The sequence below is a fragment of the Mustela putorius genome, unplaced genomic scaffold (genome assembly GCF_011764305.1).
Source record: "Mustela putorius furo isolate JIRA1106 unplaced genomic scaffold, ASM1176430v1.1 tig00000129_pilon_pilon_pilon, whole genome shotgun sequence".
NCBI classification, from domain to species: Eukaryota; Metazoa; Chordata; class Mammalia; order Carnivora; family Mustelidae; genus Mustela; species Mustela putorius.
The window spans coordinates 22,936,188-23,008,276 of NW_025421290.1; the positions used below are offsets into that span (position 1 = coordinate 22,936,188).

Below are 72,089 nucleotides of genomic sequence, written 5' to 3' on the forward strand. Positions count from 1 at the left end.
TTTTGTCAATGACTGTTAATGATTGACTTGTATTTGAAAACATAATTCAGCCCTCTCCCCTACTCTCTTCTCCTTGCAAGAAGAAAAAGAAAATGAAGAGTATGGAAAATGTTTGGAAATGGAACCTAGTATCTGGAGAACTATTTTAGACACAGTGATACTTTCTCATGATACAGGTGGTTACAGTACCAAAGGGATCAGGTAAGCACATCAAGTGCTTTACAGTATGTGCGTGTATAAATATCATCAGGCACAAGAGTCTATGGCAGTCAAGAACCTGATTCCAATCAGAACAGAATTCCTTAAAATACTGTTTTCTTTGTGATCACAACTGCCCTTTTGGATGTGAGTGCTGGTCTCAAAAAGATTGCTTATAGATCAAAGACAAACAGCAAAAGGGGCCTATTCCGGGATAGTAACCAACTCTAAACCTATTATAGGTAAGAGATTGACAGCTTCATAATTTAATCTTCTACTTCTAGAGGATATTAGCAAACTACTATAAGATCAACAAGACTCCCCCATGTTCAGAGAATGCACTGTTTCAGCTTAGAGTGACTAGATCTTTGCATCACTGTATTGTCAGCATCAAGGATGCAGTAGGCACTCATATGCTAAAAGAAAGAAAGACTCATCTGTCCAAAAATAAAGTCTGACTAAAATGGGCTAGGATAAAATCTTTATTGGCTCCACATGAAATTACACAAATGACACTCCCCACCCCTTGCCCATACTTGACAGCCTAATGTTTTTTGTTCCATTTTTTAAAATATAGTTTAAATTGCTATTTACACAATAAAAACAATGTCCAACATCAAAAAACCCACACTTCTCTAGTTTAGAACTACTGGAACAAGTCACAGAAGAACTCATGTGATTGAATTTTATATTAGGGCTTTCGCAGATTCCATGGTATCTACCAGTTCTGCATTATGGCTTACAGTCCCCAGTCTCTATTCAGGCCCAAAGAGAGATGACAAAAGTGGATTGAGATAAAAAGGATAGTTTCATCTATCTTCATGTAGTGCATACATTCCAGACATAAATATGATACAGAAAGAGCACTTCTGCAACAGACTAAGTCTTTGAACTGAGTTAAGTCTGTCTACCTCTTTGAGCTTTGATTTTTCTCATCTCTAAGACAGATTCATCCTAGAATCTTTCTTGCTCCCTTTTAGCTCCAATGTTCTTTGATTGGGTTCTAATTTATTTAATAGATGCACATACTGAAACACTAACACATTTTGCTGGTCAGTCCTAAACAAATAGGCCCTAGAACGCTCCATTTTTTCTTACACATCTATACTTCGGCAGAAGGGCATGGAGAGCTGGGCTCTAAAAAGACCCAAGTGAAATTCTCATTTTATACTGGAGCAAATGCCTGTGTGTGATCTGATCATTTATGTAAGTTTTTATTTAATAATTTAAATGCCACAGAGCACTGTTTACTGACACTGCACAGTGGAATCCACCTAATGAACTTTATTTTACTGCTGCCTAAGTCCCACTTTCCAGAAAGTGATTTTACTTAATTGGTCTAGGTGCAGCTTGAGAACCAGAATTTTATAAGCTCTGCAGATGATTCTAACCTGAGAAAAAGGGGACAACTATTGGCAGAGAGCAGTGATTCTCAAACCTTACTGTGCATCAGTCACCTGGACGGATTGTTACTAGTGCTGTACGCAGTTTGACTGAGTAGGTCTGGGGTGAAGCCCTAGAATTTACTTTTCTAACAAGTTCCCCAATGATGCTGATGCTTTTATTCAGAGACCACACTTTGAGAGCCATGGCCAGTGAGAAATATCATTGACAGTAGCACCTGAAGTCTTAAGTTATATCCTGAGTCTATCATTACCACCTACGTAATCATAGGAAACGTAATTTATTCTCTTTCCCTTAGTGTCTTTTTAACAATACTTAGATCTCAGAGTTGTGAGTCATGAACAGTGTACCCACCCGGACTTAGTACACCACCTGGCACAAAATGCAGTAACAAGTATTAGTTTCCTTTTCCATTACACATGGCTAGACAGTATGAATAAGTGAAATCAATAGCACAGATTAAAACTTGGCAGGAAAAGAGAGACAACTGAAGCAAACAATGTCTTATTAAAATTATGTGTAATATCAGATGATAAATACAGAGAAGTGTTTTAAGTATACGGTCTTAAAATGCTTTCATTCAATTTTCGAAACTTTAAACACAGTAATTTAGGTAGCAGGAATATTAGATACAATCTATAAAGTGAAAGAAATATTAGATTCGATCTACAAAGATCATGAATTTTTTTTTAGTGACTTACAAAAGACTCCAATACCTCATCTAGGGCAATTTAGTTTTCTAGAGAATCAGAAATAAAAACTGAATAGTATACTTGCCTGAAATTTTCATCATGGATCTTTAAGTGCTCTTTAATTCCAGAGAAAACCTAAATTATTAAAGTGCGTAAGAATCCCTATTATTAAACAAAGCAAATCTTCTACCAACCTGGGGGTAAGTGTCCTTTTTCACATCTACCAACAAAGAAAAAAACAAGACGGATTTCCCTCCTGCTTGCCAATTGCTTCATTCTGAATGTCTCAAGGTCCTCTCAGGAGCTGATACCCAAACTGTGAGCTGAATCCTGGGAGGGAAGCCAGCCCACTGAGGAAGCTGCTGCACAAGCCTCCAGATGCAGGGAGGGTGGCGGGGCTTGTGCCCGCACAGTGGGGCTGGTTGAGGTGAGAACCGGAATACTGTCAGTGTGTCTGTGTGGACCTACAAGTGCAGCCGTCTAAGTGAGGCTCAAAGGTACTGAACACTCCAGGCCTAAAGACCTAAGTCCTACCAGGATTGTTTAAAGCAAGTTTCACCCTATACCAACAATTGGCCCAAAGTAAGGCCTTAGGTGGGTTATTTTTAAAAGCCTTTTCCTTCCCACTCTGGCCTGATGCCATTATGTGACAGCTTTCTTTTTTGGAGTCCCTGGGGAAAAAAAAAAGTGATGGCTGCCTGCACATCTCTGTTGCTACGCTGTGCTCTGAATTTCTTTTCCCATTTCTTATTACTTTCAACTGTCACGTAACCTGATGATGTACTTTTAACTTCTCATTTATTTATGAATTCTCTTAACTAGACTGTGAGCTCCTCAAGAGTCATTTGTCCCCTTCCTCCATGGAACTTTCTCAAGTGTCTTCTCAGTAACTGTTCCCTTTTGCTATCTGCAATATAAATCTGACATTCTTTGTAAAAGCATCTTAACAAAACTGGTGTCCAATCAACACCTGTAAAATGCTTACCGAATTATGCATGCTAAAAACTGGACATGACTGGTTTTCTCAGGGTCAGTCTTCATACTCATGCTCTCAAGATTATATAAGACCTGTAGTCTAGACAATGTATTTAGAGGATGGAAATGATTTTTTTTTAAAGCCAGAGAATTAGCCTTGGTTCAGCTCTCCTTAGTGTTTCAAAATCAACATTTGATATCACATGAAGAGAATGGTTCCCACCTCATTATTAATGACTTTGGTATTCCTGAGCATGCTTTCACCCATATCCTGCTCTCAAGGTTTCCCCAGGAAACAGCCACCAAACTTCCCTATCCACTAAAACAGAACAAAACAAAACAAAAACCCAAAAACCTTTTCTTCCCCTTCCCTGCAAAATGGTTTATTAGAAGCCACAGCCAGTGTTTAGAGCCTTTCAAAATAACCCACAATCCAAACCCTCTCAACAGAATCAGAAGCAGAGCTCATTTCATGCCTGTCCTGCCAGAGAGCAGTCCCTTCTCTCACAATTTGCCTATCACTAGTAACAAAGAATATGTTAGGTGGCCCGAGAAGGTTCCGGTGCCACCCTGGAGGCATTACCCTTCTGTCTTCTAGAGTTTTTTCACTGGATTGTCTGGCCCCATCACCAAAGCTCTGACCACAGTCATTCCAGCTGATCCTTTAACAGGACTGGGAGGTTCCAGAAAAGTCACTGGGGCAGCCCAGAGAACAAGTAAGGTTTATCTTTACATCTCAAAGTGTGGGGAACAAACTGACTTGCACAAAGCTGGATTATGGCACTTTACCTCCACTTCAGCACAGCTATTATGAGAAGAAATATTGCTCTAAGATTTTTAATTAGTTGCTTCGGTTTTCCTTTTTTTCTTTTTTTTTTTAAATGACCCAGATTGGGCATCCTCTTTCAAGGCTCACTCTCTCACTCCTGCTATAAATCAAATTCTCCCATTAAGAACCTCCCTTATATCAGAAGCTTGAAACCAAATAGCAGCTTTCCACTTCTTTAATTCTCCATAAGGCATCGCTATTATACTATCATGCATGGACGTGTGTGCGTGCGTGTGTGTGCATGCGCATGCAAGCGCACACATGCACGTGTTTTATAAAAGTAAAAATGCTCTCATTATCCTGTGTTTGATATAGGCACCCAAGTATGTAGATAGAAATTAAATAAAGGCCACAAAAACTTCCCAAGGAAGATCAATAAGAGAAATCCTCTCTTCTCCTGCGTCGCACAGCTGGCCTTTGAGGCACGCCAGTTAAGAAAAAGGTATTACCCGTGCTGATGTGAAGACTGGACCTTTCCCTCTTTGGGTTGTAGCTGAACTTCTATTGGTGATCCTAGCATAATACGTAATTTCCCATCTGTTCTAAGCAGGTCTTTTTCTTCGGCCTTCTTTCAAACAATACCTTCACTCTCCCATTAGATATGAGGATGTGGAGATCTGGACAGTGAGGTCCTGCTTGGGTAGCAGTCTCTTTCAATGACATGTTGACTACGCAGAGAGAGGGAAGGATATGGGAGAATGGCAGGGGTTGAGGGTGAGAGGGAAAGAAAACTGGTCTTCTAACGGGAGCACTGGAAGAGAGCAAACTTTTCATAGTTGCTTCCGGTATCTCATGAAGGCCCAGACTGCTACCATGGTGAGGGCAAACACTGGCACCAGCACCAGAGCTATAGGGATCCCACTCGGCTCCCCTTCACTTCGATGTCCTACAGGCCCATTCTGCACCTGTAACTGGAAGGGAGAGAAGAATGTTAACACTGGTGAGCAGTGTGTGTGCACCCCAACTCCCGTGTCCATGCTGACACATGACCTGGGTCTAGACCACCCAAAGCTGTGACCTCCGAGCACTATCTGGCAGAAGGAGTCCTCTTTGTTTATTCTAAATTGATGCATCAGAGCCATCAACTCTGTGGAGAGAAGTCTGATGGGGAGGCATTTAAGCTGGCTGTGCTACTGACCTAAAGGGGCCCGGGGGTGAGTGGATAACCATTCTGTTTCTCTGCTGCCTCCACCAAGCTCTACATGTATCATGCTAGGAAACCGAAGATAGGAGATGAAACCTACTGATCCTGTAGGGAACCTCAAAATTACTGGGCAGGAGCAGAGGGTGCCCACCTTCCTAGAAATGTTTACTCAGAAAGACTGCCACTTGTCAGAAAGCAGTAAGGGCCGGGTACAGAGCCATTTTTGGAACCACTTTCCAGTTTCCAAAAGGCACCAATTCCCTCCTGATACAGTGTCATGGCCTTCATCTCTATTTTGTAACACTAGACACAGATAAAAAGGAAACCCTTATATGGAACAGAGATAAAATACTCAGAGGTAAACAAGTAAAAAAAAAAAAATCATATCCTAGTGGTGATAATTTTCCACTGTCTAATAAGCATTCCCATTTGAGGCTGGGTGGCACTTCTTCATATTAACTGTTTTTTTAAGCAAGCAAGTGAACGGGGGCTGGGGGACGAAAGGAGTGTGGGATGGGGGTGGGGGAAGGGGCAGAGGGAGACAATCCTAAGCAGGGTCCATGCCCAGCACGGGGCTCGATCCAACGACCCTGAGATCATGACCTGAGCCAAAACCAAAAGTCGGATGCTTAACTGACTGAGCCACCCAGGTGCCCCTCTTCATACTAACTTTTAACAGCTAACTTGCAACAGTTATGATGCCATTTTGTCTCAGTTCGATTTAACCTCCTCGTTACAACCCGTGAAAAGTCTGACCCTTCCATCTGAAAGGCAGCACTGCACGAACTACCTCTTCTACCCTCTAGCCCACCTCTACATCTTTCACTCATTTCCTGTTCAGATGTCCTGAGAGGGCCTGCCCAACAATAAGATAATGGTTTTTAGGGCTAGGCCAATTCTCTGACCAGTGTTTTATTAGGGGTTACTGTTTTACTAGGAGTTATTTATAGATGTTTCCCAAAACGTGAACTTTGGAAATCGTTTCCCACATGCCTTTAAAAGAACTCGAACCATACCTGAAGTGTATACCTACATTCATTATTTGCCTTTACTATTGCATGAAGTCCTCCATACTTTAGAAACATAAAGAGCCAAGGCAGAAGCAGCCAATTACCAATATTCTCACCTACTGACCTGTTTTCTAATCCATCACACAGACTCTGCTTGCAACTCTGCTATCTTTCATGCTGCGCTCCTTCTGCTTTGTACCACCTCCTGTCAAGCTCTTCCTTCAGCCTCTGAAGCCTCACTCAAGAGCTGAGTGAGACAATGACAGCACCATTTAAGAGGGCACACTGGAGGCATCTGGTGGCTCATTTGTTTAGTGTCTGCCTTTGGCTTGGGTCATGATCCCAGGGTCCTAGGATCAAGCCCCGCACTGGGCTCTCTGCTCGGCAGGAAGCCTGCTTCTCTCTTTCCCACTCCCCCTCTTTGTGTTCTCTCTCTCACTGTGTCTCTGTCAAATGAATAAATAAAAAATCTTTATTAAAAAAAAAAAAAAAAAAGAGGGCACACTGAACCTGGGTTGTAAATGCACCTCAAAGTCCTTGGGGTAGAATTCCTCCAAAGGGAGGAATTAGGTTTACCAGGCTTCTCAACCCATCATCCAAATTATAAAACACTAGAAACTAAGAAGTGAATGCAGGGAGAGGTGCTGCTTTGATTAAATTCTTTTCTTTAAAAATTTATTTATTTGAGAGAGATACAGTGAGAGACAGAGAGAGAGAGAGAGAGAGAGCGCATGTGTGGGTGGGAGAGGCAGAGGGAAAAGCAGACTCCCTGCTGACCAGCGAGGCCAATAGTGGGCTCAATCCTAAGACCCCACAATCATGACCTGAGCTGAAGGCAGACGCGTAACCCAACAAGCCACCCAGGCGACCTTTGACTAAATTCTGAAATCCATTTCCTTTTTCCTGGAAACCCCCTTTGAGGATTACAGCTTTGGTCAAGAGGGTCAACAAGTTGATAAGAAAAGGGTTGTGTCGTGATTGGGAAAAGCGCACAGGGGGTATCAGGAACGCCACCCCCTCTACACTTCAAGTTTCATTAATAAGTATGTTCAAGGGCAGACACAGCTTTCCTTCCCTACTAAAAAATAAAATTGATTCTTGCTAAATTTTCTCCCCATTGATTTGAATTTGGTTGTCAAGCTTTCCAGTTAAGATACATCTCCTGGAAGCTAGGACCTAGGCTGCAAGCAGAATGAATTTCCTTTTGTGATAAGAAGTCCCTGAAGACCCCTGCCTGTGCTAGAGAAGCTCTTCCAAAGAGTAAGAAAGAAAAAATAAAAGCCAAATGCACTACTAAAGATTGTGCAATATCGGATGCCTGGGTGGCTCAGTTGGTTAAGCAGCTGCCTTCGGCTCAGGTCATGATCCCAGCGTCCTGGGATCGAGTCCCACATCGGGCTCCTTGCTCGGCAGGGAGCCTGCTTCTTCCTCTGCCTCTGCCTGCCATTCTGTCTGCCTGTGCTCTCTCTCTCTCTCTCTAATAAGTAAATAAATCTTTAAAAAAAAGATTGTGCAATATGTCGTATTCCCAAGAACGAGACAAAAGCTTGGTGCCAGCTTCTGGCTGCAGGTAATACCTACCCTGTGTTGTACTCGTAGGGACACGGCATAACCTGCATTACGGAAAAGGTCTACAGCATCCTGGTGCAGCAAGTTCCTTAGGTCTTGGCCATTTACCTGTCAAAAACAGCAAGAGAAATAGTAAAAGAGGTAGAATGACAAGTCAAAGATTGATATTCATGTGATTAAACATTTAAAAACTACACAGCAAATTTCAAGGACTAGGAGAATGGGTCAAGTAAAGTAGAACTAAGTCACTTTTTCACGTTCAAAGCTACATTTTCCTAGAACTGAGGTTCCGTGGGCCATATGAAGAGCACCAAGGTTTTTTATTTAAAAAAAAAAAAAAAGAAGTCTCTCCTTCACCTTGGCTCCTGTTGCCTGTCTCACAGTTGGGTTTCTGCTATGTACCTGTGTGTCTTCCCTAAGCATCAGCCTGCTTCCCTACAGCTAACATGATCTTCTGGGTTACCATCCTATCCTTCACATTGCTAATCCCTGGTACTATAGCTTCAACTCTAGAAAAACTCTACGAAACAATTTATTTTGATGTGGTGCAAACCTACCAGCCCATTCTATTGGTCTTGTTCAATTGTGAACAATTTCCCTTGGTTCCATGGATACTCCCATCCTCCATCAATTTACTAATTTTACAGTATTTCTTTGATGATACAAACTTCCAAAAAATGCTTCAGTGTAGCATCTAGAGGTGAGAGATGACCAGTGGGATTAATACTTCTTAGTGTTAGGAGTGACACTGTCTGCAAGTATTATTTACCCTATGGTATACTCAGTGCCACAGCCTAGCCCACTTTATGCAAGATCTACACATCTTTTGTACACATCAATGTCATTAACAGCAACAGCAGCAGGAACACCTCATGTATTTATTTGGTAGGTTCTGTGCTGTATGCTTTACATGTGTTGTCTAACATTGTTCTCACGATAATCCTATGAGGTGGACACCATTTTTATCTTGTTTTCACAGATGAAGAAACTGGGGCTTAGCAAGGTAGAGAATTCACCCAAAGTCATAGTAAGTGTAGGAGCCAGGGCTAGTATTTTTAACTATCTGAAGTAGAGTTACAGTGCCCTTGCAATTTACTCTTCCTTCTGCACTATTATTCTTCCACTTGGACTCACAAACTATTTTTAGCTGAAGCTCAAGCCACTGATTTATTCAAGCCTCTCATCTACCTTGTTACTGTCTTCCTTCTCCAAGAGGTTCACATCACTCCTCCATACAATCTCCTGCTAGGTGAATTAATCTAATAGCACTTTGGTGTTATAAACTGTCTACCTTACTCTTAGAAAACGGACCACAATTTCTACTCCCTTCACACTTCCTATTCCTCTACTGAATCCGCTCATTATCCTCACCAAGACCTTTAATAACCTTTTTTAGATTTTACTTGCATTCTAACCCATCTAGGAGTTCTTGCTGTTATTTCAACAAAGCACTTCGTAAACTATTAGAATCCCTTGTCCCCATGATCTTCTGCCATCTTTCCAGTCCCGCAAAACACAAGGCATTTAGTTTCCTCGTCATCACTGAGTTTAATGTTCCTGGGGAAAATACACACTCCTACTTCCCAGCACAGATCCATGCTGGCTGACACCTGCTGTATCCTTATGACCACTCTACTCACCTGGCGAACTCCCCAATGAATGCCCAGAAGCAGCTGTTCCAGACCTTTCCTATCATCAAACTCCAACGCTGATCCTATCTCCTCTCTCCAGATTCCTTTGCCTTATCTTCTTTGAGAATACAGGTAACTTCCCACACACTCTCCGTGTTCTTTCCTGCTGTTTCAAAGTTTCCTGATGGCCTCTCACCACTTCTTTGCCCTGGTTTCTGATTTAGATCCATTTCCCTCTACCAAGGCTAAACCACCCACGGGTGCTATTGGTCACATTTCTTCCAGCCTTCTTAGAGAACTTAAGTGATCACTTGCTCCTCTTGATGCCCCCTCTGCTCCTTCTCAACTAAAATCATCCTCATCTGTAAAGAACACAATATAAACATCTCTTGGAACCATCACCCTCTTCCCATCTTCTGTCCTCCACCTTTCACTGCAAAACTTGTTTAAAGAGCTGTTGGAAAGCACTGCCTCCACTTCCTCCGCAGCCATGCACTCTAACCCCTGATACAGGCATAGTGTATGAGGAGGCAGGAAAGAATATTCTGTCCTGCAGGTCAGGAGGGACTTCTAATCCTCAAATCCTACAGCCCTTTCCCAGTTGTCAGACTTCCTCCCTTTTGTAGTTCTCTCTAGTCTCAGCTTCTGAAGCTCCCTTAGTTCTTGAAGGATTCCTTTCCCAATTCCTCTTCTTCTCCTTCCTTCTTAAGGGAAGTAAGCATTCCTCAATGTCTGTAGTCCTCTGTCCCCTCATCTTCTCTCCCATGGTGATCTTTCACAATTTCAACTGTACTCTGCAAGACAACTCCCAAACCCGTATCCTTATTTCTACTTCTGGCCTTGCCAGTTTCCTGCTGGATGCCTGGACAGGAATATTTTGCTACACCCCAATTCAACAAATCCAAAGCCTCCTTTCCACTTCCCACAAAACCAGACTATCCCACCTTCCCTCTTGTTGCCACTACCATTCCTTCAGACTAGAATTCTGGTATTTTTAAGCTCCACTCCCTGTCGATCTTCACATACAATACCTTGCCAAATCCTATAGGCTAACATAATAATACTATTCCTCACACCCTATTTTCCTTCAAGTGCCTATTTAGGTGGTGGACACTTCCAGGTGAACTATTGTGATCACCCTCTCACTGACTCACTTCCCTCTAGCACGGCCCCCCATTCTATCCTATTCAAACACTGTCTCCAGATCAAGCCTCCTAAAGGACCATTCTGTTTCTACAAAACTGGGAGCAGGAGAGAAGAGACCGCATGCCTGATTTCTCATTCTGGTGTACAAAGTCCTCCAGGAAGTGGGGCCAACCCACTCTCTCAATTTAATTTCACATTATTCCCTTTCATAAATCCTGTGCTCTAAATCACAAAATTCACTGTCCCTAGGATGTAAAACATATATCCTTACTTTCATGCCTGTGCTCCAGCTATTTCGACCATCTGAATACACTTCCTTTTTAAAAAATTCCACGTAGGGGCACCTGGGTGGCTCAGTGGGTTAAGCCGCTGCCTTCGGCTCAGGTCATGATCTCGGGGTCCCGGGATCGAGTCCCGTATCGGGCTCTCTACTCAGCAGGGAGCCTGCTTCCTCCTCTCTCTCTCTGCCTGCCTCTCTGCCTACTCGTGATCTCTCTCTCTGTCAAATAAATAAATAAATAAAATCTTAAAAAAAAAAAAATTCCACGTATCTTCCGAGATTAATCTTAAATAGGATCAGTCCTGCTACCTACAGTGTAGAAGCAAATATAGTTTTCTAGTTGATAGACTTCGATTTCATGCCACCAAGCCACCTTCTGATTATGCCTTTTGTTTGTTCTGGTGAACATGCCACAGGAAAAGAACTTCAGGAGTCCTAGAACCACCACAGTGAATTCTCAACATCTCAACTTTCTAGTTAATTCCTGAGGTAGAGAATCAGTGTGAGACTGCGGACTGTAGTGGGAAGGCTCATGTAACTAATCTAGCCCATGTGATAACTGTACTTCTCATTTTAAGGAAATGGCTATTTTCTTTTAGAGACAAATTAGGTTAATGATGCAGTTATGTCAATATATCCCAAAGATTTCAGAGTTCAGCATCACAGCCAAGTTTCATAGTGATAAGAATGCAAGTGGGAGAACTCAAGTCACTAAATGACATTCAATGGCAGGAGTACCAAATTCAAGATCATCTTTGCAATCACAGCCCAAAATAACTGCCAAAAACACTGAATATTTATTATCATGTCTGGAGCTGTCTCTTCATCTTACTAAGTACTAACTTATTTAGTCCTTGCAACAAATCCTATGACTTATGAACTCCCATTTAATAGATGATAAAACTTGGAAGACTATGAAACTTGTCCATGGGCATATAGAATGGAAGCAGCAAAGCCAGAATTCAAATGGCCTGGCTGTAAACGCTTCACTTTAAAACTCTAACCCAAAGAAATTCACATTGTAAGCAAGGATTTTATTTCAGCAACTTACTACTATCCATCTCATTAATAGTGTAAATTAAATTTTTACTGGTTTTGTAGTTTCATTTTTTCTAAAAAGTTATACACTTCCAAATTTTAGAGTTTTGTAGAATATAAGGTGTTTCTACATTAATATTTTTATTCATGTGCATATATTGAAGCAGCATTAAAATTTGGGAAGATAAAATTTAGTTAAGGGCCAAGTCGATGACCTTTCTAGAAAACTCTGCTAGATGTGACTGATTTATTCCTTTGAATCTCTGTATTATGTAATGATCTTAAAGCTCAAAGTGAACTCTACCCTATTTTTATATCACTTAACATTCTACTGTAAATAACTTCGAAAGGCTGTATCACAAAACTCATCATTATAACACCTGTAATATCTGAAGAGTACTTTGAAGAACACGAATATAATAAATGTCACATGATTTCCTGAAGTTTGCTTGCCAACTGCAGCCTGAAAAAGCCTGACAACATATTGTCAATATTATACAAAGCTGAAAGGCCTGGACTCTGACAGCAGCTTTGCCTGCCAGTGACTCAGTGTGTAACCTTGGTCCTCACCTGAGCTTCCTTCCGCTCACGGGGAAGGACATTAGTGGTATCAGGCCAAAAAAGGTACCACACAGGGCATAAACCAATTATAGCAATCATGTCTTTCAACCCTTTTGTTAGGCCTAAAGGTATTCTAATATAAAAGGACTATTTATTACTCTAATTACTTAAAAAAAAAAAAAAAAAGACTCCAGACAAGAGGCCTTTGAGACATTCAAGGGCAATTTCTTTTTTAAAGAACCATTTCTTATCCTTTGCCCAAGTTTAAAAACAGCCCCATAAAACAAATTATGATTCTGTCTCTTGTCCAGGTTATCTCTAATTCAAAGCCAGACTGGCTTTCCAATATCTGCCTCCTCTATGCATTTTCAGATTCTACCTCATATTGACTATACACCAAGGTCCATAAATTTTATTCCTAAATATATGTGGAATTTGCTCTCTTTGTCACCTTCCATACTAATATAGACCAGGGGTTCTCAAAGTGTGACCCCAGAACCAGCCACATTAGCATTCACCAGGGAACTTAAAAGCTAAAAGCAATCCATGCTTTCACATGCCCTCCAAGTGATTCCAAATGAGTTAATTCTCACCTAACCTGCCTGAATCAATCTTTAACTAGTCTCTACACCCAGCCTGCTTACCCTATTTAATACAAATTCTGTGCATACACAGACTTCATCAGTGATTTTGTTTACCAAAGTAGTGATTTTACAAATATGAGTCTCTGGACCCACCACAGAACACAGTGAAGTTAAATCCAGTGGGTCAAGATAAGTATTTAATTTTAAAACAGTGAAAGCAAGAAGAAATCACAACACACAGTGTATCATATATAGAAGTGATAAATACTATTTTCTTAACCTTTGCTTCAGTTACATGTGTGTTTGCATGTATGTGTATTACCTGTTATAGGTCATAATTTAAAACATGTGATAACACTTGTCTAGAGCAGTGCCTCTCACAATTTATTCACACCCAGGGATCTTACTATAATGCAGGTTTTGATTCCAGTAGGTCTGAGAGGGCTCCTGAAATTCTGCATTTCTAATAAGCTCCCAAGTAATGGCCAGATGGTCCCTGGACCTCACTTTTAGTCCCAAAAGCTACTCAACGGAGAAATCTTAGAACGCTACTAACTTGCTACTTCAGTTTCCTTAACTCATCAATAGTTTCACTGAACCTGAGATATGGCAGATGTTGCAGCATGCTAGAAAATTCTACTGACTGAATGTTCAGAGAATTGAAATGCTGGTGTTCTGCTTAACAGATGGGGAAACACAGAATTTTTTTTGGCTTTAACTATGGTTGTGAGCAATCTTGAAAAATAAGTCTCCTATTTTCTGCCTTAGGAAATGAGTAAACAGAGTTAAAATCCGTTCCCTCCATCTTTTTTTTTTAAGTTTAACTTTTCACCTGTGTGACTTTTATGTATTCCTTTATTTATTTACTTTAGAGAGGCAGAGAGAGACAGAAATAGGTAGAGGGCAAGGGGAAACCCTCAAGCAGGCTACATGGCCAGTGCAGAGCCCGACACAGGGCTCGATCTCACAATTCTGAGACCATGACCTAAGCCGAAATCAAGTGTCGGATGCTTAACTGAGAGGGCCACCCAGATACCCCCAAATTAATTACCTTTGATGATTAATAATTTTGAATTGCCTCAAGAGCTCTACCTAAAGAATAGCATTAATATAAATGTAGATGATGTATGGAAGGAATGGACTCAATTTAATAAGCACTGACCCAGATTATACTCTGGATATTTTAACTTTTTTTACCAAGATCCTGAAATGAATCACAGTGGTGGCGGGGGCCTTTGTCAGAATTGAAGAAGGAAGAAAAAAACAGATTATCTAGTTCTAATTAATCAGACCAACCCAAAAAAGTCCATTATGCTATGATGCATTCACAGAGCAGCTACCTTACTGCATGCCTACTCTGTGCCAGCTACAAGCCTACAAGCAGGGGGTGGGGGGTGGTGGGGGGGTGCCTAGAGGCATCCTTTGTCTAAAGGATTTTGCATATCTCAATGTCTTGGCTGCTGCCTGAGATGAAGGTTTTCTGGTGGATCTTTCCCACTAATTTCTAAGCTACGGGCGAAGACAAATCTTTCATTTTCAAATCATTCCATAGCACCTGGCATGGTGGTCTGTCTGCAGGCTGTCAAGTAGAGTAGTTGTGAATGTTGAGAACTACTCAGCACTTTCATTCACCAAGTTAAGAATTCAATTGACAAGAACATGAAATGCAGCTGACTAGTGGCCTGATGGTGCCATTTTGTTATATAAGGGGTTTGGTCAAAAGGGAATATTCACCTATTCAGTGTAGGGGTCAGTTCACATCACCCTGAGCATCATAAAAATGTACATTTCACTGAGGATGGACTGTTCCTGACTATCTACCTGCCTTCATTTAGGCAGACACACAAGGGAAATGACAAACCTAGATAGTTTTTTTATTTTTTATTTTTATCCCACAAAAATAAAATTTCTCCAGGTTCCCTGGTAACCTATACAAATATTAAATTGGCCTCACCAACACACACACAAAATAAACTTCGGGTGAGGAATCTCCAACTCCAGCCCTCATCTCAACTTCAGTTTCATTCTATTCATAATATCTGTTTTTGTTTCAAGGTTGTCAGATGGAATAGGGCCTTAAAAATTTTGCATTAGTTAAAAAACTTTTTCTTCTCCCCCCCCTTTTTTTAAGTTTAAACATTCCACAGAGATCACAGAAAATTTAACTTCAGATAAGAGGAAACTGCATAAGTCATGCTACTATTTAATTTTACCTGAAATTAAGACAAAATTATGGGCATTATTTCAAGAGAAATGGAAAGATTAAATTGTCAATAATAACTCAGGAAATCTGGATCACTTAATGAAACTTTTATTAATTATCCAAAATGGATGTGCTAAGGAAGTGACATTCTTAGTCTGATTATCTAACAAAAGTTAAAAGAAAAAGAGTTGGGGCACATTTTGCAACATGGAAAAATAACCTATGCGAAGAGAGTAGAAAAACCCATCAAGAATCAATGAGAATATAGACCAATAAAAAGTTCAGCATCATCATTTTACAGAGACTCCAAAGCCAGTAACAGAGCGCTTAAGAACATCAGAGGGAGAGACTGAGCTACAAAGGAGACATAAACATTTAACGGTTAATGCCCAGCAAATTTGCTTAAGGAGAGAAAGCGGAGAAGACGGTGAGTGAGGCAACAGAGGCAGTATTTCTTAGGAACGGGGTCTAGAAAGAATTTTGGAGCAAACTCTTGGAAAGGAAACTGGAATGAAATAAGATAGCCCTAGAAAAAAATGAAGAGCATATGCTGGCCTCTTCCTCTTATATATGCTCCATCTTCTCTTTCTCAGTCTTATTCCTCTCCCTATCTGTCTTATACTTTTGCCTTTTCTTCACCAGGCATTTCTTCCCTCTTCTTTCCCATGTCTTAACTGGCCAAAACATAAGCTTGAAACATAAAGTAAAATCCTCCCTGCTACAAATTTTAAAGTGAAGGGAGCTGAGTTTTTTGTTTTGTTTTGTTTGTTGACATTTACTTTTCTCGGCATGGACATCTATCTCCTACCATACCCTTTAAAAAAAAAAATTGAGCGGCCTTCCAGTAATTTCTTTTCTCCATGAGGCAACGGTCCACATAAGAAAGGCTGCTCATCTTCATTTATGTCCAATAAATTCTCTCACACTGAGCTCTATGAACCTTTTTTCCTAATTCTATCCCTTACAGAAAGACTGCTGTCAGTTTTTATATAAAACCACACAGAAAAGCTATGCATTCACCATGAAACTTTCTGTTTAGGATACCTAGTCCTAGCTCCTCATTTACCTCTTAGGAGGCAGTACATCATACTGATTAAGAGTAGAGGCTCCAAATTCAGGCAGCCCAGTTTTAGTCCTCTGCCACCTACTAGTTGTGTGACCTTGGGCAAGATGCTTGACCTCACCAAGACTCAACTTCCTCAGCTGCAAAACAGATAATAAATGTATTCACCTCATAGGGTTATTGTAATTTTTAAATAAATGTAAGGTTCTCAGCATATTGCTAGTATACAGTGCTCAAAAACTAACCAGTCTCATTTTTCAACAATCTACATTTTACCAAACCTTTTTGAAAAATATGGGTGTCCTCTTAACCCCTACACTTTTCAAATGTAACCCAGGCCCCAGTGTTCTGGACAGAATGTGGTATGTCACTTTAAACTGCATAGTTTCAGGCAACCCCTTCGGGTCCCCTCTCTCCTTGAGAGCTTTGTACTATCCTTTGTTATCACTCAATAAACATTACTTTGCTGCCCCTCCAAATAAGTAAATAAATGAATAAATAAACTTGCGGTTTCTACGTACATGCTATACCTTCAACAACCTACTCAAAATTTTCCGTAATGTACCACTCAAGCTGATTTCATGTTTTTTGGATGTCTTTCTCCAGGGGTCTATAGGAAATAATCTACATTATCAACTTCTCAGTATTGTTTTGAGATAAAAGGTATTTATTACTCTCTGAATCTCTCAAATTAAAAAACAGGATCTAGGAGAAGCTTAACGGCCTGAAAAGAGGCAAAATAGTTGGTGAGAAGGACAGAAGTAGGATATTACCATCCATGACATTGTATTTATATTCTGAATCAGCCAACCTTTCTAGGCTTGCCTGAAATTTCTCAACCTGTTCATCTGTTAAATACATAATGAACCTTGTGCAAGGATACAAAAGGTTAAAAAGGATCCAGTCCCTTTCCTTGAAGAACTTCTGGAAAAGAATCAAATTAAAGCTCACCATATAGTGTCTTATTACAAACAGCAAAATGAAATGGGACTTCATTAGACAAAAACCCCAAATGAGAATACATTCCAATTTTTCATCTTGATGACAGCTGAGAAGGGCTCTGAGTCTAAAAAGGACACTCGGGGCACCTGGCTGGCTCATGGGGTTAAAACCTCTGCCTTCGGATCAGGTCATGATCCCAGGGTCCTGGGATCAAGCCCTGCATTAGAGAGCCTGCTTCCCTTCCTCTCTCTCTGCCTGCCTTCTGCCTACTTGTGATCTGTCAAATAAATAAATAAAATCTTTTAAAAAAAGAAAAAAAAGACACTCAATTCCTACCTTCCTTTTGTGTCTCTTTGTAGTAAAGGAAGACACACATTAGTCTTTCAATTAACAAAAGGGAGGTAATAAAGTATAACTGAAGGACAATTGTGGGTTTTAAGTCCTTTTTCCCCACATTAGTCCCTCATCCCTACCTGTTTCCTGTCTTTTGAACTTGGCTAAGTAGCTTCATTCTGGACTGAATATGCCTTGTCTATCAAATGAGGAATTCTATCCTCTTTGCTCTCTGTTCATGTTGGAAAAGGTGATTGATCAAGGTCCCTCCTCCCACCACATTCTATAATCAGGTATTTCCAGATCCAAAGAGGCAGGCAGAAATCTTCCCAAGGAAGGGGCCAAGGGTAAGAACTGGGGTCTAGGGAGCAAAGAACAGTGAAAGAGGCCGAAGCCAGTTCTCACCGAGAGGATCTTATCACCCTCCTGGAGCCGCCCATCCAGGGCCGCAGCCCCATTCTCTTTGATGCGGCTGACGTAGATGCCACTGTCGTTGGAGACATACTGCTGATCTGTGCCACCGACGATGTTGAAGCCCAGCCCTGAGAAAATCATGGAGGAGTTGTAAAGGAGATAGTGATGAAGAAGAAAGGGAATAAAGGAGAAGAGAGGAAGAGGAAAGTTCTAGTTGGGAGGGGAGACTGATGAGTCAACTGTGATATAATGGGTCAACTGACACGGGCAAGGTCAGTGAAGAGTATCATCAACAGAGGTCAAGAGTACCCACAGTTGCCCACTTAAACCAGGCAAGACTAAAAATATAAATGTAGTTATTTTGTTTGTACTAGTCATACTAGTTTGCTGAGTATAAAAAGATCTATACTAAACTCAGTGAAATAATGGTGATTCTTACGCACTTCTGTTGACATTTGATTTTGCTTCTGCTGGCGACATTTAGAGGACCCAGTTTTTTACTTTCCTGCTATTAATGTAACAATGTGAGCTGTGTTCATGAGAAGTCATGCTTTTAACTATTTAGCAAATGAACTATCCTTAATTCAGTGGAGGAGAGATTCTTAACCAAAGCTTCCCCTTCATACTTCCCTTCTCCCAGTGTTCAGGACAGTTTGTGTATGGAGGTATTTTGGAAGAAATGGTCTTAGGAGTGTCATTTATTTTTCTATTTTAGTGTAGGTGTTGGCAGGAATCCTGGGAACCAAAAAGATAACTGAAGCTTCTCAATAGGACTAAGTCACCAAATTCACTGTTTCCTTTTCTACCTCCAGTGCAAACAACCATGAATTTGGGTAGTTTGCCAAGTTTTATTCACTGTAGGAAACGGACTACCCACTGATTAACAACTGTCCATTCTCCCCCTTGCCCTAATCCCTGGCAAACACCCTTCTATTCTTTGCTTCCCTAAATGACTAATTTAAATGGGTATAAAAAATTCAGTTATGCAAGATGCAAGATAAGTTCTTGAGAGATGATGTACAACTTGGTGCTTATAGATAACAAGTGTTACTGTACACTTAAAAATGTATTAAGAGAGTAGGTCTCATTTAAGTGTTCTTACCATAATAAAATAAAATAAAATTTTAAAAAGAAAGAAGACTAGTAAAGTGTCATTTCCATGGATAAACCACTAAGTTGTGGAAAGAATTTCACTATACAAAAAGAAATTGTTATAAAGAGTTTTTAATCCATGCATTAAAAAGGGGGGGAACTCCCTGGGGTTTTCTTTCTGTCAGATACTGTAGAATTCATAGTCATAGTGCCAAGAGAAAGGAAATAGTATGAAAGCAATTAAAAAACAAAAATCTGGTGGCACAATTAGAAGGACTAGCCATGATCACAAGCTTACTATTGGTTTCAGTAGAAAACAAATAAAGGAGACATATGTGGGCTTTCTAAAAAATTCTCCCCACTGGTGTGAAGCTCACAGTATTAACTTAAGTACTAGCAAATCAATCTTTGATTTAAGAAAACACATGGCCAAAGGGAGAGAAGCAGCAGGAAATATCTCATCTAGACAGCATACCTTATGGACCAACTATCTCAGCTAGAGAATGAAAAGGGTTCAAGATACAGGATAGCAAGAGCTCCTTCTAAAGACGCCTATTTCAACTTCCTTGAAAAGTAGGCTATGAAAATTTAAGTTACTAAATGGTTTCTCTTAGAACACTTTATTTGTATCATAGTGGGTAGGAGGTACTGGAAGGGGATGGTGGGTAGTGATAAGAAAGAAAGGTAGGTGAAGCCTGATTAATGAAGGCTTTGAAATTATTTTCAAACTGACAGCTTTGAGCATGGTGGCTGAGGACAACCAGCCTTTCACAATACTAGCACAAACAATTGAGAGAAAATCTTTCCAATCTAACATCTTCACCAAATGCTACAAATGACTCTGGGGACTTGGGGTACAGGGAAGATGTGTTAAGTAGCTAAACACAATCCAGTAGTTAGAAAGAGTGGGGACTTTGCTACTGGTTACTGAAAGCTACAGAACAGTGCCTAAAGAAGGAGAGTGGAAGAAATCTTACTGAAATTTTCTATAAACATGCAAGTGCTTACTCTCACCCAAAAATCACGTTATATAAGCATGTTAGTAAGGAACTGCTCCATTAGTTGTAAATGAACCACACCACTTCACAGGAAAACTCTGAGACCCACATGAAGTCTCTCTGTTCCGCAGGAACATTTCTAAAACAGAACTTACCTATAATATGAAGCATTGATGAAATAAACAGGAGTCACCAAAGTGCTGAGCAGCAGTACTACCAACTCAAACCTGATCATTTACTATGTGTCAGGTACTATGTTATGTTCTGAGGAAGACATAAAGCTAAATGGGACAGTCGCTGCTTTAACCAGAAACAGAAATTTATTCTTTTCCCTGTCCCTTTTAGATTTTGCAGAAACAAATTAAAGTCAGAAGACCTGGTCACAAATTCAACTCCATAATTTACGAGATGTGGACTAAAATAAGTCAGTGTACCTCTCTGATACTCTGTTTTCCTTTCTGTAACACAAGGATTACAAATCCTGCCCTCCCTACTTCAAAAGCTAATTGGTAGGGTCTAATAACATAAAATCTGAAAAAAAGTCCTTTATGATCTACAAAGTAGATACCACAAGAGTAGCTGTCAACAAACGGGTACCTGCTACTGCCCCAAATTGGGTAGTCTGACGGAGAAAAGATTAACAAATACACAGTACCAATGTGGAAAGCCCAAAATATAAGGCAGATAAAAAGTCCATTAATAGGACAAGATTGGTTTGGAACCCAAACCTAACTGAAATTAAGTATGTCTGTAACTCATGACCCAGAGAGCCCCATCATGAAGTTTCTAGCAAGGGTGGTATTTAAAATATGCAACAGTCAGTCCAGCACACGCACCATCCAACTGCAACAGATGTCAGCTGGAAATAAGCAGGAGAAGGGCTATCCCAGTATATATATGCTGATTTTCAACTGTGTCCTAGGAAAATCTTCCATAGAGTAGATCATATATTCTGGTTTGTCTGGGAGTCTTGATATATACCTGTTGTCCCAGTATTATTAAAATAGTTCCCTTCAATTTAAAAAGCATCTCATTGTGGACTAATATGACGATCCTAACTATAAAGGGTAATGTAAGAAAAAAAAGGTGATGTGAAAATGTGAATTGCAGCATGCTTTGTGGTAGGATGGAACTGATGGTAATTCAGCTTATCTATCCTTTGGGGAACAGATAACTAGAATTTGGTTAAGAGTCAGAAGATCTGGGGCACCTGGGTGGCTCAGTCACTGGGTGTCTATCTTCAGCTCAGGTCATGATCCCAGAGTCCTGGAATTGAGCCCCACCATCAGGCTCCCTGCTCAATGGGAAGCCTGCTTCTCCCTCTCATACTCCATCTGCTTGTGTTCCCTCTCTCACTGTGTTTCTGTCAAGTAAATAAATAAAATCTTTTTTTTTATTTTATTTTTTTAAGATTTTATTTATTTATTTATTTGACAGAGAGAGAGAGAGAGATCACAAGTAGGCACAGAGGCAGGCAGAGAGAGAGAGAGAGGAGGAAGCAGGCTCCCTGCTGAGCAGAGAGCCCAATGCAGGACTCGATCCCAGGACCCTGAGATCATGACCTAAGCCAAAGGCAGCGGCTTAACCCACTGAGCCACCCAGGTGCCCAATAAATAAAATCTTTAAAAAAGAGAGAAGTTCTGAATAATCATATGTAAGGTAAGAGTTTTAAAATGTAATGTTGACACTAATAGCACAATACCTTCTTATAAATTAGAAACCCAGCACACAAAACAGTATTACTTACTTACAAAAGTACATGTATATTCAAAGACATGTAGAAACACATTAGAATGGGTGCCTCTGGGGGAAGGATACAGGATGAAGTTTAGGGATGAAGGGCAAAAATAAAAAAGCAAAAACAAACAAAATACAGAGAGGGACCTTGCATGTACTGATGATGACAATGTGTGACAGAACTACAGGATATAATTAATTCAGCTCTCAGCATCTACAACCCAGAAGGGGTTGAGTGCAGAGGGAAAAATAAATAGACTGGCACTCAAAAGACTTTTCAAAAAGTGAGGGAATAAAGAAGTATTGCATAGTGAACTCTGGTTATAATGTGCCAATAAATTTTTTAAATGTGGTAAGATTAAAATGGGTGCTTGGTCTGCAATTTGGAAGAGAAGTCTAAATGCAAAAAAGTAAAAAGACAGCTGAAGAATGATGCCACCATAGGCGTGGGAGAGAAAGGAAGTACGTTTTTGTATAAGAGTTTTGTACAGTTAAACAATGCCTTCTTGTGGACAGCCCCTTCCCATCTCCAGGTCTGGACCCTGAGCTTGTTTATGCGTAAGAGCAGTAATAGCAGAAGCAATGGTTAATGTTTATTGAGCATTTAATACGTACCAGGTACTATGCTACCCACTTTTCATACATCATCTCATTTAATCTCAACAGAGAGTGATTATTACTTACATTTTAGAGATGAATTTCAAGAAGATGAATTTAAAGATTAAGTAATTTTACAAAAGGTCACACAGCTCTTCACAAAGCAAAGACAGATTACACAGTGTGAGTTTTAAACCATTTTGCCATACCGTATCTTTGTAATAAACAGAAAAAACCACTTTAGGGAAAAAAGTCTGCTAATAAGTAAGGCTGCCAAAAAGTTAAAAATTAAAAAAAGTAAGGCTGCCTATCTTGGGAGTCAATCTGCCAGTGTTGGAATAATGTTTGTATAACAGTTAACGAAAGTAATATATTACAGAGGAGGAACTGGTCCTTCTGGGGTTCTGTCGTCACCTTAGTCAGGGTCCCTATTGTTTACTTTCCGCAAGAGAAGGAAAAACCCTTTGTTTATTTTAGATTCTTATCTATAGAATCTAGAAGTTATAAAGTAAAAGTAAAAAACAATATTTAACCATATTACATATTATTCTAGAACTAATAATTCTGGACATAATTAAAATGAAATAATCCATTAACACCAACGATGGTAGCCACTTGCTGAATTATGAAAACCAGACTGACAAACACCCTATTTGCCCCCATCAACCTGCAGGTTTTTTCCAGCCCAAGATAATCTCACAAATTTTCCCTAGATGTCAAGCAAACTCACTGTTTGTTTGTTTAGCGGTAAAATATATGTAACATAAAATTTATCTTTTTATCCATTTTTTTAAAGATTTTATTTATTGGGATGCCTGGGTGGCTCAGTTGGTTAAGCTGCTGCCTTCGGCTCAGGTCATGATCCCAGGGTCCTGGGATCAAGTCTCACATCCGGCTCCTTGCTCAGGAGGGAGCCTGCTTCTCTCTCTGCTTCTGCCTGCTTGTGTTCTCCCTCTCTCTCTCTCTAACAAATAAATAAAATCGTTTTTAAAATTTTATTTATTTATTTATTTATTTGACAGAGATCACAAGTAGGCAGAGAGGCAGGCAGAGAGAGAGGAGGAAGCAGGCTCCCTGCTGAGCAGAGAGTCCGATGCGGGGCTTGATCCCAGGACCCTGCGACCGTGACCTGAGCCAAAGGCAGAGGCTTTAACCTACTGAGCCACCCAGGTGCCCCTATCTTTTTAGCCATTTTTAAATGTATAATTCAATGACATTAAGCACACGCACCATGTTGTACAACCATCACCACTATACACATCTTCACCTTTCTCATCATCCCAAACATATCTGTACCCATTAAACAGTAACTCCTCCCTCTACTTCACCCCAGTAACCTCTATCATACTTTATATCTCTAGGAGTCTGCCTATTCTATACACCTTATCTAAGTGGAATCATACAATATTCATTCTTTTGTGACACGCTTTTTTTCACGCAGCACAGTATCTTCCAGGTTCACCCATGTTGTAACATGTATCAGAATTTCACTCCTTTTACAAACTGAAAAATATTCCATCGTTCGTCCACACCACATACTGTGTATCCAGTCACCTGTCAGTGGACATTTGGTTGTTTCCACATTTTGGCTATTGTGAATAGTGCTAAGAACACTGGTATACAAGTGCCTGTTCCTGCTTTCCATTCTTTTGGGCAATTATCTGGGAACTGAACTGCTGGATCACATGGCAATTTTTCTGACAACTTGAGGAACTTCTCAACTGTTTCCCACAATAGCTGCATCATTTTACATTCCAACAAGCAACGCCCAAGGTTCCAATTTCTCCTTATCCTTGCCAATACTACTTATTTTCACTTGTTTTTTGGAGAATAGTCATTCTAGTGGATATGAAGTGGAAGGGGATGTAATATGTGACTGTAGTTTTCATTTGTACTTTCCTAAGACTGGAGATATTGAGTATCTTTTCTTGAGTTCATAGGCCATTTGCATATCTTCTCTGGAGAAATGTCCCTCAAGTCCTTTGCATATTCTGAAATGGTTTTTGTTGTTGTTTTTGTTGCTGAGTTTTAAGGGTTCTTCATACATTCTGGATATTAATCCATTATCAGATACATGACTTGTGAATATCTTCTCTTATTCTGTGTTATCTTTAATTCTCTTTAGTGTCTTTTGATGCACAAAATTTTTGATTTTTAATTAAAATTAATTTTAAAATTAATTTTTAATTTAAATTTGGTAAAAACCAATTTGTTTCTTTTGTTGCCTGTGCATTTGATGTCATATCCAAAAAATCATCAAGCCCCAAAATGTAAATATTTCCCCTATCTTTACTTCTAAGAGTTTTATAGTGTTAGATCTTTGGGGGGGAGCAGATATCTTGTTTATTAATTTTAAGTTTTTAATTAAATTAGTTAACATACAGTGTAATATTAGTTTCAGGAGTGGAACTTAATTATTCAACACTTCTATACAACACCCAATGCTCATAACAAGTGCACTTCTTAATCCCCACCAATTTAATCCATCCCCTTACCCTCTCCCCTCTGGTAACTATCAGTTTGTCTCTGAGGTTAAGAGCCTGTTTCTTGGTTTGGGCCTCACTCTTTTTTTTTTCCCCTTGGTTCATTTGTTTTATTTCTTAAATTCCACATACGAGTGAAATCATAATGTACCATTCTTATTTCACTTAGCATAATACTCTCTAGCTCCATTCATGTCCTTGCAAATGGCAAGATTTCATTCTTTTTTTACAGCTGAATAATATTCCATTGTATATATTTATACTGTATTTTCTTTATCCATTCATCAATCAATGGACATATAGTGTTAGCTCTTACATTAAGGTGTTTGATGCATTTTTAGTTAACTTTTATATGTGATTTATCGGGCAAGAATCCAACTTCTGTGTTTTGCATTTGGAGATTCAGTTTTCCCAACATCATTTGTTGAAACTGTCTTTCCATGAAACAAATGGTCTTGGAACCCTTTCAAAAATCACTTGACCATAAAGGAGAGGCCTTATTTTTGGGCCCTTTTTTCTATTCCATTGCTCCATACATCTGTCCTTATACTTCTGTCCTCTATACATCTATCCTACCACACTATTTGGAACACTGTAGCTTTGTAGCAAGCTTTGAAATCAGGAAGCTGTGAGTCCCCCAACTTTGTTCTTTCTTTTCAAGATTGCACTGGCTATTTGGGAGGTCCACTGAGATTTCATATGAATTGCAGAATGTGGTTTTCTTTCTGCAAAAAGGCCAATTAGATTTTGACAAATATTGCACTGAGTCTGCAGAATGCTCTGGACAGTACTGTCTGTCATCTTAACAATACTAAATCTTTCAATCCATGAATGTGGAATATATTTCCACTTACTCATGTATTTAATTTGTCAAATTTTGTAGTTTTCAATATACAAGTTATTGCCTCCTTAAACTTACTGACAAGTATTTTATTGCTTTTGAAGCTACCATAAATGGAATTAATTATTTACTTTCCTTTGCAGATTGTTCATTGTTAACGGGGAGAAACTAAACTCATCTTGTGTGTTGAGTTTGTATCCTGTAACTTCACTGACTTTGTTATAAATTCTAACAGGTTTTGGTGGGTTTTTTTGTAGAACCTTTAGAGTTTACTACAAGTAAAATCATGCATCTGTGAATAGAGACAATTTTACTTCTTCCTCTTCAATTTGTATACCTTTTCTTTCTATTCCTTGCCTAATCAGTGTTTCTGGCTAGAACTTTATTTTATTTATTTTTTTAAAGATTTTATTTGAGAGAGAGGGAGAGACAGCACATGGGGGGAGGGGCAGAGGCAAAGGGAGAAGAAGACTCCCCACAGAGCAGGGAGCCCAATGTGGGACTCATTCCCAGGACCCTGGGATCATGACCTGAACTGAGATCAGATGTTTAACCAACTGAGCCACCCAGGTGCCCTGGTTAGAACTTTTAATACCATGTTGAATACAAGTGTGAATGTTAGCTGTGGATTCTTTGTATATGGCCTTTATCATGTTGAGGAAATTTCCTCTTATTCCTTTGTTTTTAACATGGAAAGGTGTTGAATATTCCTAAATGCTTTTTCTGTATCTGCTGAGATGATCACATTGTTGTTGTTGTTTTTAAAGATTTTATTTATTTATTTGACAGAGAGAGATCATAAGTAGGCAGAGAGGCAGGCAAAGAGAGAGGAAGGGGAGCAGGCCCCCCGCTGAGCAGAGAGTCGGATGTGGGACTCGATCCCAGGACCCTGAGATCATGACCTGAGCCAAAGGCAGCGGCTTAACCCACTGAGCCACCCAGGCGCCCCTCACTTTGGTTTTTTCCTTCATTCTATTATCAAGTCGTATTACTTTGAACAATTTTCTTTCACTGAATCTTCTTTGTATTCATAAAACATACCTCATTTTGTCGTGGCATATATTCCTCTTAATATATGTTATACTGAATTAAAACGGTGTAGCTCAATGAGCACCCTAATATTCCATCTGGAGGCAATTTCTGATCAAAACCACATGGAGCTGGACCCAAGCAGAAACTACCAGCTTGATGAAATGGGGATTAGAGTTTGGAGAGGGTGAGGTTGCTGGAAGTTGCAGGGCAACATTCTAGAAAGGAGGAACTCAGGCAGGAAAAAAAAAGAGAGAGAGAGAGAGAGATTCAGGCATCTGCATGAGTCTTTACCAAGCACTGGCCCATGCATATGTAGAGTCAAATTCCACAAAGTCGGAAAAACAAACACTAGGAAGTTGTACGCTGAATTGTTATCAGATTTCACAAAATGCAAGGAGACTTTCAAATTCTGACCAGCCAGAATGGAAATCCTCAGTGATTCATTTGAAAATTCTGTGAACACTCACTTAGAGCATCTCTCATTTGTAGAGCTGAACTATATGTGAAGTAAATGCTACTTTAGAACCTAGAAAAGGTTACAAACAGGCCTTCCGGAGGTCAAACCCATCTATAAGTTACTTAGTTACTTAACTGCCTGCTAAAACAAAGGTAAACATTGTAATATTAACAATGTCAATGTAATAAAACAAAATGCAGACATGCAACAATGTAATATTTGCAACATCCAGAATCCAATTAAAAATTAACATGTTATAAAAAACAAGAAAAATGACCAATAATCAAGAGAAAAATCAGTCATTAGAAACAGCCAGAAATAATAAATGATGAAATGGGCAGACAAGATGCTTAAAAGACTATTATAACTATGTGGACATAAAGTCAAATCTAATGACAAAACAGAACATTTTTTTTCAAGCCTTTAATCCATTTTGAGTTGATTTTTGTATATGGTGTAAGATAGTGGTTCAGTTTCATTCTTCTTCACGTTTGCTGGTCTTTTGCATTCTATCCAGTTCTCCTAATACCATTTTTAAAGAGACTAACCTCTCCCTGTTGTATATTCTTAGCCCCCTCATCATTAATTAATTGACTATACATGCATGGGTTTATTTCTGGACTCTCTATTTTGTTCCATTGATGTACATATGAATATGGAATATTTTTTTTAAAAAATGAGACTTACAGGTTTGAAAATTACAATGTTTGAAAGTAAAAATATACCAGGTGTGATTAATATCAGATCTGATACCACAGGAGAAAAGATAAATGAACATGAAGACTCAGAAGAGAAACCACAATAACATGGAGGATAACAGCAATATGTAACTGGAGTTCCAGAAGAAGAGGAAAAAGGGAAACAAAAAATATTCAAAGAAACAACTGGCTTGGGGTACTTAGGTGCCTCAGTTGGTTAAGTGTCTGCCTTCAGCTCAGGTTATGATTCTAGGTCCTGGGATTGAGCCCTACATCATGCACCCTGCTCAGCGGGGAGCCTGCTTCTCCCTCTCCCTCTCCCTCTGCCTCTCCCACAACTTGTGTTCTCTCTTGCTAGCTCTGCTCTGCTCTAATAAATTTTTAAAAATTAAAAAAGAAAAAGAAACAATTGGCTCAAATTTGTGAAAAATCTACATAAACAGATCTAAGCTCAACAAACTCCAATCAGAATAAACACAAAAGAAAAAAAAACAGCAAAGTACATCATAACCACATTCCTCAAAGACAGATAAAAAGAGTATCTTATAAGCAGTCACAGGAAAAAGGACACTTAAGTACTAAGACACAAAGATGAGAATGACAATAGTCTTTTCCTCAGAAACTATACATGCCTTAAGTCAATGAAACATCATCTTTAACATACTAAAAGAAAAATAAAAGTCAACTTAGAATTTTATATACAGTGAATATAGCATTCAAAAAGAATGGGAAAATAACTATCTTTTCAGAAAAACAAAAGTTGTGAGAAGTTGTCACATGCAGATCTAAACTATGATCAATGTTAAAGGAAATCCTTCAGGCAAAAGAAAAATAACATTGAACAGAAACTGGATCTATATAAAGGAATAAAAGCACCAAATATCATAAATACATGGGAAAACACAAGTTAAAATGAAAAAGATGGACAAAGATACACTGAACAACTGGATTGGCCCTTTTAATATCATAAAAAAGTAGACTTCAGAACAAGGAATATTACAGAGGATAAAAAAGCACACTTCCTAATGAAAAAGGAGTCAATTCACCAAGATGACATTAAATTACCAAATATGAACATACCCAAGAGCAGAACTTAAATATATATGCAGCAAAAACTGAAATGAAAAAAGGCAAATAAAATATGACAGCTGTAGATTTTAACACTTTCCTTGCAGTATCTGATAGAACAAGTAAACAGAAAAATCAGTAAAAATACAGAATACTTGAGCAACACTAAGAACCAACTTGACCTAATTTATCTTTACAGAACAACACACTCAACAACTATGGAATAACATTCCTTTCTAATGCACAGGTAATGTTCACAAAGATTGACCACAGGCTACTTCATAAGTCTGTGTTGCTAAATTTCAAAAGACATTAAAATTAGAAATCAGCAAAAATAACTGTTTTAGTTTTCTTGGGCTGCCATAACAAAATACCACAGACTACAAAGTTCTAAAATTTCTGTTTTGGAGGCCTGGGAAGTCCAAAATAAAAGTACCAGCAAGGAAGATTTCATACTGAGGCCTCCTCTTGACTTATAGGTAGCTACCATCTCACTATGTGCTGCTGCTGCTGCTACTGCTGCAGCTTCTTCTTCTTCTTCTTCTTTTTTTAAAAGATTTTATTTATATATTTAACAGAGAGAGAGAGATCACAAGTAGGCAGGTGGGAGTGGGGGGGAAGCAGGCTCCCCTCTAAGCAGAGCCCAATGTGGGGCTCTATCCCAGCACCCCATGACCTAGGCCAAAAGCAGAGGCCCAACCCACCGAGCCATTCAGGTGCCCTTAACTGTATGCATGTGCAGAGAGAGAGAGACATAGAGAGAGACAAAGAGTTCTCTGGGTCTTGACAAGGACACTAATTCTATAGGATCAGAGCCCCACCCTTTAGTTCATTTAACTTTAATTACTTCTATAAAGATCTTATCTCCAAATCTCCAAATACTGTTCACACTGAGGGTTAAGGCTTCAACATATTGAGGGGGGTGGGGGGTACCACAAACATTCAGTTCCAGTCTGTAAAAAAAGATACTGAAAAAAATTTCCTCAATGTTTGGAAAACAAATAACCAATGAGTAAAGATGAAACTGTAAAGGAAACCAGAAAACACTATAGTTGAATGATAATGAAATCACAATATATTACAAATTGTGGGATGCAGCCAAAGCAACATTTAGAGGGAAATTTATAGTTTTACATGTTCACAGAAGAAATAAATAGGTATAAAATCAATGATTTCAATTTCTATTCTAAAAAACTAGAAAAAGAAGACTAAATTAAACCTAAAGGAAATAAAAGAAGAAAAGTGAAAAAAATTTAACAAAGCCAAAAAGATGGCTCTTTGAAAGAATTAATAAGGTTGATGAACTGCTAACAAGGCTAATCCAGAAAATGTACTTTATAGATTATCAATTTCAGGGATACAAATGGATTATCACTATATATCCTAAAGATATTAAAAGGATAAGGGAATATTATGAATAATTATGGTGGCTGTCAGTAAAACAGGAAATTTCTTTCAAAAAAAAAAAAAAAAACCCCACAACTTATAAAAACTGACTCAAGAAGAAAGAGAATGTCTGAATATCCCCATATCTATTCAAAATATTTCCAAGTGTAGGGGTGCCTGGGTGGCTTAGGGGGTTAAGCCTCTGACTTGGCTCAGGTCATGGTCTCAGGGTTCTGGGATCAAGCCCTGTATCCCACTCTTGGCTCAGCAGGGAGCCTGCTTCTCCCTCTCCCTCTGCCTGCCTCTCTGCCTACTTATGATCTCTCTCTCTCTCTCAAATAAATAAAATCTTTAAAAAGAAATCTCCAAGTGTATTAAAGATACTGAATTCATAATAAAAAAAAATTTTCCCACAACTTCAGGCCTAGACTATTACCCTGATGTATTGTAGCAAACATTTAAGGAAGAAATAATTTCCGTATGCAAAAAAAAATCCACAGTATGTTCATAATTTCACAAAATGTTTCTTAACCCATTTATTATGAAAAAGATCATCTTGGTACCAAAACATGAAATATACATTGGAACAAAACTACAGAAAAACATTCCTCCTGTACATAGACTCAAAAATCCCCAAGAAAATATTAACCAACTGAACCCAGCAACATATAAAAAGGATGAATATAGGGTTTATCTAAGGAATGTAAGGTGGTTTTAACACTGGTCAATCAAATGAACAAATTCAGCAGTTAGTAAAGGAAAAATCATATGATTATCTCAGTAAATGCAGAAACAGCAGGTGGCAAAAGTCAACACTTCTTCATGATAAGTATTCTCAGCAAACTAAAAATATAAGGAAATGTTAAATCTGATTAAAAACAGCGACGGGATGCCTGGGTGGCTCAGTTGGTTGGACGACTGCCTTCGGCTCAGGTCATGATCCTGGAGTCCCGGATCGAGTCCCGCATCGGACTCCAAGCTCCATGGAGAGTCTGCTTCTCTCTCTGACCTTCTCCTCTCTCACCTTCTCACTCTCTCTCTCAAGTAAATAATAAATAAATAAATAAATAAAAACAGCTACAAACTAACATCCCTAAAACTCGGTGCAAGGAAAGGATGTCCACTCTTTCCACTAGTATTTTACCATTGTACTGGAGGTCCTAGTCAGTATGGTAAGAAATAAAAGACAAAGATTAGGAAGAAATAAAACTGTCACTATTGATGGATATGTATATGTGGGAATGGGGGCATATAGGTAATCTCTATACCTTCCTCAATTTTGCTGTGAAACCAAGTGCTCTAAAGAAATAAAGTCTTGATTTTAAAAATTAATATTTGCCTGTTGGTGGGAATACAAAGTGGTGCAGCCACTGTGGAAAACAGTACGTAGTTTCCTCAAAAAGTTAAAAATAGGGGCGCCTGAGTGGCTCAGTTAGTTGAACATCTGACTCTATCTCAGTTTGGCTCAGGTCTTTATCTCAGGATCATGAGCAGAAGCCCTGAGATGGGTATCACACTAGGTGTGGAGACTACTTTAAAAAAAAAAAAAAAAAGTTAAAAATAGAACTACCCTATAATTCAGTAAGCACACTCCTGGATATTTACCCCAAAACACAAAAACACTAATTCGAAGAGGTATCTGCTTCCCTAGTTTAGAGCAGCATTATTTACAATAGCCAAACTAAAGAAACAGCCTAAGTATCTACAGGCTGATGAATGGATAAAGAAGTGGCATATACATACAATGGAATACTACTCAGCCACAAGAAAAGGTAACATCTTGACCTCTGCAACAACATGGATATAACTAGAGAGTATCATATGATGTGAAATAAGTCAAAGACAAATACCAAATGATTTCACTCAGATGTGCAATTTAAGAAGCAAAACAAATAACCAATGAGGAAAAAAAGAGAGAGGCAAACCAAGAAACATACTCTTTAGAGAACAAACTGATGGTTACCAGAGGGGAGGTAGGGAGGTGTGAAATATGTGATGGGGATTAAGGAGTACATTTGCCCTGATGAGCACTGGGTGCTGTATGGAATTGCTGAATCGCTATACTGTACACCTGAAACTAATATTACACTGTATTTTAACTGTACTAGAATTAAATTTTTAAAAAAAAAATTTTTAATAACTACTACTACTCTGTTTATCAGCCTTCTACACACAACATCTGTTCCTTATCTCCATGACTTTGTCCTCTTCCCTTTGCCTAGAAACATACTTTACAGTAATTACTTGTTTAATTATCTCTTTACCCTATTGCAGAAATTAGTTTCAATTACGAATAAGCTGCTATAAACACCCGTGCACAGGTAACCAGCTTTTGTGCATTTTTCTATCTCCTGTGCCCACACAGTACCTTGTCAATATACAGACATCAGTTGGTGTGAAGTGACCGTTAATGCCGTTGGAAAGAACACTCAGGTCAGAAACAACTAACATTTCCGGCTCTAAGGAAATCTAGCAAGGTTTAAAAAATTCTCTGTGAGACTCTAGCAAGCTTTTTCATAACCCAAAAAAGGGCAGCACAAAAGAAAAAGAAAAATATTGCAGGGAAAGGCCAATGACCTTAAAATTCCTATGACACAGGGGACCCTGCCTTTCCGGGATGACTACCTCTTCTCCCGCTGGAGTCTATACGCCACACAGCAGCGGTAATGGCAGGCACCACTTTAGTACTTGGGAGTGAATGGAATTATCTTTTGGTAAAATGCTTAGAACAGTGCCTGGCACAGAGTCTACAATATAAAAATATTTGTAAAACAAACAAATTCATTTAAGTCTCACAAGTCTATGAGTAAGTTTGATTAATACTCTAAGGAATCATCTAAGGAAGATGAGGCATTTAGAAGTGTGGGAACTCGCCCAAGGTCTCACGGCTAGGAACTTAGCATTTTGGCTCTTCACCACTATGCTCTGCTGCTCACTGCAATTATGTTAAAATTCAATTCTCTTCTGTAGCCATAGTATCTAGCAAAAAAAAAATATATATATGTGAATCGAAAGGATGAATGAATGATTCAAACAAGTGACTAAAGAGATGAAATGACTAGGCATCTTGTCATTCAAAACCAGCCTGGTGGTGAGTACTAAGAAAAGCATGTATTGCATGGAGCACTGGGTGCTGTAAACAATGAATCTTGGAACACTGACATCAAAATCTAATGATGTATTTTATGGTGACTAATGTAACACAATTAAAAAAACAAAACAAAACTGTGCTCTGCAGAAATCCTCTGGTGCAAAGATATAATACATCACTTGTTTTTTGCTACGTCTTCGAAAAGACATTAACAAGTAAATATGCATTGACAAACAGAGAAAGAGGGAAAATCTTTAACACTGCAGGAACACAAAGATGGTGCCACAATCCAAAAATGTGTTAGCCCCATGGCCAGTCCCTTCCTATCACAGTGCTCCATCAACAGGGGCAACAAAGAATATGGCCTCCCAAAGATGGTTCAGGCAATACTGAGGAGGTATACCTGGGCCTCTATTTATTGCTCTGTAAAAGAAGTTTCAAAATGAAGGAAGGATTGCTAACTAAGAGTCACTCAAAATAGAGTGCAAAGGACTTTGAGGAAGTAGGCCTTATGTACCTCTCCTATTTCAATTCTCAGAACATCATTACTTTTTTTGACTTTTGCCAACTGGGCACATCCTTCTACTCTGGACAGAAGAGAGCTAATGTAACACCTGTTAATTAAATAGCCAATCCTGCATCAGATAATCAGCTTAAACTCTGCCAGCACCATTATAATTCTTTCAAAACAAGTTATGTGACCTTGTGGCACTTACCTTTATAAGCTGTTCTCCCGGCTCACAATTCACGGCACACTTTCAATTTCAGTTAACCCTGTCTCCCAGTGAAACCCTGAAAACATTCTGACTGCTTTACAGCCTCCTCTTCTTGACTGACAGCTCCTCAACTTCTTCTGAAATATCTATGTAGGTATCTTTAATCTCTCATTTCAGGATAAGTCTTTGTTCAAACACTGAACATACATGCCAGGTCTCTACTGGATCATGTCTCCATTTGTTGCCTTTCTTTCAAAAGTTTCGATCTCTTCATTTTCACCTCATATTATAATCTGAACCCTCCCCCACAGCCATCTTTTCAACTTTCTCTTACTCTACTGCTTCTTACCCAAAATATGGTAATCTGCACATTGTAGTAGGCATGGATACACCATAGTTTTATACAAGGGGAGGATATTATCTATAATATCCTAAACATATCCTAAACATCTATAATATCCTAAACATTTCCTAAAGACATTTAATATGGTCTTGAGTCTCTTGTCTGACCTACAAGGAACCAAACCAACCTTACAAAGGTCCATAGTTATTATGGCTATTCTACCTCTTGAGGTACCTGCCATATGCCTATCATAATTAATAATTATTCTCCTACTGAACTTCAAAATTCTTAAAAATAAGGATCTTTTATTCTTTATTCCAGTATCTATGATTCCTAATCATAGTGTAGGCACATAGTAAACATCAAATGAATGTTTTTAAGAACAGCTTCCCTTTATTTCTGACTCTCCTGAAACCAACAGTTTGTTCCTAAATAAGAAAAGATCATCTTAGATCTTTTTCCTCAATAACTCTGTACTTATTCAAATAGTCATTGATGATTTTTCTGCCTAGTCATATGGCTTTAAAAAATGTTGCTATAGCTCAGCATCTATCAGCTTGCCTTTCTACTTCTTCAGAGTAATTCCTAGATGTTTTACTTCACAGTTATTTTTGATTGTCTTGAAAATATATTAACAAAAATGATCCTTGAAACAATCTTAAAGACTTGTATAATACACTCTTTTTACTCTATGGGATTTTCTAGCTACTCTAGCTCCTTGTTTCTTGAATCTTAGTTTTTTATGCATTATAACACATTATGTTCAAATTCATTCTTTCTTATGCATAACACATTATGTTTAAATTCATTCTTTCTTTAAGTTAGTTGAGAACCCTGTTCGACTTTCTGAAAGTTAAATTAGACCACGTTACTGGTTCTTTTATCAATATTTCTATTCTATTTTTCCCAACATCTATGTCTTCCTAATCATTTCATGAACACTTACCCACCACTTTGTGTCATACCCAGCAAGACATTAGGAAAACAAAAGACGAAGGATATATATCTTTTGAATCAGAAGAGCTCATAGAGGGAGGAGACACAAATAAGGAAGCAAATACAGAAATAAACACTAAGACAGAGATATGTACAGGGTCCAGTTGGAGCCTAAAGAGAACAAAAACTTTCTATGATGGTTCACAGCCTGGGTTTTTAAGTCACACGGACTTGAATCTGATTCTTAACACTACCTCTTAAAAAAATGTGTGACATAATTTTCTCACTTGTACAATGGTCTAATAACCATTTCAACTGTTCCTTGTCGGGAGTACAAGAGACAAAGTGCTTAGTTTAGCAATACATGACAAGCATTCAATAAATGGTGTATGGTATTCGTAACAAGGAGGCAGCTAGCCTATATAAGGCTTCCTGGAGAAGGTTTTTGAATTCAGTCTTAATCAATGAACAGGAAGGGAAAGGAATCAAAATGGAACCTTAGAGAAAGGTTAAGTTTCCACACTAGCATTAAGAACTTGTCTAACAACCTCAGCAACCTCATCTCCCTTAACTCTTCTAAATGAACCCTCCCTTCTACCCAGGCTGGTGTACTCACTGACCTCAGAATATGCTTTACTAATTTTCTCTTTTCTATTACTACACAGGCCATACCCTTCCCTGTGCCTGGCACTCACCTATAGACTGTCTGTAAGTCCAACATAAATTCTACCTTCTTGAAATTGATGGGTTTGGCCCTTATCAATGGCTCTATTCTTTGAACTTGTCCTGTACAAGGTGAAATTAACACACTCCCCACCACATTTCCCTTGCCCTATGACAACATACAGGCTCATCATAGTCCTTAATCCTTTTCACTGAGCTTTCACTTTTGAGGTGTAAATGTAATGTCTCCATTGGAATGTAAATTCCTAAGGGTAAGACTTCATGCCAGCAAGAGAAAATAGGGCAAAGACATAGCACCTTAGTCTCAGATCTATTGGGTACATGAATGAACAGTTCAGAAAACTTAACAACAGTCTCAAGGTCAAATGCAAAGTGCATGACCAATCTGTAGACTTAAATACTTGGACTTAATGAGATTTCCTGTTTTTAGGTTCTCCCTTGAAATGCCCTCAGCTCTACCAACAACAAACTATAAAAACTTTCCACTGTGGACTGTGCAAGTTGTCTAAGATGCTTCAAATCCTTAAGGCATGATATAATCAAATAAAGGCTAGGAGAAAGGCTGGGAATCAACTCCTTAGACATGGCTACTATATTGGAAGGCAACATATGGAATAGTAGAATCAACAGATCTAGGTTGAACTCACTGGCTTTAGAACTTGGACAAATCCCTAACCTCTCTGAGAGATATTTCCTCAAATAATAAAGTGGATGAATCAGTTAGCACTCATGGTTGCTGTGAAGATTAAATGAGTTAATATATAAAATAACTAGCATAGTATCAGAAATATAATACCCCACTAATTATTCATTATTAAAACACCATACAAAGGCAGTATCCTCTGCAAAAAAAAGTAAAAATAGAGATTCTCTTCCTTCTTTAAAGATAATATATCAGGAGAAACCTGCTGAAACCCACTGAGACCTCAGCCCTGAACAAGCAATCCTAATGTTAACACCCAGTGGGTCACAAGGCTGTCTTTATGGCCAATCTCTATCTGTTACAGTGGGGCTGGGGGTAGGGGGTAGAGGGGGTGAGCTAGATTAGATTCTTGTGATACTTCTTAGAGTAACTGGGTCTTTTCAAAATTAAGAACTCTTAATATAATAAAGGACAATGTGGGAGGCTTAGAGACTATAAGCAAGCTGAGCTCCCACAGGAAAAAAAAAAAATCAACAGTATTCCATAAAGAATAAAAGGTGAACTCCTCAAGTGTTTGAAGCCATTTAAAATTCTGACCACTGCCTCTGACAACCCTTCAGATCACTCACTGTCAGTCCAAAATGGCAGGAATCATAAGGTAACATGTGGAATGTCCCCCCTCCCGCAAAATCATCAACTCTTGGAAGTAAGTGGAAGACACCGCCAAAGTCATCCAGCCTAAGTGTCACCTTAATACAGTTGAGGAAGAAGGAACAGGTGAGGGGCGCCTGGGTGGCTCAGTGGGTTAAGCCTCTGTCTTCGGCTCAGTTCATGATCTCAGGGTCCTGGATCCAGCCCCGCACTGGGCTCTCTGCACAGCGGGAAGCCTGCTTGCTCCTCTCTCTCTGTCTGCCTCTCTGCCTGCTTGTGATCTCTCTATGTCGAATGAATAAATAAAATCTTAAAAAAAAAAAAAAAATTCCTGAAAAAAGAAGGAACAGGTGAGATGCCAAGCTACATGCCGAGCTTCTTTCTGCCTCCTCAGATACTCACTTCATCATAACTTCCCCAAGATTTCATTTGTTCCCTTGCAATAAGCATGATCAGACAGAGTAAGTTCACTTATCTTGCAAAATGGGCCCAAACACTGAAAATATCCCAACACTCTTGCCCTTGACAGAACACTGGCACAAGTGCAAGAGAATATACAATTTTTGCTGTTAGCTGATTAAACTTTCAGGTCTTTGCACAAGAAGTTGTACAAAAAGAGTGACAATGTTGCCTACAAACAGAAATGCATATTTAGAACTAGAGGCTTTTCATATTTCTTCTGCAGAGCAAAAAATCTCTATGAGCCTATCAAAGTTACTGGGATAAATGACTTCTTCCCTGTGTGTCTTCATAATGACACAGCGAAGAAAAGCTGAATCAGAATGTGAGACTTCTTAGATGGACAACATACCAGGTAACTAGTTCTGAGAGGCGAAAAACAGAAACTTGAAACATTCTCTTGTTAACTGAAACAACCAAACGTCAAATGACTGTTTTTATCCCACTTCAATCTTAAATTTGGGGCTCTACTTTCCTAAACTCTTAAGTTTATCAATTTATATGCGTAAGACATGAACATACTTCGGAAAATTAATGGAGTCACCTGATGAATAAATATTCATTGTGAATAAATGCATATATACTATAGAAACTAAAGTACTTTTGGGGAAAATATATTAGCTAGATATAATTATTCTTCTTAATTAGTACCTTGAAGTTTGTCCTAACTCCAATGATTCAGAAAAATGTCAACACCAGGAACTTTCAGTCTGCAAGATCAACAGGATCAGAAAATTTGAGCAAATGGTGAGCTGAACATTTGTCAACCCTGCTATGCAAACACCAAAAAATGTGATATTACATTGAACTTTAAAAAAAATATTCAGTGACTTAAACACACAAAATAGTATCAGAGTTCTCCTCTGCTATAGCCAGGAGATCCTGGAAATACTGCGGATGCCACAGTGAAAGAACCACGTCAAACTATGTTAAATTCTTAACAGGCAAGAATCAAAATTCCAAATCACATCAAGGCAGCTAATATAATAATGAGGGATGCCTATGCTATAGACGAAAGAGACAAAATGGGAGCAGGACAACTTTAAATACTTGCAGGACAATCAGAAAAGGAGCTAGCATTGTTTTAACTGACCCTAGGAACAAGTACCAATGGATGAGAAGTACAGAAAAGCAGATTTTTGGGTTAACAATACTTTTTCATACTGGCCTCAAAAGTCAATAAATACTAAGAGTGAGAGAAGGAGAGATTTACATAAAGTAGGAAAAATGAATCTAAAAGAACTGGGCATACTGAATGAGCATTCAAAAAACGTTTAGGAGCTCCTATGAAGTATGACACTAAATCATGCAGGTTAGAATGAGTTACTTTTCTATAAGTAAAACTGACTTCCAGTCTGATATAACTAGAAAAAAAAAAAAAAACACAAAGTACAGATGACTCTGAAAGCTGTATTTTATGAAGAATAGTCTGTAAGTGGTGGTCAAGATATTGCAAAATTCCACATGAGAAAAGATGATGGGCTGTCTTAGGTAGTGGAGATCCCAGTGGGGTCGAGGAAAGGAGCGGGAGATTTACAGAAACATTTCAGAACTAGAGCTCTGAGTTCTTGATGACTTACTGAAGACTCTTGGAAAAACAGTTATTTAGTAGGATTTACTGTGCTCATCAATCTATTCCTCTACCAAGAATAACAACAATAGTAGCAAACACACAATGCTTTCCAGGTGTCAGGCAATGTTCTGAACGTTTTGAAGTACAGTCTATCATGCACAGTTTACAGATGAGAAACTAAGGCTTAGTTTCTATCAATAAAGTGGTCAGACAATCAGTGTCAAAGTTCTAGTAAGAGGTTAGATACCAGATGGATCTACGTAATCCCAACGCTAAAGCTCTTAATCCATACACCAGACAGCTGTAAAGGGGAAGCAACAAAAACCAAGGCAGGCTGACCTTGAACAGCGTTAAGAGCCCACTCGAGAGAAAGCGCTGGCGGAAACGGGGGGGGGGGTGGGGGTGGGGGGCGGAGGGGTTCTAAGGGGAAAGATGACTGAAGGTTAAGTGAGGATTTAGCGGTGTCGGAATCACAGGATGTGCTTGTTTAAAAACAAATAAAAACAAAAACAAAAATTTGCACTGAATCCAAATTCCTAGAGATGGGACCTAGAAATGATCTTAAAAAAAAAAAAAATTTTTATTTGGAATTAACTTTTTTTTTTAAGAAAAACCGAGAAACCCTGGGTCATTTTGAGGCACAACCAGGTCTGAAAAGTGCTGTAGCCAATCTCTAAGGTTTCTTTCCGTTTTAGCATTCCAGGTGATCCCCAAAACGGAAAGAAGGCGGGAGGGATGATTCCAGCACCAAGAAAACGGCTCTGCATTTACAGTCAACACCGTTTACGGAACTGTCTCACAGGAACAGGGATTAGGCAGGCAACGGGAAAGAGGGGTGTGGTGTTTAAAAAGCAGGCTCTGGGGCAGAACTTTCTAGCACTCTCAGCACGCGAAAGAAAACCTTCCTGACTAGAATACAGGTGATAAGCTGACGGACAAATGAGGTGGGCTCCTCAGACCCGGGTCGGGCTCACGATGGATGCCCGCATAGTCTTCTACGTGCTCCGAGCGTTGTGGGGGAACCTCTAGGCTGGGGCCCGCCGGCTCCAAGGCCGAAGGAATCGGGCTCAGCAGGAGAGTTTTCTGCTCTGCCATCACCTCGAGCACCCTGCGCCCGGAGACGACCTGTGCCACACGTACCCGAGGGTCCTCTGGTAAGACTGATTTCCTCCTCAGTGACCGAATAATCCACGCTCCCGTTCATGTCTCACCGCTCTTCTGGCTTCCCACCTGGGTCGGCCCGGGCTCGCGCAGGTGAAGGTGAACCAACCTCCGCGCGGCGCCCAAAGCCCAGCACTTTCGGTTTCAGGAGCCCGGCGACCGGAAGAGGAAGTCGGGAGCGCCGGGAGCGCAAGGCATCCTGGGAGTCGTGGTTCTCCCGGCTTCCCTTGCCCCGCCCGCGCCACGAACTACCGGCTGAGACGAGTCGGTTACCATCCTCCTACTTTACGGTTGGGAGTGGAGGTTGTCAAGGTCCGAGACACAAATAAATTGATACTGGCGAGGAGAAATTCAACAAAAGCTCCTGACATCTCGTGGGGGAGGGGGGAATAAATTCTGTTATTCGGATTAGAAGGGGCGTCGGAGGCAATCCGCTAATGCGACTGCAGAGAAGGAAATCTCACCCTTTTACAGAGCTGGGCAGATCCAATCCATCCCATGCATGTTCTCGTGGGAGAGAACTTAACACCGTTTGCTGTGTACATTCTTCGGTATCTCACCCCTGTAATGGCCAACCGTGTTAGGTAATTGCCACGATCCGAAGGAAAAATAAAACTGTGACAAGCAGGACACTTAAAGCTTGGAGCAAGGAGCCTAGGCTAACTCCTACAGTGAGGGGAAATGGGACCACTATTCTCTTTCAAATCGAGTTGTAGCTGACAAAAAGCTTTTTGGCTTTTGAAGAAAATTTATGTACAAATAAAAGATACAGAGGAGGGGTGCCTGGATGGCTCAGTGGGTTAAGCCTCTGACCTGATGTCGGGGCAGGTCGTGATATTAGGGTCCTGGGATGAACCCTGCCTCACGGGGGGCGGGGAGGTGGGGGTTGGGGGAATGGGGGGGCTGCTTGTTTCTCTCACCATGCACCACGCGCCCCACCCCATCCCCGCCTGCCCTTTTGCTCCCTCGCTCTCTCAAATAAGTAAATACATTTTTTAAAAAAAGATAGTATTTATTTGACAAGGAGAGACAGCTAAAGAGCGAACACAAGTAGGGCCAGTGGGAGAAGGAGAAGCAGGCAGGGAGCCAGATGTGGGGCTCCATCCCCTGACCTGAGCGGAAGGCAGAGGCTTAAGGACTGAGCCCACACCCTGCCACCCCATCCCCCCACCCCCACACCACAGTAAATACATTTTTTTTTTAAATTTAAAAAACAGGCAAAGGAAGGATTTATAATTACAAATTTGCTCAAGAGAATTCGCTAAGAAAAACTAGAGGGGTAAAGTTTTCTTCCTTTGGAAAATCCAAGGTTTTTATTTATTTCTTACAGTAAGACTAGTGGATGCACTAGCTGTGACTTCATCAGCCTTCCTGACTTTGGAAGTAGAATTCCAAAAACAGAGCTCTAAGGAATGATTTCGGATCAAAAACTCAAAGCCTTAAAGTGCAGGAAGAGGACTTAAATGTGGGAAACAACCTGGAATTACACCAGAGTGATTGGTGGGGCACCTTGGAGGGTTGAAAAGTGCAGTTCTGATTAAAGCATTCAAATTCAGATTAAAAGCAGGAAAAAATATACAGTGGGAAAAAGTCTCTATAATAAATGGTGCTGGGAAAATTGGACAGCTATGTGTAGAAGAATGAAATTCGACCATTCTCTTACACCATACACAAAGATAAACTTGAAATGGATAAAAGATCTCAATGTGAGGCAAGAATCCATCAGAATCCTGGGGCGCCTGGGTGGCTCAGTGGGTTAAGCCGCTGCCTTCGGCTCAGGTCATGATCTCAGGGTCCTGGGATGGAGTCCCACACATCGGCTCTCTGCTCAGCAGGGAGCCTGCTTCCCTTCCTCTCTCTGCCTGCCTCTCTGCCTACTTGTGATCTCTCTCTCTGTCAAATAAATAAATAAATAAAATCTTTAAAAAAAAAAAAAAAAGAATCCATCAGAATCCTGGAGCATGACGTAGGCAGTAACCTCTTTGACATCAGCCACAGCAACTTCTTTCGAAATATGTCTCCAAAGGCAAAGGAAACAAAAGCGAAAATGAACTTTTGGGACTTCATCAAGATCAAAAGCTTCTCCACAGCGAAGGAAACAGTCAAAAAGAAAGAGGCAACCCATGGAATGGAAGAAGATACTTGCAAAAGACAGTACAGATGAAGGGCTGATATCCAAGATCTGTAAAGAAACCCTCAAACTCAACACACACAAAACAGATAATCATGTCAAAAAATGGGCAGAAGACATGAACAGACACTTCTCCAAAGAAGACATACAAATAGCTAACAAACACATGAAAAAATGTTCATCATCTTTAGCCATCAGGGAGATTCAAATCAAAGCCATACTGAGATACCACCTTACACCAGTTAGAATGGCCAAAGTTAACAAGACAGTAAACAACATGTGTTGGAGAGGATATGGAGAAAGGGGAACCTTCTTACACTGTTGGTGGGAATACAAGTTGGTGCAGCCACTTTGGAAAACAGTGTGTAGATGTAATGAAAAGAAGGGCCATCTGTACCCCCAATGTTCATAGCAGCAATGGCCACAGTCACCAAACTGTGGAAAGAACCAAGATGTGTTTCAATGGACAAATGGATAAAGAAGATATGGTCCATATATACAATGGAGTATTGTGCCTCCATCAGAAAGGATGAATACCCAACTTTTGCATCAACATTGACAGGAATGGAAGAGATTATGCTGAGTGAAATAAATCAAGCAGAGAGAGGCAATTATCATATGGTTTCACTTACTTGTGGAGCATAAGGAATAACATGGAGAACATGGGAAGATAGAGAAAAGAAGGGAGTTGGGGGAAATTGGAGGGGAAGACAGACTTCTTCCCCAGTCTCCCCCAGAGACTGTGGACTCTGAGAAACTAATTGAGGATTTTGGAGGGGAGGGAGGTGGGAGGCTGGGTGAGCCTGGTGGTGGGTATTATGGAGGGCATGTATTTCATGGAGCACTGGGTATGGTGCATAAACAATGAATTCTGGAGCACAGAAAATAAATTTTTAAAAAATTAATAAAAATTAAAAAACAATTTCGGATTAAATAATCAAACCAGAACCTACCATGTTTAAAGAGAGAGAGCAAGAGAGAAAGAAAGACAGATTCAGCAGAAAGACCTCTTACTTGCTAATCCTGCAAGAATTTAATAAGGAATAATGACAAGAACACTGGAGATGATGTCAGAAGACCTGGTCTCAAGTTTTGGTCCCATCTTCTTAGTTGTCTGGCTTCGAGCGGATAACCTAACATTTCCTAACTGTGATTTCCCATCTGAAAAAGGGCATGATAATAGATCTTTAAAATGTTGAAAGGATTAAATGAGATGACAGTTTAAAAATTACTTCTCACTTCAGGGTCTCATGGGTTGCTCAGTCAGTTGGGCATCTGACTCTTGGTTTTGGCTCAGTCATGATCTCATGGGTCCTGGGATTGAGCCCTGGGCCAGGCTCTGTGCTCATCAGGGAGTCTGTTTGAGATTCTGCTTGAAATTCTTTCTCCCTCTGACCTGCCTCATGTGCTCTGGCATACATGCTCTCTCACTCTCTCTCAAATAAAAAAAAAAAAAAAATTCTCATCTTCAGATTCATACAACCCTCACTTCCAAGCCTCCTCAACATGTTGATTGAATGAGTGGATAACATGATCATAATAAAAAGCAGAATATGGTAAGTGAAAAAATAAAGTATAAGTGAGATTGGAATATCAAGAGAGAAGAGAGGAAATAGAAGTGGGAAAAGCAAATCATCAATGAGGGAATATGTAACAAATCAATGAAAAAAAACCAAGAGAATTGCATGGAGCACTGGGTGTTATATGTAAACAAGAAATCTTGGAGCTCTACATCAAAAACTGATGAGGTATTATATGGTGACTAACATAACACAATAAAACTTTTTTAAAAAGACTCAAAGGGGAAAAAACTGTTGATTAACAGAGTGGGAGGGAGTGGGGGTGGGCAAAATAGATGAAGGGAATAAAGAGGTTCAAAATTCCAGTTATAAAATAAGTGATGGGGATGTAATGTACAGCATAGGGAATATAGCCAATAATATTGTAGTAACAAACCCTGGTGAGGTGCACGTGAGCACCAAGTCAAGGGAGAGGGAGAATGGAGTGAGGCCAAGGGAAGGTAGGAAGAGGGCTCCAAAGACCCCCTAGGGATCACCCTCACAGTGATACCTCCACTTTTCCAGTGACAGTGAAGACACTGCTAGTGAAGACTATTTTTGACCCTCACCCCAACCCTGGCCAGGGTTTTGAATGCCAACCCCAAATGGTTCTACCCTCCCTTGCTCCATCCTCATTTGCTCAGGCTTCCACTCTTCCACACTCTTCTCTGTGGTAGGTAGCATGTTAGGGTACTGTGTGAGCCCCCGAGATGTTGGGGCCAGCCAAGGCAGGATGGAGGTGGGGCAAAGAGAGAAGAAGGGCTGTTCAAGGATCCTTCTCCTCATGGAAACCCAAACTGTACAATCAGCTCCTCTTTTGCATCCACAGGGATCTGAGAAAGTGCACTGTAGGCATAAGCAGCTCTCCTGGAGACCTGCTGCGAGTCTGGGGAGGGGATGGGCTAGCTGGCCAGCACTTGGCGGGGCTGGCTGGTGAGAGACGGAAGCCATGGCAGCTTCTTTCAGTGGGTCAGGCTGCTGCTCAGCACAGCCAAGCAAGTGTCTACTGCCTTGCCCTGTCCATGTACTCGTGATGCTCCCTGTCCACAGCAGACACGTCAGTGATGTTGTTGGCTGTCTTAGCAAGGCTGGAGGAGAGCAGGGCCTGCTCATCTACCTGCACAAGTGGGAGGCAGGCTGTGGGAGTTGGCTTCTGCCCCTTTGAGGGCTTTGGCGGGGGCAGGGGGGTGTTGGCTGCTAGAGTCCAGCAGCAGCTTCCTCTCCTCCTGGTTCTGGTCTGAGTACTTGTTCTTGCTGCTGTAGCAGCACCCGTAGTTGGGGTCTGGCTGGGTGCTCAGGCCAGGGGAGGAGAGCTGGCATCCCTTGGGATCCCTTCTATCACATGACCTGTGTGGCTGCATCTAGCAGACAGCCATCTGCCTCCCCACCTATCCCTACTCAGAGGTGCACAGCTGCCCTTGTTCCTCTATGTTTTAAAGTCTATTTTGTGGTAAGCAAAGTATGTCAATCTGAGAAAGACAATTATCATATGATCTCATTGATATGTGGAATTGAAGAAACAAAATGGAGGAGCATAAGGGAAGAGAGGAAAAAATAAAACAAAACGAAATCAGAGAGGAAGACAAACCATAAGAGTCTCTTAATCACATAGGAAACAAACTGAGGGGTGCTGGAGGGGAGGGGGATGGAGGGATGGAGTGATGGACATTAAGGAGGGCATGTGATGTCATGAGCCCTGCAACTGATGAATCACTGACCTCTACCTCTGCAACTAATAGTACATTGTATGTTAATTAATTGAACTTAAATTAAAAAACAAAATTTTAAAAATAAAGCCTATTTTGTCTGATTAAGTATTACTACCTAACCTTTTCACTTTCATTTGTATGGAATACCTTTGCCATGAGTTTCAGTCTATGTGTGCCTTTAGGTGTGAAGTCTCTTGTAGGCAACATATAGATGGGTCTTTGCTTTTTTTAGTGCATTCAGTCACCTTGTGTCTGTCTTTTGATTGGAACGTTAGACCACTTACATTTAAAGTAATTAATTGACAGGTGTGTACTTATTGCCATTTTGTTATTTTCTGTAGTCTTCTTTTTTCTTACTGTCTTCCCTTGTGATAGATGATTTTAATGTTATGCTTGGATTTCTTTTTCTTTATTTTTTTTTGTATACCTGTCATAGGTTCTCAGTTTGTTACCATGAGGTTCATATATAAAATTCTAAGCATATAACAGTCTATATTAAGCTGATGGTCGCTGAAGTTTGAACACATTCTAAAAGCACTACATCTACATTCCCCTGCTCCATGTTTTATATATATAATATCATACTTTACATCTCTTTATGAATCCCTTTACTCATTTTTTATATAATTGATTTTACTTTTGTCTTCCAACCTTCATACTAATTTTATAAGTGATTGATATTCTACCTTTATTATATGTTTGCTTTTATTAGTGAAAGGTTTTTATTTCATAATTTTCTTACTGCTCTTGTCTTTTCCACTTAAAGTGGTCTCTTTAGCGTTTAGTGGTGATGGATTCCTTTAACTTTTTTTGGTCCAAAAAATTCTTTATCTCTTCTTCAATTAATGACTAATTTTTAATTTCAGTTGTATTCTTCAGATCTGACTGGTTCATTTTTATATTTTCTATCTCTTTATTGAAGTTGTCACTGAATTCATTCAGTCTCCTCTCATATGGGGAGCATCTTTATGAACATTACCTTGAATTCTTTGTGAGGTAGATTGTTCATCTCTATTACATTTAGTTCTTTTTCTGAAGAAAAAGTTCTGAAGAAAAAGAACTAAATGTAATAGTTCTTTGTCTTGTTCTTTCATTTTGAGCATATTCCTCTTATCTTTTCATTTTATCTGACTTTCTCTGGTTTTTTTTTTTTCCCCCACTGTGGGTTAAGAGAAACATACCTCTGCCAGTCCTGAGTATTGTGGGTTTGTGTGGGAATATCCACCGTGTAGACTACATGTGCCTTTTGACTTTGACTGCTTGGTTGGAACTGTGGTGGACTTGGGCTGGGTGGTTCCAGGGCTTAGGTCCACACTAAGGCCACCCTGGAGGGGCAGCTGGAGCTAAAGTGGGCATGAACCAACAGATCCCAGGGTGCTTTGCACAAGGGCTGCCCTGGCAGGACAGGTGGGCCTGGAAGAATATGGCTCTTCATCCAGGAGGCACTTTGGGGAATGGCTGAAGCTGAAGCAGGCATGGGCTTGGGGTGTCATGGGATGCTGTGTGCTTGGGTTGTCTTAGTGAGTCAGCTGGAGCTGGAGCAGGTGGAGGCCAGGAGTGGCCTGGTGTGTACCATGCCAGGGCAGCCTTGGTGGGAAGGCTGGAGCCAGGGTAGGCATAATTGGGGAGCCACGTTTGTGGAACAGCTGAAGCTGGTGTGGGCTAACGGCCCAGGGCCCACTGAGGGGGCGGACTAGCTAGAGTCCTGCTCCCATCTGCATTATCATAGTGGAGGGATAATATAAGCATCGGTGCTTGCCAGCAGCTCCAACCTCAGAAAGAGTTCCAATAGTTCCCCAACTCTTTGGTGGACACTCAAAGATTCTTAAATGGGTTTCCTTCACTTATAGTCTAGTTGACCTTTAAACCACTGTGTTTTTGTTTTGTTTTGTCTTGTGTGTGTGTGTGTGTGTGTGTGTGTCTGTGTGTTGTTTGTTGTGGGTTTTTTGGGTTTTTTGGGGGGGTTTTGTGGGTTTTCTTGTTTGTTTTTTTTTGTTGTTGTTGTTTTATTTTGTTTTGTTTTGCTGTGTCCCAGGTTAGGTGAATCTGTGCCTGTCCCTCCAACCTGCCACCCCTGCCCCACAGTTCATAGCACCAGGTGTGGGGTTTTGGTCATTATTGTGTCTCTGTCTCTTCTCTGTGTGGCTCCCCCATCCTTTGCTGTGCAGAGCTGTTTCATCAGCCCTACCTCAGTTCTTTCTCAGGAGGAATGACTATGTAGGTGTAGATTCTGTATGTCTGTGGGAAGAGGTGAGGTCAGAGTCTTCCTACACCATCATCTTCAACCCTCCCTATATTACATCTCAGATGTACAAATTTTGTCTTCCTAGTCATATCCCCTGTATGGTGACAGTGGGTGTAATAATCAAACATAGCGATTATTCTCTAAATACTTGTTGAATGGATAAATAAGTTAATTGTCCTGAAATTGGACCAGAGAACATGTGAGTGACAGGATCAGTTTCTCACAGACCACTATGAACTGTTATCCTTGACTAGATTCCTTCTTCGAATACCTTATTCCTTCTAAACCAGGTCTCCCCTCATGCCTACTCCCTGATGATAGTGCAAATTTTATCATCTTTTGGTTTCTGAAACTTAATTCTAGTGTCAGTCTTGAAGTGCACTTTATCATTTAACTAATGGTGGGAACAAGATGGGTTCGTATATTATTTGATGTAACCTTCATAGTTACCTTCCAGAGTAAGTATGGGTAAATCTATTTTGTAGATGAGGTAGCTAAAGATCAAGGAAAATTTTAACTTGCTTAAGAGTGCATGGCAAGAAAGAAGCATTATCAGAATTTGAATGTACGGCTTAGGCGTTGATGGTCTTTCTAATACACCTCCCTTTCCCAAAGAACCAGAGACTGATGCAATTAGGATTCCTGGTAGCTTGGTGGAATTATTCAGACTTCATAAGATAAGCATGCAGGTAGGTCCCTGGTTGACTGACTATGTTAAAAACCATTTTCTGAATTTCACATTCATTTTTCACAGGAAGGGTGAAATTAGCAAATTATTAGTAACAATAGTAAGAGCAAAATAGCAGTAATAGTAGTGGTTCCTGTGACAAATTGTGCTGTCAGCTTAATTAAGCTAGAAACTGAGTTTCTCAAACTAAGTTTTACTACATTTAGGCTTTGGTTAAAGCCTAAGACTTAGGCTTTAACCAAAGAAAAAACGTGTTTAATTTGGAGGGCAGAAGTGAACTAGTAGTTTTTGAAATTATTTTTGCAGTTGTGTATGACAACGGACAGTGTCAAGGTGCCTGGAGGGTTCTAGCTCATTCTTGTTTTCCTCTGTCCCATCCATAATTCTTCTTCCTAAAACTTGTCCAAGATGATCAAGAGAAGACCCAGGCCTACCCCTAGAACCCTGAGCATGGACACGCAGAGGAGGTAGAAACACAGAGGCAAAAATTTCCTTTTATATTCCTACTTCAGAAAGCGGGATGTGGGCGGCTTTTCACATTGACTGCTTGGTGTTTCCTTCTCTGATTCAGTTGGACGCTCTTCTGGACCTTTACTTTCCACTTCCTCCACAGTTGTGTAAAGTCTAAGTTTTAATGTGGATCACTTATCCTAAAACACTGATAGTGATTCTGCACCCCTGACTGCATCCTGAATGATAGTTATTGGTATAGAATAGAGGAATAGAATGCAAGTTGGGAATGTGGAATTGGTTCTCCGTAGCATTCCTTCAGAATGGTTATTTAAATTATCGTCAGTGGTTCCTGGAATCAAGTATCTGATGCCCTAGATCATTTTAGTCAAAGTGTTGAAGGAATGTGGGACTGGTTAGTTGTTTTGGGTGTACTAGAGATCTTGGAGAAAGAAAATGAGATCAGACTTTTAAATGTTTAACTCAAGTTCCTGGTACAAATATATAATGTCTATGTATCTATGTATCTATTCCTCTACCTACCTCTCTCTATTTCTAGATATTTTTTGACAAAAAAGTAGAATTCTACTACACATCATAGTTTATGACTACTTTTGTTAGTTTGTTTGGTTGGTTTTGTCCTAATAATACATCACAAAGACATTTATTCATACAAAAAAGTTTTTCTATAAATATCTAAAGATGAAAAAATAGATTAAAATCATATAAAAAGATATCAGACTCATATTAAAATAAGGAAATAATCACCTTTCTACCATGAGTTTGTCAAAAGTTCAAAAAATCTTCTAGTTATTCCTCATTCAGTAGAACAACAAAAATCTGTATCTAAAAGCCACCAAGCTAATTAATAAAGCCTCTGGCATTGATTAGAGTAGATAGCTAAAAGACTGGTAGTAATCATTTCTGGAGAGTAGGCTTTTGATTCAGTCCCAGGCAGTCATCACTGAAGTTGGGACTTCTGCATAAGCCACCAAGCATATATTCGATTGTGCTATTGTGAAATAAGTTACAGATAGCATCACAAAGTTTACAGTAGGAATAAAACAGTTTGTAGCAGCTATGAAACAGAATTCAGAAGGAATAAAATGAAAAGTAAAAGTTCTTTCCTCCAGGTTTATCAGTTCCACTCTTTAAAGGGAACCATTGTTAAATAATTTCTGTGTAAGTGTCTAGAAATATAGATTTTATATATTCATTTGAGAGACGGAGAGAGAGCATGAGCAAGGAAGGGGTAGAGGGAGAGGGAAAGGGAGAAGCAGACTCCCTGCTGAGCAGGGAGCTGGTTATGGGGTTAGATCCCAGGACTTCAGGATCATGATCTGAGCCAAAGGCAGGTGCTTAGCCCACTGAGCCATCACAGGTGCCCCCTGCCTGTGCTGAATGAATGAATGAATGAATGAATGAATGAAATGAAACAACTAAACCCAGATGATGGCATATCTGTTTACAACATGGTTTCCTGAATATTTTAAGCTTATGTTGAGACCAAGTGCTCAAAAAAAGGTTCCTGTCAAAATATTACTGCTCATTGGTAATTACGTACCCAAGTGCTCCAATGCAGATGTACAATGAGATTATTGTTGATTTCATGCCTCCTAACACAACATCCATTCTACAGCCTGTAGATCAAGAATTAATTCCAACTTTCAAGTCTTATTACTTAAGAAATACATTTCAGGGGCACCTGGGTGGCTCAGTGAGTTAAAGCCTCTGCCTTCGGCTCAGGTCATGGTCTCAGAGTCCTGGGATCAAGCCCCGCATCAGGTTCTCTGCTCAGCTGGGGGCCTGCTTCCTCCTCTCTGCCTGCCTCTATGACTGCTTGTGATCTCTGTCTATCAAATAAATAAAATCTTTTTTAAAAAGTTCATTTCAAAATAGAAAAGAAATATGTTTCAGAAGTCTATAGTTGCCATAGATAGCAATTCCCCTGATGGATGTGTGCAAGATAAATTGAAAAACTTTCGGAAAGAATTCCCCATTCTAGATGGCACTAAGAACATTTGCAATTCATGGGAAGAGGTCAAAAAATCAATATTAACAGGATGTTGGAAGTTGATTCCAGTGCTCATGGATGACTTTGAGTAGTTTGAGAACCCAGTAGAGTAAGATGTGATGGAAAGAGCAAGAGCAGTAGAATCCGAAGTGGAGCCTGAAGATGAGACTGGATCGCAGCAATCTCGTGTTAAGGCAAATGGATGCGGAGTTGCTTCTTATGGATGAGCAAAGAAAGCAGTTTCTGGAGATGGGATATACTCCTGGGGAAGACTGCTTAAATGACAACAAAGGATTTAGACTATTACATAAATTTAGTTGATAAAGCAAGCTACAGGATTTGAGAGGAGAACTCCAATTTTGAAAGAAGTTCTGTGGTATCTGCTGTGATTCTACTGTGCTATCAAATGGCATCACATGTTACAGAGAAATTGTTTGTGAAAGGAAGAGCAAATGTCCTTGTTGTCTTCCCCATTTGAGGAACGCCTTGTAGGACCACACTTGGAAAATAAGGACTTTCATTTTTTAAATTTTTTTTTTAATTTTTTCAGTGTTCCAAGATTCATCATTTATGTACCACACCCAGTGCTCCATGGAGTGCATGCCCTCCTTAACACCCACCACCAGGATCACTAATCCCTCTACTCCCTCCCCTTTAAAACCCTTCGTTTATTTCTCAGAGTCCACAGTCTCTCATGGTTTGTCTCCCCCTCCGATTTCCCCCAACTCAATTTTCCTTTCCTTCTGATGTCCTCCATGTTATTCCTTATGCTCCATGAGTGAAACCATATGATGATTGATTTTCTCTGCTTGACTTATTTCACTCAGCATAATCTCGTCTCAACTATGTTGATGCAAAAGTTGGGTATTCATCCTTTCTGATGGCTGAGTAAAATTCCATTGTATATGTGGACCATCTCTTCTTTATCCATTTATCTGTTGAAGGGCATCTCGGCTCTTTCCACAGTTTGGCTATTGTGGACATTGCTGTTATGGACATTGGAGTACATACGGCCCTTCTTTTCACTGCATCTGCATCTTTGGGGTAAATACAAAGTAGTGCAATTGCCAGGTCATAGGGTAGCTCTATTTTTAATTTTCTGAGGATTATCCATATTGTTTCCCAGAGTGGCTGCACCAAGTTGCATTCCCACCAACAGTGTAAGAGGGTTCCCCTTTCTCCACATCCCTTCCAACATTTGTTGTTCCCTGCCTTGTTAATTTTGGCCATTCTAACTGGTATAAGGTGGTATCTCAATGTGGTTTTGCAATGTGTTTTTAACTCTGAACTTTGGTCACATTTTACAGTAGACATGATGATCACTATTTTGTGATCAATAAGTTATAGAGTAAATATTAATTACTTAGCACTTAGTAGGTACCAATTAAATGCTGTTTTCTACCCATTTTTCCCCTCAGCTTTCCTTTTCTCTTCAAAAACCTAATAAGAGTTTATATGAGAAAAAGAACCATTCAAGATTTGGATTTCAGTGAGTTACATTTCAATCCAAGAAAAGAACCTAATAAATTTAAAAATATGTAGAGGAGGGAAATTTTACTATCAACGTTTCCTATTTCCCCACTGGTTTATTATATGTGCAGTATCCTTGGAACCCCTACTTGCCCTCATTAGGCTTTGGAGTAAGTTAAATTGACAAGAGCATGATATTCATGCTCCTTGCTGTGCCATGAGAAATAAAGTCCTTTGTCTCTGAACCAGGCATCTCATCTTCTGCTACCATCCATGAAACTTAGGCCACTTTTAGGCAACAAGCTTGAACAATGGAAACCCGATTACGGTAACAGGCCACAGCAGCCACCAAGCTGAATGCAAACAGGCTCATTAAGTGACCCACCTTGAAATGGCCACAGGCCATAACTGACCAATTACAAGCAGGCACAATTCCTGAGATTACCAAAAGAGTGAAAAATCCCCCCCCGCCAGCCCCTTTCCCATAGCTCCCTCACTCTACTCTATAACTGTGGTCCCCCACCATCACCTCGTCCCAGTCTTTCCTTTGCTCTCCTGCCTGCCACTCCTTTACCGTGTATTCAGTAAAGTTCGGTCTCTTGTTCTGGCTTCAGTAAATTCTTTCACCATCCACCTTGCTGGACACGCCACATGTGGTGCCCCCCCATCCAATCACCGTGCCCCGCAAAACTGTGGCAGGCTAACTTGTTAGCTTGCACAAAGGGTAAAATCTTAGACCAAACACATTTCTTGACAGATTTTGGTGACCAAGATGGGATGCTAACAGAAATATGCTTTTCTGGAACAAAGAGAACAAAGGCTTCCACAGGCTAGACTGATCCGCTGCTGAGTCCTCGTGATCAAACAGTGGTCAAGAAGAGAGTGAGGGTTCCTCTCTGTCCTACGTTCAATAAATGCTTAGAGAATGAGCAATGAGTTAGGGCTCAAACAGGTCTCAAAGGCTCCTTTGACTGTTGTTCATTCTCCTCCAGAGAGGGATGAGGAAGAGATGTCATTACGACAGTAGAGGCAGAGATCCATATAGCCCTAGCCCAAATGCAGTACAGCTGTAGCTGCTGACTCAAGGCATCCTTAACGCAGAAATAAATGGTGTCCACAATGAAGATTTAGAAATTGAGGGGGCTCCAAACATTAGAAGCTACTTTGGTTGAGCCTTAAGCAGCGCAGGTCAGGGTTTAGTGCAGGTGTCTCTAATCTCCATTGTACGGTCGAAAGAGAACTTCAACTGCCTCCATTTTTACCTCAACCTTTCTAACTGATCAAGTTCTTCTTTCCCACTTGTATCTTAACTCAGGCAAAAGACCCTGTAGGCAAAACATCCCCTGAAAGGAACCAAAACTACCCTCTCAAGCAGTTAGGGCTGCCGTGAGCCAGCAAGCCCCCACCCGTGACGATGATGTCCTGACCGTCTACTGCCCATCTGCATGTACCCACCGACTTTTGCCTCATGTTTTCCTCCTGTAAACCTGGAAGTATTTGCAGCGCATTGGAGACGGTCTTTGAGATGCTAGTCTGCTATGTTCCAGGTATTGGCCTCACTGATATAAACTCCTTTCTCATTTCACCATCACTCGTCTCTCTGCCTTTGGATTTTGTCAGCCGTGAGTCTGGTCTGTTTGGGCCCACCCAGAGCTGGGTGCTCTTATGCCACTGTGCCCCAGCTACATTTGTATGGATTCTTCCCTATTGCCAATGGCCTGGCTGTTTGATCTGCTACTTAGAATACAACAGACTGGCACAATGATGACACACCCTTTGGGGCCATGAACCCTGGAAACAAGTTGTAGGGACTGAACCATCTGGATCACTCATGTAGATGTCCCTGGTAAAGAGCAATTTCTCTGATGAGACCAATGGGAATCGAACTAGTGATCAAACTTTGTACCACCCATCATGCCATACATGGCAGAACATCTACCAACATATACTGGGCACACACTTATGGTTCAGGAATTACAAGCACATAACACATTTATTTCTACTATACAAGGCAGAAGATAAAAGACTATTTCTTTTTAATTTTATCTTATTTTTTAATTTTTAAAAAAATTTTGTTCAGTTAGCCACTGTATAGTACATAATTAGTCCTTGATACGATGTTCAACAATTTGTTAGTTAATTATAACACCCAGTGCTCATCACGGCAGGTGCCCTCAATACCCATCACCCTGTTACTCCCTCCCCCTGACCCTTCTCCCCTCTGAAACCCACAGATTGTTTCTCGAGGCCTATAGTTTCTCATGGTTCATCTCGCTATCTGATTTCTCCCCCTTTGGATTTCCCTCCCTTCCCCTATGATCCTTTGTGCTATTGCTGATGCTCCACATAGGAGTGAAACCGTATGATAATTGTCTTTCTCTGTTTGACTTACTTCATTTAACATAATTCCCTCCAGTTCCACCCCTGTCCATGCAAATGGTGGGTATTCGTCATTTCCAATGGCTGAACAATATTCCATTGTATATATGGACCACATCTTCTTTATACATTTGTCTGTTGAAGGGCATCTCAGCTCCTTCCACACTTTGGCTATTGTGGATATTGTTGCTATGAACATTGGGGTGCATGTGCCCTTTCTTTTCACTATGTCTGTATCTTTACCCCAAAGATACCCCAAAGATAAAAGACTGTTTCTGGGGACGCCTGGGTGGCTCAGTTGGTTGGACGACTGCCTTCGGCTCAGGTCATGATCCCGGAGTCCCGGGATCGAGTCCCGTATCGGGCTCCCAGCTCCATGGGGAGTCTGCTTCTCCCTCTGACCTTCTCCTCGCTCATGCTCTTTCTCACTGTCTCTCTCTCTCAAATAAATAAATAAAATCTTAAAAAAAAAAAAGACTGTTTCTGATGCAGAGGCCACCACTGCCTTCTAGACTTGTGATTCCTGCTGAAAGCTTCTGCCTGTTTTGAGGTTAGAGAGCCCACATTGCAGAGCCCAGCTCCTGGCAGACTGAAGACCCAAGAACTTTGAGCCTTTCTTGGGGCTGCCAGCAGTACCCAGCCATGGTGGACACTTTCTGAAGTTCCAGTATCACTGTTTGAATCTCAGCCAAACTTGGCCACATGGTTGGAACCTTTGAAATTAATCTGGGTCTGAACCATTTGCATCCTGACGGTGGTACGGTGGTAGGGTGTTGTAGTATAAAGGCCTGACATTAAGGTTTTGATTGCTGAGGTGCCCATTCCATAGCTATCACAAATAAATACATTGTTAGCTATACAAATAGATAAAGAGCCAGGACACTCCACCCATCAAGCTTGCCTTTTAGGAAGCCCTGGGTCTTCCTTTAGCCCAGGTAACTAAACCCTGGGATCCTTTTTCCCTTCCTGCACTCGAATTCCCACTCTTTCATTTTATCAACAATAAGAAGTAAACTGGTGACATTCTCAGCCCCCATAATGATAGAACCCCAGATCTGTGCACTCTCCCCCAATCCTAACCTCGCTATGTGGTCCCAAGGTACCCATGTAGGACTTGTGAGTAATAAACCTTGCTTTTTCAAAGTTCCCTAATGCTTGTTGCTGAGGTGTGTCTTGATCATATTGAGAACCACAAGGGCCAGTCCAGCCACCACACTGGCTCTGGTGGGGGAAATGTCTGTGGAGAGTCACCAGCAGGAGCACAGGTGCAGGAGAGTGGCCCCAGGCATTGCTTGCCAACAGCATCACTATGGATAGACCGAGACCTACACAGAGCACACATTTTATCCCTAAAATCACTCAACAATGAACGGGCAGTAAAGGTATTCAAAGAACCTTCAACATCCAGAAATGTGGTATTATACAAGTGTTGGAAGAACCTCCAAGAATGCAGCTCAAAAAGATTTTAGCTTCTACTTCCTTCACCTACTATTGACTCTCACCCAGTATAAGATGATTTAATCACTCAATGATGCGCTCTCCAGAAAGGAATCATTGCCTCTTTGTTAGAGTGGGCAGTTCCTGGGCTTTCACAGGATGCTGGAGGCCAGCAAAGGGGTAGTCCTGGTCCGCTGTCAGGAAGGTGGAGGCTGTGCCCGCAGCCCTCCCAAAACAAAGCCACATGAAGCTGGACCAAACCAGGCAGGCCCAAGAAAAGGCCAGAAACCCTGACCAAGTAAGGAAGAAAAAGCACAAAACCCTGCTTCCAAAAAATCGCCTCCCCAAGTAATAAATATTCCACCCTCTAGTTGACAGCTGTCAAGGAATGATAGAAACCCAGACCTGGGGGTGCGCAACTCACCCTTAAGTGCACCTGTTTTGCTTCCCTGAGTGTGCTCCCACTTTAATAAACTCTTCATGTATACCCTCCAATGTTTTGCCTAGTCTATCTTCACATTCTTTCTTGCCACAAGACCAAGAGCCTCCAGAGACATCCTGGGGACCAGTGGGTGGTGGCCTCAGAGCCTGGGGTTTCCCCAGACTCCCCAGCAACATCTTGCCAACTTCCTTCCTGGATCAAGATAAGGACACAAGGGGTGTCAGGCTATATAGCTCTATTTTAAAAATTCTGGATTCTGCTGTGACCATTCCTAGGCATGGTGATGCCTCCTGCATTCCCCTGGTATATCACTCTGGCAGTACATCCTCAGGGGGTGGGGTGGGGGAAGGGCAGCCTGACCAGAAGGAGGCTTTGAGAATTTAAACTGAATTCTCATGGAATTTTATACAAGTGCCCTGGAGTCACCTGTACCAGGCCCTTCTAGAGGGAAGGTCTAGGTATGAGTAAGAGATTTTAGAAAGATTCTAGGGGTACCTGGATGGCTCAGATGGTAGAACATGTGAGTCTTGCTATCAGGGTCATGAATTTGAGCCCCATGTGGGGCATGGAGCCTACTTCATTAAAGAAAGAAACATTTTGGGGCACCTGGGTGGCTCAATAGATTAAAGCTTCTGCCTTCAGCTCAGGTCATGATCTCAGGGTCCTTGGATTGAGCCCTGCTTTGGGCTCTCTGCTCGGCGGGAAGCCTGCTTCCCCCCTCTCTCTGCCTGCCTCTCTGCCTACTTGTGATCTCTCTCTGTCAAATAAATAAATAAAGTCTTTAAAAAAAATTAAAAAGGGAGGACAAATATCAATTTTGTGGCAGTGGAAAGAGAATAACAACCCTGGAACTTGAGGAGAGAATATCTCAGACCTGGGGGTGGGGGAGAAGAGACATTAAAGATTTTTATCTTTCAGAACTTCCACTGTGACCTTCCTCATGAAGGATATTGTCCTGATGCAGCTCTGCCAGACCCCTGCAGGCATCTAAAATTCAAGGAGCTCCTGACTCTGCCATCCCCTACCAGACAGCTCTAGCCATGATTTGACTATCTCACCTTACCTTCTTGAGAAATCAGTTGGAAAAAACAGGAGTGGCCCCAATTCCTGCACCATGCAAAACACCTGACAATGCCTTCAGATGCCTCCTTCACCTCCACTCTATAGCTACCACTGATCTGGGATGTGGGCGAATACCATCTGACTAGTAGGGTACACAAACAGGACAAATCAGAGAAGTGCCTTTAGTCTCTGCAAACACAAGGACTATATTAAATTATTTTAACTAAATGGAGAAACATAGGACTTATTAGCTATTGGGAAATCATACTGGAGCTACGCTCCAATTGACTTAAGTGCCACATGGAAAGGACCTCAAAATGGTAACCAACATTTTTGGGGCATTTTGTGTATACCAGGAGTAACTGGCCTCTCAGCTGAACACATTCCTCTTAGGGATGGTCATAAAGGGTCTCCCTAGTGTTTAAGGAAACATGACTAGTAGACCATATAGGCCATAAATGATGGCAGAGCTTTCTCCAAAATGAGCATACTCTCCTTCATTTGGGGAGAGATTGCCTGAGACATAATTGACTCATTCCTGCACATCTTCAAGCCAACTTCCACACAATGCTGAGAAATGTGTTCCAACTTTTAGCTCAAGTTAGCAACGATACCACCAAAGCACGGAAAGACAAGAAAATCCACCAGCCCGATATGTTTCCTGGGACAGCCCAGAGGGCATCTCTTCACTGAATCAATAAGGAAGAACACTGGCACTCCTGAGCAGCTCAGTAGTAGCTATGTTCTAGAAGACCTGGGCTGATGCTGCCACAGACCTGGACTCCAGCTCTCACTGGACATGACAGGATTCCAGAATGGCAGGGGTCACAAGGCATCATTGAGCCATCAAAGCCAAGGCATTTGTAATAAATGTAACATGGATCACACTGGAATGTCCACCTAGGAAACTTTTATTCACAGGGGTCTATGATGATGTCTACTAGAACATGATATCACTATGAGAGAGACAGATGGGAACCCATGAGGACAAGCATGATCTATGCAAACTGAAAGCTCTCCAGAATGATGTTAGCATGGGGGCCCTGGGTGGCTCAGTGGGTTAAGGCTTCTGCCTTCGGCTTGGGTCATGGTCCCAAGGTCCTGGGATCGACCCCCACATTGGGTTCTCTGCTCAGTGGGGAGCCTGCTTCCCTCCCTCTCTCTCTGACTGCCTCTCTGCTTACTTATGATCTCTGTCTGCCAAATAAATAAATAAAATCTTAAAAAGAAAAAAAAAGAATGATGTTAGCAGCCACAATGGAAAACCCTGACCCCCTCACCCAGTTGCCAGACCTGGGCCAGTTATCAGATACGGAACCATTGATGGAAGTGGAAGGAGGATCACCTCAAGCAGGGACTCAGAAGGCAACCATGCATGTATTCATAGAACCCATCCCTTCACTCCTCTGTCAAGTGATACTCGGATCCTGGAGCATGGGAAGTACTCAGATCTTATCAGCAGTTCTCAGGTATAGGGTCTGAGCTGCCATTGATCTCGAGGCAGACAAATATGATGGTGATGGTCCATTAGTGTGGGGGCAGATGGAGGCAAGGCAACAAACCGATTGCTGGCACAGGTCTTTCTCATGACCCATGCCACGTATGTTGTCCTCTTCCCAGCTCTTTGCTGAGAAAGCCGCAGATTCTACTTAGCAGCTGGCAGAATGCTCTCACTGATTCCCTGACAGAGGGAGGTGGGTTCATCACCACAGCAAAGGCCAAGTGAAAGCCCCTCCAACTGCCTCCTCCACCAACACAGGAGCAATATGCCAACTAAGGCAGTAGCAAGATCATGTTTACCTGAAGGACATAAGAATGGTGGTCCATGTTTCTTCTCATTGGAGGTCCTTGTGTGGCCCATGAAAAAAACCTTCCTGGTCATGGGAGCTGCTTGTTCTGTGACCTCCTCAGGGTGACCTGACCTCAGGGAAGTAGTCCACAACAGGGAGCTTGGCTGATCAGCAGTCTCCAGTTGTCTTCCCTCAGTGGCTGCGGGAAATTCGCCCCAGGCCATGGTTCTCTTGGGAAATTCCAGCCATCCTTTAAGCAGGGTGGCATGGAACAGGGCCACTGCTGCCCAAAATAGGAGGCTGGTACTCTGCCTCAAAGGCTCCTCCTGGCCTGGATGAGCAGGATTCACACCTACTCTGACATCTGAAGCCCTTCCAATACAATCTTATCTTTCCTCTCTCCTTCAATAGGAGAGGTATTGCAGCCCAAAGGCTCTCTTGGTCTCCTCCTATTTCTCCCTCTTTATCTTCAGAGATGTTTCCTTCCAGGAGCCTCCTGAAGGTCTAATCCTGTCTTGACATCTGCTTCTCCAAAGACAGTGGTGCTGATAGCGATCTGACAAAAGACCAAGATGGGCTTGGGGCCATGCTCAGTCAACACTCAGCTGGCAAGGAGGACTCTCTCCCTGGAGGAATGTGAAGAAAAGATAATCCCTAGCACAAGGTGGTTGGTAGCCCAAAGGTGAGGAATTGACCAGGGAAGCCACCAAGTCTTCAAGGATTGTAGAGTCGGCCGGTTGTGACTAAGCCATCTTGATGCCCTTTTGCCCTGTCAAAGGTAATCAGAATGAGGGGCAACTGCCCTAGTTTCCTGTCAAAGGTAATCAGAATGAGGGGCAACTGCCCTAGTTTCCTAAATGTTAGAGGCCATCTGTGAATGCCAGAAGGCTTTCTTGGTTGCTTACCGAAGAACCCTTATCTCCTGGTGTGGAAGAGGAATCGTAGCTGGGAGCCATCTCAGGATCAGACAGGGCCCAAGAGCAGCAGGGACTCATACATGGTCATCTGGAACAAGAGTGTTACCTGTTGTGCTGGGGAAACCAGGTGATTTAAACACAAGATGGAGGGTGCCTGGGTGGCTCAGTTGGTTAAGCCACTGCCTTTGGCTCAGGTCATGATCCTGGAGTTCTGGGATTGAGTCCCACATCCGACTCCCTGCTCATCAGGGAGTCTGCTTCTCTGTCTGACACTCCCCTATCTCATGCGCGCTCTCTCTCTCTCTCAAATAGATAAATAAAATCTTAAAAAATAATAATATAAATAAACATGAGATGGTGACATCTGGGTGGATACACCCTGAAAATTCTGGTTCTGCAGAACCATACAGAGGCTCAGAGCTTGTCCCGCACAAGGAACTGTCCCTGCTTCTCTTCCCGGCTGCCCTCCCATGGGGGCTGCTGCGTCATTACGAGCATAAGCTGGCTGGATGAGCCACACTCTGAAAGGAATAGGCTCACACCCAGTAGCTACAAGAGTCTCCCTGGGAAGGACACCGTCCAGGGAATGGGGCCCATGTACTTGTAATGGGACTCTTAGAAACAGGGGGAGGCGAAAGCCCATCCTGGGCAAAGTAGAAATGCTTACTTTTCCATCCCAGTTGGCAGAACAAGGCTGAGAAAAGTAAGCATGGTATACTGCACATGTTACAGGTGGCCAGAGGACCCCTCAGAATGCACAGGTAAAGACCCAGAGAACAGATTGGTGGGTGCCAGAGGCAGGGGCGGAGGGGCGAGCAAAATGGAAGGAGGGAGTCAAAAGGCACAAACGTCCAGTCATGTAATCAATGACCCCTGGGGAAGTAGTGTATAGTATGGTGACTATAGTTACTCAAACTGTATCCTCTATTTGGAAGTTGCTAAGAGAGTACATCTTAAAGGTTCTCATGATAAGAAACAACTCTTTGTAACTATGTTTGGTAACAGATGCTAACTAGACTTACTGCTGTGACCATTTTGCAATCTGTACCAATATCAAATGGTTACACCGTACACCTGAAACTGACAGAATGCTATGTATCCACTGTACCTCAATGAGAGGGAAACAAACAAGCTGTGCTGGGGCAAGGAGAAGCATTACCTCTCAGGAGCTCACCTGTGTCTCTCCTCTACAGGCCAGTCTGGTGAGAGGACAGACTGGCACAGAGCGGTGTTTGTTAGCAGCTAGGGTAACAATGAGGTCTCCGGAAGGAACACAGGCCAGCTGGCTGCACTTGACAGCCCGGAGCCAGGGAACCACAATGACCAGAACAATGGTCAGAGTAGGAGAGGCAGCTAGGGGGATTCCCCATAGGGACTTTTGAGGGAGTACAAGCACAGTCTCTCTAGAGGCAAACAGATGAGTCGTAGCCAAACAGAGTGCTGCTTAACACCTACAATGGGGAGAAGCCAAAACTGGCAGGGCAGGAGGCTGGGAACGGATGCACCAATAAAAACTCACAATCTCTGTGCGGTTCCTGGAACAAAGACGATTTGCAGAGGCAGAAGCCTTTGACTGAACAGATTGCTGGGTTCCTAGGAGGAAGGACCTAACGATATCATGACACATGGATGAAATGTATAATGGATTCCATAGATAATGGAATGACTCTTCTAGTCCTTCCCCAATGAACCCTAGAGCCATTTTCCCGAGAGTCTGTACGCTAGGGATCAAGAAATACCTCAGACTATTGGACACAGTTTCTGCATTGACATTGATAGTCGGAGCTCCGATGCATCCTCATGGACCTTGTTAGAGTGGAGGCTATGGACATCAGGCAAGAAGTGGAGTCCTAGCTGATATACAGCCTACAGTGGGGTAAGGGGCCTGCTGCCCAGGCCAGTGGTCACTTCCCCAAGTCTCTAGGCATATAACTGGGCTTGGAACATCCCTGCAGGGGATTTGGCATGTGGACCAACATCTGTATCATCCTCCCACCATGAGTCAAAGACTCCTCCTTGATGTTGTTACTTTTAAAAGGAGATTTCCCAAGATATAACTGGTATAGAATAGTTTGCCAAATGTATGTGACCATGAAGCCACGTACTCCAGTCAAAACACAACATTTCCTTCACCCCAAAATCTCCCCTGTGCCCCTTTGCAGTCAGTGCCCTCCATTCAGACCCTGGCAACCATCAATCGGTTCTCTGTCCTGATTGTTTTACCTTTTCCCAAATGTCACATTAAATAGAGTCAGACAGTCTTGCAGTCTATTGGGTCTGACATCTTTCACTCAGCATAATTTTGAGACCCACCCAGGTTGTTGCATGAGTAACTGGTTCCTCTTCATTGCTGAGTAGCCGTCCAGTGTGTGGCTAGACCGCTTGACTCATTTACCATTGATGGACATTTGGGTTGTTTCCAGTTTGGAGCTATTATGAATGAAGCTGCTGTGAGCATCTGCGTGCAAGTCTTTGTATGGACCTATGTTCTCCATGCATTTGTAGAAACATTTAGAGGTCGGATCGCTGAGTATATAGCCCAGTGTATGTTTACATTGATAAGAAACAGCCAAACTACTATAGAACACTTATGAAAGAAATTGAGAAAGACACAAAAAGGTGGAAAAACATTCCATGCTCATGGATTGGAAGAATAAACATTGTAAAAAGTCTATGCTGCCCAGAGCAATCTACACTTTCAATGCCATCCCTATCAATATACCATTGGCATTTTTCAAAAAGTTGGAACAAACAACCCTAGATGGCTCTAGGGTTCATGGGGGTAGGACTGGGAAAATCATTCCCTTATCTATGTATCATGATGTCAATAGGTCCTTTCTCCTAGGAACCCAGCAATCTGTTTAGCATGGAACCAGAAAAGACCCCAAATTGCCAATGGAATGTTGAAAGACAAGAACAAAGCTGGGACTATCATACTGCCTGATTTTAAGCTATGTTACAAAGTTGTGATCATCAGAACAGCATGGTACTGGCACAAAAACAGACACATAGGTCAATGGAACAGAATAGAGACTCCAGAAATGAATCCTCAACTCTACGGCCAACTAATCTTTGACAAATCAGGAAAAGAATACCCAGCGGAAAAAAGACAGTCTCTTCAATAAAGGGTGCTGGGAAAATTGGACAGCCACATGCAGAAGAAGGAACCTGGACCATTCTATTTATACCATAATACACAAAGGTAAAGTCCAAACGGATGAAAGACCTCAATGTGAGACAGAAATCCATCAAAATCCCAGAGGGGAATATGGACAGTAACCTCTTCAACATCCGCCATAGCAAATTCTTTCAAGACATGTCTCCAAAGGCAAGGGAAGCAAAAGCAAAAATGTACTTTTGGGACTTCATCAAGATTAAACGCTCCTGCACAGCAAAGGAAACAGCCCATAAAACTAAGAGGCAAGCCATGGAATAGGAGAAGATATTTGTAAATGACATTACAGATAAAGGGCTGGTATCAAAGATCTATAAAGAACTTCTCTGGCACCTGGGTGGCTCAGTGGGTTAAGCCTCTGTCTTTGGATCAGGTCATGATCTCAGGGTTCTTGGGATCAAGCCCCGCATTGGGCTCTCTGCTCAGCAGGGAGACTGCTTCCCCCTCTCTCTCTGCCCACCTCTCTGCCTACTTGTGATCTCTCTCTCTTCATCAAATAAATAATTAAAATTTAAAAAAATAACTTCTCAAACTCAACACTCAAAAAATAAATAATCCAGTGAGAAAAATGGGCTGAAGACATGAACACGCACTTCTCCAAAGAAAGCATATAAATGGCTAACAGACACATGAAAAATGTTCAACATCGCTAGCTGTCAGGGAAATTCACATCAAAACCACAGTGAGATATCACCTTACAGCAGTTAGAATGGCGAAAACTAACAAGGCAGGAAACAACAACTGTTGGCGAGGATGTGGAGAAAGGGGAATCCTCTCGCACTGTTGGTGGGAATGTAAGTTAGTGCAGCCACTCTGGAAAACACAGAGGACATGGGGAGATGGAGAGCAGTGGTGAGTTGGGGGAAATTGGAGGGGGAGATGAACCATGAGAGACTGTGGACTCTGAGAAACAAACTGAGGGTTTTGGAGGGGCAGGAGGTGGGGGGTTGGGTGAGCCTGGTGGTGGGTATTATGGAGGGCACGTATTGCATGGATCACTGGGTGTGGTACATAAACCATGAATTTTGGAACACTGAAAAAATTTTTAAAAAATTAAAATAAAAAAAAACATCATGGAGTTTCCTCAAGATGTTAAAAGTAGAGCTACTGCATGACCTAGCAATTGCACTACTGGGTATTTACCCCCAAATACATGGGCACATGCACCCCAATGTTTATAGCATCAGTCCACAATAGCCAAACTGTGGAAGGAGCGGAGATGTCCTTCAACAGATGCATGGATAAAGAAGTTGGGGTTGACATATACAATGGAATATTACTCAGCCATCAGAATGGATGAATACCCACCCTTTGCATCAACAGGTATGGAACTGGAGGGGTTATGCTAAGAACATAAGGAATAGCATAGAAGACCAGAGGGGAAGGGAGGGAAAACCGAAGGGGAGGAAATCAGAGAGGGAGACAAACCCTAAGGGATTCTTGACTCTGGGAAACAAAGTGAGGATTTCATAAAGGAGGGGTGACTGGATGGGGTCGCTGGGTGATGGGTATTAAGGAGGGCAAGTATTGTGATGAGTACTGGGTGTTCTATGCAACTATTGAATCATTGAACACTACATCAAAAACTAATGGTGGCTTCTGAACAAGAGGAAAAAAAGAAGGGAAAAAAAAAAGAGAGAGAGAAAGAAACAGCCAGACTGGGGGCACCTGGGTGGCTTAGTCAGTTAACTGTCTGCCTTCAGCTCAGGTCATGATCCCAAAGTCCCAGGATTGAGCCCTGCATAGGGCTCCCTGCTCAGCGGGGCATGGAGGGGTCCTACTTCTCCCTCAGTCTCCTCACCTGACTGGTGCTCTCTCTTTCAAATAAATAAATAAAAATCTTTTAAACAAGTTTAAAAAAGAAAAGAAACAACCAAAATGTTTTCCAGAGAACCCTATAGTTTTGCACCCCCATGGGCAATAGATGAGAGCTATGGTTGCTTCATACCCTCACCAGCCCTTGGTTTTGTCAGTCTTAACTTTTTCCCCCCATCCCAGTGGTTGTGTAATGGTATCTTAATGTGGTTTAAAATGTTTTCTTTAGGGGCACCTGGGTGGCTCAGTCGGTTAAGCGTCTGCCTTTGGCTCAGGTCATGATCTCAGGTTCCTGGGATGGAGTCCTGCGACAGGCTCCCTGCTCAGCGGGGAGTCCGCTTCTCCCTCTCCCTCTGTCCTGCAGACAGACAGAGGCTGGCGTTGGGCAGCGACTGGGGCCACACACCGGCTGTGCTGAGAGCACTTACCTGCCAGGTGCCTGTTGTGGTGGTGAGAGACCAGGGGCCGGGCCCACTGGGCCCGGGGAGGCGAGCTCTCCAGCGGAAGAGTTGAGGTAGGGTGAGTTTGAGCCTCAGGCTCAGGCTTCTTTTGGCGGAAGAGGGCGCTGAAGGTGAGGGTGGCCTGAGGTGGGCTCGCAGGGTTCTTCCCCTCTAAGTGTTTCCTGCAGCTCCCAACTGTACCGCTTCCTCCTGGGTGGCAGGCGGAGTCCTGCTGTATGGCTCAGGTGCCCCCAATCTGGAGGGCTTGAGGGCCAGGCCTCCGGGGGCGGAAGCCTGAGAAACCAACCCAGGGTTAGGGTTTGAACCTAGGGACATGGCCAGCCGCACCTGCATGTGCTGAGGCGGGCTGGGGCAGGGGGTGGGGGTTCAGTGGGCTGAGTAGAGGGCGGGTTTGGCCGGCATTCAGGCATTCAGAGGTGACTAGTCCCACGTGTGCACGCGCCCCTTAGAGCGCTTTCCCGTAGGCTTCGGGCAACACGGCGGCGGCGGCGGGACCACATACTGGGCCGGGCCCAGTAGCCTCCCCCAAAGACCCCCGCAGCCAGAAGCCAGTTCGCTGGGGCTTTCCAGCCAATTCTCACGAGCTTTCTGCCCAAATCGACATCAATTCAGGCAGAAAGCTCGTGAGAATTGACCAGTGTTGGGCGATGATTCGGGCCACGCGCTGCCGCGCTTAGAGCCCTTTCTGGCTCCGTCCATAATGCGGCCATGCAGGGGGCGAGCAAGGACCACGCGGCTCCAGGAGGCCCCGCGGAGCGGAGCACCCAAGGGGCAGAGTTGAGTTAGGGTGTGAGCATAAGCCTCTGGCTCTGGCTTTTTATGGTATAAGGTAGTGCCGAAGTTGAGGGTGGCCTGAGGTGTGCACGCAGGTTTCTCCTGCGCTGAGGGTTTCGCGCAGCTCCAAACGGCACTATTTCCTTCTGTGCGCCAAGCTGAGCCCTGGGCTGTGGCTCTTGTGACCTCAATCTGGAGGGCTTAGGGGACAGGCCCCTGGGGAGGGAAACCTGAAAACCCAACCTAGGGTTCGGGTTAGGGTCTAAGGGTATGTCAAGCCCGAAATGCCAGTGCTGAGACTGGCACCCTGGGGCTGAGTAGAGGGAGGTTTGGCCATGTGTGTGCCTCCCTTTTAGGGCACTTTACCTCGTGAGAATTGGCCAGCGTTGTGCGCGGTGATTTGAACTGTGCTGGCGCCTGCTGTTTAGAGCGCTTTCTCGCTTAGTGTGTGTTGCCACCATCTGGAAACTCGGACCCACTCGACTCCCCTGAGGGCCACAGCTGAGGGGAGCTTTCCTGGGCCAGAGATGAGGGATGGGCTCAGGCCAAGCCTCAGGTTCCATGTCCGTGGCCCGATTTAGCACTGAAGGTGGGGATGGCCTCCAGGGCATGCTGGTTTCTCCCACTCTGAGGGTCTTGTGCAGTTCCAAATGGCGCCGTATCCTCCTGGGTGGCAGGTGGAGTCATAGCTTGTGGCTCAGGGGTCCCCAGTCTGGAGGGCTTGGGGGCCAGGCCTCTTGGGACAGACGCCTGAAAAAACAATTTAGAATTAGGATTAGGGACTAAGGGCATGGCAAACCCAATCTGCCAGCGCTGAGACCCAACCACCAGAGGGCGGAGTTGAGGACAGGGATCACCCGTATCACGCTCTGGGATGGTAACCAGGGGAGCCACTGAAAGTTGGGGTGGCCTCAGGGAGGCATGCAGGTTTCCCCCAGTCTGAGAGTTCTCCACACCCCAAATGGCAGTTTCCATCTCGGTGGCAGACAGACTTCTGGGGTGTAGGTCTGGGGTTCCCAATCTGGAGAGTTTGAGGTATAGACCCCTGGGGACGGAAGCCTGAATATCCAACCTAGAGTTGTGGTTAGGGCCTAGGGGCATGTCAGGCCTGATCCGCCAGCGCTAAAATGGGCACTCCAGGGGGCTGAGTAGACAGTGTTTGGCCAAGAGCGTCTCCTTACAGGGTTCGTGCAGCGACCACTCGGGACCACGAGGCAGGTACAGGAGGCTCCCCTAAAGTCCCAGACAGCTGGAAGTGAGTTCACCCCGGGGTTTCTGGCTGATTCTCACAAGCTTTCTGCCCAAATACAGGTCAATTTGTGCAGAAAACTCTTTAGAATCAGCCACATTGGGCGGCGATGTGGGCCATGGACCTGCCCCATATTGGGAGGGCTTTCTCTCTAGGTGCGTGTTGGGGTAGTACAGGACCGTGGGTCAGGCCCACACGGCTCCCCTGTTGCCCCCACGGTGGCGATCTCCCTGGGGGCAGAGTTCAGGGAGGGGGTGAGGCTGAGCGTCAGGCTAGGTGTTTGAGCTGCTGATGGTGGTGGTGGCCTCAGGGGCATGCATGTTTCTCCCCTCTGAGGGTTCTGCGCAGCTCCAAAGGGCACGGATTCCTTCTGGGTAGCAGGCGGACTCCTAGGTTGTGGCTCAGGTGTCCCCAATCTGAGGGCATAAAGACCAGGCCTCTGGGAGGGGAGCCTGAGTATCCACCCCAGGATTATGGTTAGAGCCTAGGGGCATGGCAGGCCCCTCCTGAGGGAGCTGAGGCTGCCTCCCCAGGGGACTGATAGAGGATTTGGCCAGCATTTCAAGCCCATCCAGGCCACACGTGTGCCTGGCATTTAGAGAACTCTCTCGCATGCTTTGGACCGCTACCACATGGGACCCCGGGCAGATACCAGGAGACTCCCCCGAAGGACCTGCTGCCAGAAACGAGGTCACCAGCCATGTCTGGCCAATTCTCACGAGCTTTCTGCCCAAATCAACATTGATTTGGGCAGAAAGCTCGTGAGAATTGGCCAGCCTTGGGTGGTGATTCGGGCTGCGCACTGGCCCAGTGCTGGGAGAGCTTTCTCACTAGGTCCTTGTTGGGGCCTTGTGGGACTGCGAGCCAGTCCCATGCTGCTCCCGGAGGGCCCTAGGGGAGGCGAGCTCCCTGGGGGCAGAGTTGAGGGAGGGAAGGCTGAGCGTCAGAGTGCAAGTTTCTGGCCCAGGGGGCCCACGAAGGTGGGGGTGGCCTCGGGGTGCATGGAGGTTTCTCCAGTTTTTAGGGCTTTGGGCAGCTCCCAATGGTATCGTTTCCTACTGGGTGACAGACAGAGTTCTGGGGTGTGGCTCCGGGTACACAATCTGAAGGCTTGGGGTGGTCAGGCCTCTGGGGACAGAAGACTGAGAACACAACTCAGGGTTAAGGTTAGGACCTAGGGGCAAGGCAGTCCCCATAAAAAGGCCCTGAAGTGGGCTCCCTGGGAGACAGATGAATAGAGGATGTGTTTGGCCAGTGTTCAGAGGCAATGCAGGCCACCCGTGCGCCAGGCCTTTAGAGGGCTTTATCATAGGTTTTGGGCCGCAACCACCCGGGACTTCTGACTAGGCCCAGGCGGTCCCCGTGAAGGCCTTCGCCGCAAGAAGGGAGTTCGCCAAGGGTTCCCAGTGAATTCTCACCAGCTTTCTGCCCAAATCGACATTGTTTTGGTCAGAAAGCTTGTGAGAATTGGCCGGGATAGTGCAGTGATTCGGGCCACCTCTGGGTCTTGGCAGCCATTTATTGCTAGATGCAGGTACGGGCCATGCCGTACTGTGGGATGTTCCCAGTAGTTCCCCTGAGGCAACCATGGAGGCGTGTTCCCCCGGGGGAAGGGTTGACAGAGTTGGTGAGGCTGAATGTCAGGCTTCGAGTTCCTGGCCAGGGGGGTGGGAGCGCCAAAAATGGGAGAGGCTTGAGGGGGGCATGCAGGTTTCTCCAGCTCTGGGGGTTTTACACAGCTCCCAACAGCACGGTTTCCTCCTGGCTAGCAGGCAGAGTCCTGGCATTCGATCAGGGTTCCCCAGTCTGGAGAGTTAGGAGAGCCAGGCCTCTGGAGATGGAAGCCTGACAACCCAATCTAGAGTTAGGGTTCATGGCTAGGGGCATAGCACGCCTGATCTGTCCAGTGCTGAGGCAGGATTGCCAGGTGCTGAGTGGATGGTGTGTTCAGATGGGGCATCAGGCTTCGGGTTTGTGGCCATGGGGAACTTCAAAGGTGGGGGTGGCCTCAGGGATGCATACAGGTTTCTCCTTCTCTGAGGGTTCTGTGTATCTCCATGGGCCACAGTTTTCTCCTGGGGGGCAGGCAGACTCCTGGGGTCTGGGGTCCCCAATCTGGAGGGCTTGGGGGCCAGGCCTCTTGGGCGAAAGCCTGCAAACCCAACCCAGGGTTAGGGTTAAGGCCTAGGGTCATGGCAGGCCCCATCTGCCATCTATAAGGCAGGTCCCCCAGAGGGCAGAGTAGAGGACGGGCTTGGCCCGTGTTCAGAAGCCATCCGCACCATGATTGCACTTGGCGTTTAGAGGGCTTTCTTGCAAGCTTCAGCCCGCAACTACACGGGACCCCGTGATGGGCTGATGTGGCCCCTCCCAAATACCCCCACCATAGTAAGCTCGTTTGCTGGGGTACCCGACCAATTCTCATGAGCTTTCTGCCCAAATCGACATTAATTTGGGCAGAAAACTCATGAGAATTGGCCGTTATTGTGAGGCAATACCGGACAGATACCCACCTGGTGCTGGGAGCATTTTCTCGCTAGGTGCATCTTGGGGACCTGTAGGACCATGGTCTGAGTCCAGGCGGCTTCCCTGTCAGCCACCAGAGAAACGAGCTCCCCGGGGGCAAAGTTAAGGGAGGGGAAGAGGCTGAGCCTTGGGCTCTGGGTTTGTAGCCCAGGGTGGCACAGAAGGGAGGGGGTGGCCTGAGAGGGGCAGGCAGGTTTCTCCCGGTCTGAGGGGTTTGCAAAGGTCCCAATAGCACAGTCTCCTCCTGGTGGCAGGCGGAATCCTGGAGAGTGGCTCAGGTGTCCCCAATCTGGACGGATTGGAGGGCCAGGTGTCTGGGGACGGAAGACTGACAACCCAAACTAGAGTTAGGGTTTGGGACTCTGTGCATGGCAGGCCCTATCTGCCAGCACTGAGGCAGGATAGCTGGGGAGCTGGTTGAAGATCATGGTTCAAAGGGGGTGTTAAATCCGGGTTTGTGGCCCGGGGGGCCGCCGAGTATGGGGGCGGCCTCTGGGATACATGTAGGTTTCTCCCACTCCGAGGGTTCTCTGCAGCTCCAAAGGGCACAGTTTTCTCCTGGGTGGCAGGTGAACTCCTGGGGTATGGCACAGGGGTCCCCTATCAGGCTGGCTTGGGGGCCAGGCCTCTTGGGACAGAGGCCCAAGAACCAAACCCAGGCTTAGGGTTAGGGCCTCTAGGGGCATGGTGGGCCCATCTGCCCGGCTGAGGTGGGTTGCATGGAGGACTGTGTAGAAGAGAGGCTTGGTCGGCATTTGGACGTGATCCTGGAGGATTCCCTGTTCGCCTAGCACACTGCCAGTCCTCCTGAGTGTCTCCTGCCATGGCACTTGTCACACAAGGCTGTCATATGCTGTCTCATGGTCTTTCTTTCTGCTTGGAGGAGATCTCTCTCACAGATGCCTGGATCAATGGCAGGCAGATGAATGGTTTCAGGATCTTTGCTCCTGGACCAGCAGATGTCCCTCAAAACCATGATGGGTAGGGGGAGTCTCTGTCCCTCTGTGTGCCCCCAGCCTCGGTGGAACCTAGTGTCCAGGACAAGGGACTTGGAAGTACTCCCAGATGAAGTTTGTTCTATGAACATGGCCTCCTTCTGAGATCACTGTGCAACCACCGTGCATGGCTGTTTCT

The 72,089-nt window shown here is 42.5% G+C and overlaps 1 protein-coding gene and 1 pseudogene across 1 annotated transcript; both read right to left on the reverse strand.

Moving 5' to 3' along the window:
- Window positions 1-662: 662 nt before the first annotated feature.
- On the reverse strand, window positions 663-40,837 carry LOC101682224 (synaptojanin 2 binding protein). The gene is made up of 4 exons (XM_004739030.3): window positions 40,642-40,837; window positions 18,008-18,144; window positions 7,834-7,929; window positions 663-5,009 (listed from the first exon to the last, which is right to left on the reverse strand). Exons 1-4 carry the CDS (start codon window positions 40,703-40,705, stop codon window positions 4,869-4,871), a joined length of 438 nt encoding a protein of 145 aa, XP_004739087.1. The 5' UTR covers window positions 40,706-40,837; the 3' UTR covers window positions 663-4,868.
- Window positions 40,838-45,134: 4,297 nt separating this feature from the next.
- LOC101693493 lies at window positions 45,135-45,713 on the reverse strand (annotated as a pseudogene).
- Between the last annotated feature and the right edge of the window lie 26,376 nt (window positions 45,714-72,089).

Excerpts from the sequence above, each read along its gene's own strand:
- LOC101682224 (XM_004739030.3), bottom strand. The coding sequence starts at position 40,705 with ATGAACGGGAGCGTGGATTATTCGGTCACTGAGGAGGAAATCAGTCTT. Across the intron at positions 18,145-40,641 it reads TCTTACCAGAGGACCCTCGG|GGCTGGGCTTCAACATCGTC; the intron begins GTACGTGTGGCA and ends TGATTTTCTCAG. Across the intron at positions 5,010-7,833 it reads CCCTACGAGTACAACACAGG|TTACAGGTGCAGAATGGGCC; the intron begins GTAGGTATTACC and ends TCTCCCTTCCAG.